This window comes from Lolium rigidum, chromosome 5, assembly GCF_022539505.1.
Source record: "Lolium rigidum isolate FL_2022 chromosome 5, APGP_CSIRO_Lrig_0.1, whole genome shotgun sequence".
NCBI lineage: Eukaryota > Viridiplantae > Streptophyta > Magnoliopsida > Poales > Poaceae > Lolium > Lolium rigidum.
This window is the reverse complement of record NC_061512.1, coordinates 101,146,016-101,199,260: the sequence shown is the minus strand read 5'-3', so window position 1 is coordinate 101,199,260 and position 53,245 is coordinate 101,146,016. Positions and strand designations below refer to the sequence as shown.

Here is a 53,245-nt window from a genome sequence, read left to right as displayed (position 1 = left end):
GAGAGAATCTTTGACCAGATCCCCGCCGACCTGCTCGTCCTTCCGGAGGTCCGGTATCTTCTTACCTGGTTCCGGTATACCCCTCTTGGGGATACCGGCTTAGCTCCACTTAGCTAAACTCTTATCCTTAGGTTTCGGTATGAACATTAAACCGGTATCTTGATGGCTCAAACCATCCGGTTTGGCATGCCTTTGGCATACCGGGGGTCATCCCCCCAACAGGGGTGGATGGGGTTGCCTTGCTCAGGATCATGAAAAGAAATTTGTTTTCACCGGCGCAGGAGCTATCGCAAATGCAGGTAAGGCCATTGCCACAGAATCTGAAGCTCTCCTCCAGTCCATGCTGATTGCAGAACTTTTCACCCAAGTCTTGCAAAATGCAATCATATCAACAGATTATAATGCAGCGCCACTGGGAGCCCTTTTCAAAGAACTTCAAGTTCGTATGCGCATGAACTTTATTGAGGCTCGGATTGTTTATGAAAAGCGTGATCATAATAGGCCAGCTCATCTGCTGGCGGCAATGGGTGCACCTGAACCAATAGGTTTACACCGTGTGTGCTTAGATGCTTTACCTATGGATGTAACTAGGGCCATGTACAGCAATTCGGCCGACCAAGGTTAATGGAATGTCAGTGTTCCATCTCAAAAAAAAGAGTAAACACAATTGTTCCAACTCAACTCACTACTACATCAGATGAAACCATCACTCAAGCTGGGGGTTCAGTGGCAAGTATTCCGTAGAGTAAATGGCACGGGTGGTCACGCAACTTGCACCTATGCTCCAGTTGAGAATCTTTTTGTCCATATCTGTTAACAAAAGTGGGTAAGTAATGTCAGAATACATCTGGATCATTATACCTTCATCCTATATTTGCAAGTGTTGCAACAGAGAGACAAGCAGAGACCAACGACAAAGGCATAAATTGCATGTGCAACAATTTCAAGAATACTTAAATTTAGAGTCTTAAGAAGTTTGATTACTAGAACCGTTAGTGCTTATTAAGAACATTAAAAAAAATACTGGTTGTGCATCACTACTATGCAGGGTGTACCATCCTCACTTACTCAATCCTAATGCCATATTCTCGGCACTTCACTGCTTCTCGGTCCAGCTGCCATTGCGCTCATATTTTGCTGATCTGGACAGTCATTGACATCTAACCTCACTGAGACGTCACCTATCAAGCACTTGCACATCTGCCATATGTGTCATTGTGCCTCTAATAAGCATCAGCAATGGTCAACGTAATATAAGATGTCCAGTTGTCCACCATAAGCATCAGGATAGGCCCAAACCCAGCTAGAGAGCCACGCAACCTACGCTGCAGACGAGTCAATACCTAATCCAATCTGGGTGATGCCTGATTAAATGGAGTGTATTATGAGTTACATTAGGAAAAGTATTGATCAGATTCAATTTAGATTCTGTAGAGCAAATATCATTTGCAAGGAGGCAGCCTTTCATGCTTTGACCAAGCAACCGATCAAATTCTAGTTCCCTGTAGTTACTAAGTTGAGCGCAGGTCAAATACCACGCCAGTTCTTTGTTCTTCGAGGGACTGAGCTGTTAGACTACCCTATAAATAAATACTGAGTTGAGGTAAATAAAAAACTGACTTTCTTAAATTATGATCAAAAGGAGTTGCCCATGAAACTTTAAGAGGTACACGCAAAATGAAAATTTGTATGTATCGAGGTACGCAACAAAACAAAATTGCTGTAAAGGCCGATGATGTCATGGGATACTAAAATACCATTTGTTGCTAACTGCTAAATTGTATTACAAACTTTATCTACATCTGGTAACTAGTAGAAATATTCATATGCAGCATTTATGAACAATTAGGAAATTAGTACCGAGGTAGCATATCTGCAGTAAGTACCTAACCTTTTTCAATGGTTGTTGAATGATGTCATAGTACTGGTGCTCATAGTATCTTGTGTCCATCCAAAACTGATCAATTATATAAGAGATCAATTACGCTTGTACATGAGCAGCAATGCAGCAATTAAATTGTGAAAGAAAAGGCACAGTTCAGTACCATAGGAATGTTTTGTATCCACCTACGATATGGTGCGCCAACAACCTGATACAGACCATAAGCGAAATAAAATGGAAGATCATTAAAAGAGCCAATCTAAAAGAAACAATAATAACCACGAGATTAATGTCCTACCTTTTCAAAAACATGGTCCCATGAACATGAGGCATCCTTCATAGCTGACATTGCCCGATAATCCTGACATTTATCGAATATTTAGTTAAGTTTCACAAATCATTTGCAGCACAAAACGTGTTGGCGAAAAAGATCAGACCATAATTCCACGAATAACATCATAATCTGGAAGATGGAGCCTAGCAAAAACTTGCATGTTGAATTTGTCCACAAGTTCTGAAAAACATTTCTTATCCTACAAAAATAAGCATGCAACAATCGAAACATTACAACATTAGGTCAAGAATCTGTTGATTGTACGTAAAATACCGAGCAATATAAAGCGCTTATGATGAGTAAAGTACCCAATCGATAGAATCATCAGTGATGTTGAAAAAGTCTTTGGCCTCCAACTCACTCATCAAACTTTGAAGTCCAATATTCAGCTAAAAGATAAAGAATTTTCAATCAAATGGTTAACAAAAAGCACGTAAATGCATACTTGCAGCTTCACAGACCAATATAGGTCGGATTGAACAAGTTTTTCAAATGTCAAATATTAGAGGACAAATAGATAACTTTTGGGGCTGCTTACAAACAAGTAGAAAAAATTTAATAAATTTCCCTCTAGGTCCTTGCACTGCACTTAGTCTAATCTAATCAAGAATTCAGCAAACATATTATCAAATTTACAAATTTTTTTGAAGTCCATTAGATTGAATTGTGAACTACTTTAACATCGAGCCACATCTTACAAGAAAATGCTTTAAGACAACATTTACTAGTTTGTATTAACAATAAAACAAAGTACTATATTGATTTCATGCTACGAAAAAACCTCTCCATCCGTGCACACAGTAACGGGATACATGCCAGCCCCCTCTGAACCGTTATCCAAACTAAGCAATCTAGATCAGAGTTCAAAATCACTACAGAAGTAAACCAAAAGGTAAGCAATCAAGAGAGAAGTGAAAAAGAAACTCATGCCAGAGTCGCTGCACGCTGCTTCAGTGACCATGGGGGCACTAACTAAAACAAGATATCATTTGCCAATGACACTATTTTTCCAAGTTGGCATGTATTACCTCCGTTCCGAAATGTAAGCCTTCTTAGAAAGCTAATAACTTTCTAAAAAGGCTTACATTTCAGAACAGAGGTAGTACATTTCATCTTGGCGAAAGACAGAGCCGTAGTAAAATTTGCAATGTACCACTTTTCACTCTAGGATATTTCCAAAGAAAAGTTTCATGTCAAGTCCTACAAGATATTAAGAATTTCATATACAGCTTAAATGTCAGTAACCTGGGTTTATAGAATTTGCACAGGTCGTAAGACCAATGCAGATATTACCAACTCTTGCATAGCTGGTAAATAGCATATATTCTTCCAGAAGAATGATTAGATAATCAGAAGTACAAGATCAGGAAGCCCTTATGATGAGGTTCGGAGAAATTGGGTTGCGAAGGAGAATGTGTTGTATACGCAGCGGCCTACTAGATGATTTGGCTCATTAGAAGTAAAAAATGTCAAGTGCGTTAAATGCAACAATATCTTCTGAGGAAAATCAAGCTCAGGTCTAAAGTAATGATTCTTTTGAACATAGATCCATTCACTTTTGGGTCACATAACCAACAGTTAACTGATCTAACTGTTTGTCAAACTTGGAATCTTAGAATGTGTGGACACTTGCATTTCAAAACAGAGGGACTAAATCAATTTTGTGCCTCCTAGGAGAAATGGATAGATATAGTGAAACACATGCAGTACTGGAGTATGTCCAGAGTAATATAGCATACTATTTTTGTTCAACTGGCGTATCAAATGTCATTTGCCATATCGTCCCCAAATATGGATGAACAAATATACATGGTGCACTACATTAGTTGGATAGTAGAAAGAGAGAGAGAAATATTGCCGACTTGTCATGCTAATTGAATAAATTGCTATGTTTTGAAAGCCAATTGTTGGAGCATACGCATGTCTTGAACTAGGAACTGCATATATAAATAAATTACTCCAATCCATATAGTGATATAGCAATACATAAGAGTTTCCTATGGTTATGTAACTTTTTACTTCATGAACTACCAAAATCAAGGACAAGCAGAAGAAATAGAACGCACACCTGATCACTGCCAACAACATGTCTCAAATGTTTGGAATATGAACATAATTGTTCCTTCCTACCCAGAAGTTTGGCTCTTCGCTATAGAAAGGTAGAAAATTGTAATGGGTACATTTCCATGAAAATATAATTCATAAATAAAGGAAATATATTAGTAAAATTAGCACCTTAATAGACAACTTAATGAGATCATGATCCAGAACTGAGAACTGACTGTGTACACGATCATCATTAAGAACAGCCTCTAGTGCATCATCCTGCTAACCTCAAATGACAAGTTAATGAGGCAGAGGCAGTATATTTGCAGAAACACATAAACATATGGCATTGTTCCTACCATTGAAGAACTAACCTTGCAGATGTAATGATCTAATGCAGATGAAGCCACAAGTTCATCGAACTTTTCATGCAATCTTGCTTGTTCTTTTGCCATATGATACTGGAAAGATGATCAATTTCATGGCGTAAAGAGATGTATCCGAAGTGAAACATCAAGGAAAATCATATATTAGTACTTTCTTTCAGAAAAATTATGCATTTAGGAAAATCTTCCACTACTTCATGTCTTTTTAGGCAAAATGTCGTGCACTAATAGGTTAATTTCAGCAGGCTCTACCTTAACCATCTCAAGCAAAGCTGTTCACGAAGTCACTCCATACACAGAAAATTTGCATATTAGATACTACACTAAATGCAGGATGATTTTGCTCGTGTAATTATCAAGAAAGGTGCAAAATAATTCACTTAGCATATAAAATAGACCGATAATAATCATGTTTTAACAGTAATTCTCTTTAGGTATTAGAATCATAACTGATTGTGCATACCTTTTTATTTTCATCTTCAATATAATTCATTGCGTAAGGTCGCAGATGCACCGGAAAATCACTTAAATCTGGTTGCAATGGCTGAAAATAGGAACAACATACGTTATTGTTAAATATTTCGCGTGTGAAGACAAGAAGAGAAACATACCTGCAGAAAAGTTAATGTTTCTACACGAGTCAAGTGAAGAAATATTTCTCTGAGCACTTCCCTGTGACCCTACATAATGATTTACAATTTCATTTGAGAAACTGTGGAAAGCATAGATAAGTTCACACCAAAAGTTTCTGCATGTTACCCACCTCACGTATCATAGGATGGAACTGGGGCTCCCACAAAGATAATATTGCACAGAATTTCTGAGAAAGGTGAGTGATTAGAGTAATCCTCAATAATATGCGTGTTAGTATGAAATTACTCACCTCAAGTGCAGATACCCTAAGAAATTCAACAAGACCAGGACACACCTCCAAATTTTTCACAAGTTTCAGCACACTCTTATCATAACTAGAATGCTGCTGCAAGTTCTCCACATATTGTGAGTATTGAGACATTTTTAATCCACTCTAAACACAAGAGATAGAATAAATACCTGAATATAAGGTTTCAAACTAATGAGTTCACAAAAGAACTTGTACATTTGATCATTCTGACTCTGCCAATGCTTTACAGAAATTTTGCGCTTCAGAACCAACAAAATAAATACCAATTAGACAATATATTGATTGATATATGCGAAAAACTGTATTTACTTCTGAGGGTAGATTTCCGCATGCCCCATACACCACACTAAAATGATACAATATATGTTTTACTTGTTTATCTTTTTAAGTATATTTGAACTGTAGGTTTAATGTATTTTAATACAAACTGCATACCAAAATCAATTAGATCTCTTAGTTTTTGTTGTACAATACTTCTCAAAACTATAATCCAAAAATGCACCAATTGAAATCATGGTGCCCACACAGCATTGTGGCCCATCTCATTGTCCTATAATGCTGACAGTGTAAAAAGTGGTGTTGTTAGGTACATGCTAAAAGTAACATAGGTAGCATACCAATACACTTACCGAGAATATTACTGACATGGTCGAGTCATAATCATGAAATTCGCTATCAATATCATATCTCGATGCAAAGTCGGGCTTTAATTTCTTAAAGAAAGCCCTCGGAGAACAATAACCCCACTGTAAATAAACAGTCAATCATTTAAACACTTTTTGTGTGAATCAAATAGCATAAAGTAAGGAATAATAAACAGCTTCAAACATAATCAATTAACCTGAAAGTTTCCTACTCAAGAGATGATCTCAGTTTTACTAAAAGACAATAACCTCTCATTTTCTGATCCTAAGGAAGGCAAAATATTCTCTTAGCTTGCTTTTGCAGTATGTAGGTACTGAATATGACGAACCAGATGCTCCTAACTAAATCAAAAACTTCTCTAACTAAAACATTAAACACATGCAAGTCTCATTGATACAAGGTAAGATTTGTAGTTCTTCTATACAAGCTTGCTTCTGCTCAAAATAATTTAAAGAACTCTGCTAAAAAATATGACGAACCAGATGCTCCTAACTAAATTAAAAACTTCTCTAACCAAAACATAAGACACATTCAAGTCTTATTGATACAAGGTAAGACTTGTAGTACCAAGCCTGAAACATGTGCATCTGGAAAAATCGCAACCATGCCATCTTTGACAGAGATGGCAAGATATCAGTAGGCTGATTAAGATGATCAAAAAAGAAGCTCCGCAGGGCTGACCCTGCTGCTGCCACAGGAAAATCTATCAATAAACCAAGATGCAAGCTTTTGTGTTTTCTTGAAGAAGAAACATTGACAAGCAACAACCACAATTTCTCCACCCCAATCCCACAAGTACAACCATCCTATGACCAAAACTCGTTTGAGCAGTTGTTCATTGAAAGAATTGAAACTTAAGGGTGAATTACTGATTCAATAAATAATTTACCTTCAAGCAGTCATCCATTTCATCCACTTGATGCAACATGTCGATATAAGCTGGAATATAAGCCCTAAATTCGTCTTCATCCTGATGCAAGAACAAATAAGGCATGCTGTTAGAAAACATTTCATACCACGTAAAGTACATAGCAAATTAATATAAAGTGAGTGGCAAGGGTAAATTAGCAATATCAAAAGAGGGGATAGAAAATATACCCCCCATGTTGGCACAAATTCATCCTGATCACCAAATGGTGTGTTTCTACAACGGACATCAAATATTTGCCTGGACAACCAACTTTGAAAGATTTCTTCAGCGGTTTCTTCAGTGCTTTCTTCACTGCTTCCATTGTATTTTCCTCCGCACACTAAATCCTGAAATTTAGAAGATCTTTTCAGTGTTCTACTGTATTTTCCTTTCCCAATAAATCCTAAAGTTTCAATACTTTTTTAATGTTCTACTCCCTCCATTCCAAATTAGTTGACACGGCTTTGGTCAGATTTGGTCTAGATACGCATGTAACAAGACATGTTTCAGTGTGTAGGTTTGCTTATTTTGGAAAAAAAAATGCGTAAATTAATTTGGAATGGAGGGAAATACTATAGTTCCCATCCATCGACAAATCCAGAAATAGTGTTATCCTAACAGAAGGAAGATTACATTATTGAATCAGAAAAGAAGGTATCTAAAACGTAAATAAAAACTTAAGTTGTTCTGATGAATTACCTGATTTTGAACACACTTATATGCGTCTCGACAAAGATCAGTAAGTATAGTACTGTTCAAACTTGACTCAAGAGTTAAACCCCGAATGACATGAGAAATCATATCATCTTTAACGAAAGATATTAGTTCCTCACGACGTGTAGCTTTAGCAATTTGTACAATTCGACAACAAAATGGCACTGATGTAATTATTGCTTTGTCATCCTTCCATGCTCCAAATATGTAATAGATTAAACTTAAGACCAGAAGTCTAAGGCCATCATGATGTAGGACATACCTACAGGTGAAATGACATATTTAACTTAACCCAATGCACAAAAAGTTAACATTAATAGAAAAAAGTTAAGTTGAATAGTATTACCCAACCAGGGAGCTTGAACAAATATAATCCAACTGTGTACATGTAGTAAGGCCTAGCCCACCATTTAATTCTGGGGATGCTATTACAGCAAGCAAATCCGACGCTGCATGGGTCAACTGGACAAGAACATCCTTCTCTATATTTTTTTTTGACTGGGAACAGTGGGGGAGGCCCCCAACCGTTTTGCCATCGGCCTTGTCTTCCGATGCAGAAACATAAACAATGGTATCAGGGACTTGCACTAAACCCTCATGCAAAAAATCACACCATGACTCATAAAGTGTGTTATGGAAATAGTCAAACACCGGATACAGAAGCTCAACAACCCATTCTTCCCAACATTCTTTAGGACAATTTTTCACCAGTGGAATAATGGTAGACTGGATGAGTAAAGTCAGATGATGAAATCCCATCGAACTTATATCTTTCATCAGGCTGCCACATACAGCTGAACTATCTAAAAATAGATCAAACACTCCCTCAAGTTGTGCACACATGCCAATCACATTGTACCTACAGCATGTGATTTGTCAAAATATTTATACATACATACAATAATATAAAATGAAAGTGATCAGACATAACATAGAAACGAAAATGCCTCATTAGTGTGTGAACTCTGTAGAAAGCCCCCCACCCCCCCAACCCCTAAAAACTTGGAACCAAACTTAAAAAAAAAAATCTATGGCTGTAAACCAGCAACCGCTTAACGACCAATTCCCATTACATTTCAAAACAAGTGTTGCAACTTGCATGCTTCACTTTTAATGATATTGATAAATGAATGACATGTATAAACAGTAGAACTGCTAGCAAACTTACTCTACGTTGTGTAGTTATATTATAGTTTTAACATTGAGGTGATTTCACTAACGCACTCCCAGAATAATAACACTGATGATATTGTTTTTGGAGCCAATTAGCTGATTAAAGAAGCTACATCTTGAGTGAAAACATGAAAACCCAAACGGAAACTACTGTTTTTAAAATGGGAGAGGGGATGCAGTGGGATTATCCACTTCTGCATATCAAGTGGAAACTACATCTTGAGTGAGAACATGAAACCCCAAATGGAAACTACTGTGTGCAAAATGGAGAGAGGGAATGCAGCAAAATTACCCACTTTTGATGGTAATTCTGGTAAATTTTGTGAAATGTAAGAGTATCTATGCAGCATCTTTGAGTGGGGTGGGAGAGAAGTATGACCTCTAGACCAACCACTTTGCATCTAATGGTCCACATTGAAGGTTTCGAATTTCCATGCAAAACGTGATTTCCAATAGATATGCTCTAAATAAAGAATAAATATGTAATGTAGCAAACAGAATACGAATAAAATCGTATGAGTATTCTAGAATATTGGTTGATTGATGAAGTTTCATTGTTGCATTATTCACATACGATATCCAGTAATCCAAAGAAAAATGGCAGGGTCACAAACATACCCAATTTGGCGAGTTGTTTCTAACCAATTTCTTATTGCATTCTGTTCCTGTTCTTCCTTGTCTATGTTTTGCACTTTTAGAGTCTCCCCTGGCCCTTCGGAGAACACCATACTTTTAGCACCTTCGAGTACATCCGGTATATTAGAAGCGACTGCTTTTGTCCAGAGAGCTTGCATATACTGAAGCAGCTGAAACATAAAACTAGAATTAACACAGCCGAACTGTAATTCGCCCTCCTTGGAGGTGTGACTCTGTAACAACTTCTTTGCAATGAAAAGAAACGCAATGTCATTGTGTTTTCTCAAAAAAGAATTAACACAACCACAGCTGACCAAAAGTGATACGTGTAGATAGTCTCTTACCGTTAAGAGAGTGGGCAGTATCAACCGCAACAAGTTAGTCAAAGTTGCATAACTTATACTGCTTTCTTGGTCTATTTCACTAGAGTTTCCCTTTAGACACAATTCAAGCTCTTTCTCAAAGAATACAAAGACATTAAGGACAGATGTTCTGAACCGACAATCGCAGAACGCATTGATCAAGTTGGCCTTCCATTCTGATTGAGTCCATATGTTCGACAAACAATCAAGTATATAGCAAAGAACTTCTGGATATTTCTGCATCCTGTGAGAGAACATAAAAGTAAGCAAACTTGAAACAAAGCAGTCAATCAAATGATATCATTGTTGACTACCTTGGAACAGACACTGCAGATGTGAAAAGTCGAGAGAGAATAATATGGTATTCAAGGAGGGGAGGGCCATTTGCTCCAGTACTATCCTGCACAACAAAGGCAACATTTTCAAGATGGAATACAGATATGGATATGGATGTATGACAAAGAAAACAAAGATCCTGATCTGAGCATGGTCAGGAGAAAATTGCACTGTAGGCTCACAATTATGCTCCCTTTGTAAGTCTCGATATTTAGATCCCTAAATCACGTGTACATGCAGTTAAATGTGGCAAGTATAAATGAATAAAATTTCCAAGATACTGAAGTATACTGCTTTAAATTTGCATTGTGACACAGTTAGGTCAAGTGAGCACTAAATGTTGTCAGCGAAGGTTATAAGCATGTACCATACACTACCAGAAAAAGGTAACGCCTAATGAATGGAATAACATATTAACATAACCATCATTCAACTCGGATAAACTAGATGGGAAATTCTTAGTACACACTGGGTGCGCGAGCAAATGGAGCCTCTTGGCCTCTTGATTAATTGTTTTCTCCAGATCATTACCAAAGAAGAATCACATTGCTAAATAGCACTAATGTTTATACAGGGAGGCAATTTGGTCAAGTGAACACTGACCATCATTCAACTCAGATGGGGCATTCTTAGTATAAACTGCTGCCCAAGCAAATTGAGCCTCTTGCTCTCTTGGTTTTTTTTCTCCAGATCATTACCAAAAAGGATCACATTGCTGAATAGCATTAACGTTTCGGTTAAGTGAGCGCTAACTGTCGTCAGAAAAGGTCATACGAATATACCATACACTACCAGAAAAGGGTACCACATAATGAATGGCATAACATATTAACATAACGATCATTGAACTAAGATAAACTAGACTGGAGTTTGTAGTATAAATGGGTGTGTGAGCCTCTTGCCATCTTGATTGATATTTGTTGTGTACCTGGGTACACGACAGGGGTAAAACACCACCAGGAGGATGGCCGGGTGGAGTCGGCTGGTTGGGGAAGGGATTAGATAATAGAATAGAAGACTAGAATTTCCATTGCTTACCCTCTATTGATCTATTGCCAAACCTTTACTAGCAGGCATACAGCTTGGAAGTTGGAGAACCAACCAATGTTCCTAAAAAATCAAATATTACTTGCCTAACAGGCCTTATCCTGATTGTAGGTGGTATATTGGTATCAAAAAAGGCAACAAGGATAGCTCCTAATGTCTGCCAGGTGACAATATTTTTTCCATATCATTACCAAAGAACACATTACTGAATATCATTAACGTTACGGCAGGGAAACCAATTATGGACCATCAGATTTTCTAACATTTTTTACTTTGGCCAAGTAAGAATATATACCAATGTGTCCACAATGGATGTGCGGCCATACAAGAAGGGACCGGATTAGGAACGAGGTAATTCACGATAGGCTAGGGGTGGCACCGATTGACGAGAAGCTACTCCAACACCGACTATGGTGGTTTGGGCATATCCAGCGGAGGCCTCCAGAAGCTCCAACTAACAGTGCAATTCTAAGGAGTATGGAGGAGACTAGAAGGGGTAGGGGACAACCAAAGTTGACTTGGGTGGAAGCGGTAAAAAGAGACTTGAGAGATTGGGATGTACCTAAAGTCTTGGCTCTTGATAGGACTGCATGGAGATCAGCGATTTTCCTTCACGTTCTTGTTTTTGCTTCATTTCATTTCTGTTGGGTTTCATATCTAGCCTACCCCAACTTGCTTGGGAAAAAAGCTTTGATGTTGTTGTTGTTGTTGTTGTTGTTGTTGTTGTTGTGTCCACGAAATTATTATAAGAAATTTGAGTTATACTACATGCAGAAGGCAACTGCCACTCATGAACTAACATAAAACTGTTACATGTTTGGCACAAAATAATTAAAAGAGCATACACATCCCAAATCCTATTCAAATGGTAAATAAGAAAGCAAACATGCTGCTGAACCTCAGGGTGGGAGTCGACTTGCTGCTGAACCTCAGGGTGGGAGTCGACTTTCAAGAGGTTGAGAGATTTCACCAAGGCCTCAGCATACCATCCATAGACTATCTGCAGAGATTCCAAAACATTTCATACAAATCATACACCAAGTTACACAATCTTATCAGCGCGCATGTGGTAAGACATCACCGCGCACAACTTAGCACTGAAAATGAACAATGAGTATCCACTGGCACTTATCCAAATATGCCGACAAGGGGCCATGGTTGTTGCATTAAGTAATGAGGTGTAATCTAGGAAACTGTGCCTTAAAATGATGATGCTATCTTCAAGCATAGTATGCAGTGTGAGAAACACAGGATTGAAGTGGGACTGCAGTCGCTAGGACTGCGAGATGATTAAAAACAAGGCGTACCCAGTGCTGAAAGCTCCCACACATTGTGGGGTCTGGGGAAGGGTATTTCTAGGCAGCCTTTCCCTTGCATTTTATTATGCAAGGAGGCCGATTCGAACCCAGGACCATCAGGACGCAAATGGAGATACTCTACCACTGCGGCCATGCCCACCCTTCAACTGGTGTGCAAACTTTTCACCAGAAATACCACCATTAATTAATCAATTAAAGCTTCCAAGTTCATATAAAATCAACTTCCAACTTGACAAGCTACAACTTAGATTTCACAGAAAAGGGAAAACTTCTATTAATGCAATACCAACTTTCAATCATCCAACACCAATTTTCTCTATCGCCAAATCAAGGGTTTCAAATTAGATGAATTCCTACTGTCAGATAATCAACCACAGATTTCCTTCTTATGAGAGTATCCTACCGCTGAGATAAACAAAATACTACAATGAATCGGAGGGTTTCATCCCTAATACATCAACTTTCAATCCAACAAACACTCCTCAGGTGAAACCCTAGATCCCGCCACATACCTCCTTGTCCAGGTGCGGCAAGTCATAGAGGTACTTCGAGCGAGGTGTGGCACCGCATTTCATCAGCAAAATGGGAGGACGAGGGAAGGCGGCATGTGAAGCGCCGACGCCAGCAATTGCACCGCAGGACTGGGAGATGATCAAAAGAAAAAGAAAAATTACCGGTCTGCAACCTTTTCACCAGAAATAAAACCATTTAATTAATCAATTAAAGCTTCCAAGTTCAAATAAAATCAACTTCCAACTTGACAAGCTACAACTTAGATTTCACAGAAAAGGGGAAATCTTCTACTATTAAGATATGCCAACTTTCAAATCATTCAACACCAATTTTCTGAATCGCGAAGTCCTGGTTTCCAATTAGATGCATTCCAACTGTCACTGTCAGGTAAATAGGTAATGAACCACAGATTTCCTTCTTTTAACGGAAAAATATTAGTACAAGAGTATCCTAGTACTAGTATCCTACTGATGAGATAAACAAAATACTACAATGAATCGAAGGATTTCATCCCTAATACACCAACTTTCAATCCAACAAACACTCCCCGGGTGAAACCCTAGAGCCCGCCACATACCTCCTTTTCCAGGTGCGGCGAGTCATGGAGTTGGTTCCGGTGAGGCGTGGCATCGCCGTTCACCAACGAAGTCGGAAGGGGAGGGGAAGCGGCGCTTGAAGCACCGGCACCGGCGCCGGCGATTGCGCCGCAGTTGGAGGCCGCGTAGATACCGCGGCGCTGGGACATCGGCCGCCACAGCCTACAACACTTCGCCGTCTCCTCCTTCCCACTTGTTGTCACCACCGGGCCGCCGTCAGAGACGCCGACCCGCGTCACCCGTTGCCCCCTCTGAACTCGCCGCCCCCCCGCGGCTCCATGATCCCAACGCCGGTTCGGGCTTGATTAACGCCCCTTCTTCCCCACGTCTCTGCACGGCGGCATCATCTCTTCCTAATTGAGGTGCTACTAGTAGAATATCCTTGTCGTTATTTCAGTTTATTCCGGTGCTACCGATTGTCGCACCTCATCTGTTTTTATCTGAAATTATTTGTTCACATTCGTTTAGAGGTCTAATGATCATATTGGAAAAAAAACATCAGCGGGAAACTCCTTTTCTTCTTATTATGCATTAATTAACATGCTATATATACTTACTGAAACTGTTGTTTATCTTCTGTTCCAAGAACTTGTACCTCAGAGATCTGCTGTATTTCTATATCATTTATGTTTGGTTTTCCTTCTTATTCATTAGATTTAATGCAGTTCACTCTCGGTACTGCTGCCATGTTGGCAAACTTTGGTTAGGCCATGTACAATGGGAGGTGCTTAGGAAAATAAACCAAGCTTTTTGTTAAGCAGTGGTGCTTATTTCTACATGAGAGGTGCTTAGTTAGGCATCTGTCTAGTACAAATAAGCACCGGTTCTTAGACAAAAACGGTTTATTTTTCTAAGCACTCCTTCAACTCGAAGCACCTCCCATTTTACATGCCCTATTGCAGAGGAGCTCCTGGGAGCTCTCCTCACCGACGTTTGCACCACACATTGGTGTAGGGACCATTGCAGGGATATGTATAATTGGTTTTATTCATTTTTGGTCCACCGGTGTATTCTTCATTTCTTTTTATACTAGGGCCCATCTCATTTATAGATTTTGTACCGTGTGCATGCATTTCTTTAGGAGCTGGACGCTCCACTAAGAAATGCATGTTGGCATGAGGAAGCAAGCACACCTATTATGAGCTCATTTTCTGACATAAACTTTTTGAACATTTTGGAATAGTAGATATGATTTTCTAGAATCATTACTTCTAATCTTCATCGCCCGAGGTAATCTAGTAATAGCAGTTCTACACAGTGGCGGACCCACCGGGGGGGCGAGCAGGGGCGGCCGCCCCAGGTCACCTGGCGATGAGCAGGGCACCCAAGCGGTCAGCAGCTCCAAGTCTTTTTTTTTTACGTGAGCAGCTCCAAGTGGATGGCCGCCATTGACGAACAAGAGCTCTGTGAGCTTTTCCGATCAAACCGGTATGTGCAAAGGACGGCAAAGAAAACTGGGCTAGGTGGGCTCTTAGAATATTGGGCTGATAGGCCCGTTTGTTAGGCTCCATCGTTCCGTGTTGGAAAATCCCCCACATCGCTCGCCCTCAAATCCCTAGAGGCTAGCACGTTCAATGAATACTTGACGGAAGACGAACGGTCTGCGCCGCTGCACACAACGCCGACGACTGTGAGGCCTTCAGCAGCTGAGCCTCTGATCTGGCCACCTCCGCTGATGGTCCCGGACGAAGAGACCGGTTTGGATTGCAATTGCACAGGTATTTTAGGTCCTTGAAGAGATAAAGTTACTATTATGGTTGCCAATGGGCTCACGCGGCAAGATTCTATGTTAGTAGGTTTTAAATGTTTTTTTCTACATTTTCATGTTTCTCGTAGGTGAATTTTATTGATATTGGCGGCTGAATTTTTTGTGTACCACTTACCCTATCGTAAATTTTCATGTTTTGTTTGTGTGTTAAATTTTTTCCCTAAAAATTGTTCACCCCGGAAAACCAAAATTTCTGGGTCCGCCACTGGTTCTACACATATGCCAGAAGTAAATCTGTTGTTCATTATGCAAGAGCAGACTCAACTGACTTATCGACAGGTGACGTTGTGTCACTAACATTGGGGTCCACCATGCCAATGATCCAATATCACTGATGTTGCGTTAGCAACTCTCCAGCGATGTTCATAATCAAGTATTGTGTGTTCCTAATTAATGATACATATATGTAAAACACAAGTTTTGTTACCACAAAAGAATGATTAGATGTCACTATGTGTTTCCCAAATGACATTACCTGCTGCTTCAAACATATTTTTCCTATAATCTTTACCAAATTCTTCCTACTAATTAGTCCGAAGTCTGACAACACGTAGCAGAGCACTTTAATGTGGTGAACGCGGAGAGGACCCACATCTTCACAACTCGTCCATGCCATTGAAGTTTCCATGATATTATTAATTAGCTGGGTCCTCATAGTGCTTGCACACTGCCATGTACCAACACGTATTTAACTAGTATTTCAAAGAAAAAACAATTTTCTAATTTTTTTTGGTCACACCGTTAATCAATAACATGTGGTGCAGAGATAGGGGAGCGTGGCTCCCGTGAGCCAAAAGTTCGCGTTACGAAAATTTATGCCTTTTGAATCATCATTTTTTTTCTCTATATTTCGTGTTTGGCTATTTTGGTGATGACACTAGCTACGTGTTGGTCATCAACCTTACTTCAGCGCTTGGTTAAATGCTAGATATGATAATGTGTTGGTAACTAATAATAGTAACACCAAACCATGTCTCTTCAATTCTTTTAGTAAATTGATTACAAGTTTAATAGTTGTGTGGGTATACTTTGATGATCACGGCTTTGCTCTTCTACTAAGCATATGCAGTCTATGACAGTAAGGCTTTGATCTTTATCTTAATTTTGCATGAACGATGCAGGTACAGGAGAGCAGTTTGTAATGGCTTTGCCTCCGGATGACAATGTTCTGCTCAATCTGTGCGTTCTCTAACCTTAAAGGTTGTCAATTGGATGGATGGCATGGACTTTTTTGTTTATATGTCTTTTTGTTTGCAGGATGCCTATTAAAATTGATTTTCGTGCATCTATGCTTGGGATTGAAAAGCAAAAGACCAGTCTCAAAGTATATGCCAAAACTGTTGAAGGTTCAAAAGCATTTTGTGCTGAATTGTGTCATGTGGATATGCATACTGAAAGTTGTATTGCAGTCTGTAGAAAACGAGCACATGCCTCTGAGATATTTAAGACTCTCAGTTCATGCTCTCACCCTAACATTGCTGAACCCATAGGACTTTGGGAGGATCGAAAAACCCGCATGGCCTATATTATATTTCAGAAATTTGATGGAGTTCTCAGCACAGTTTCAAAGGAAGTCATTTTTGAAGCGGAGAGCTTACCAGGACAGACACCAGCTGTATATGGATTTACAGAGGCAGGCTTCAACATTATGTCGTGAGTATCATGTTACTTCTTCTGTTTATTATGAATTTCCTTTTGAATATCTGAAGCAACATAAAGTTGTAGACGGAAATTTAATTTACTGTCATGAATGGTCATTACAAAGGTTCAAGGAATCTCTAATCACAAATAGGGTAGCGAGTGCATGAGTAATGAGTCCACCGTACTGTAGGCCTTTTGAAGCCTTCACAACTCAACCACTAGTAACACCTGTACATGACAAACATACTTTGAAGGTAATCTAGAAATAAGAAGGCAGTTGTTGATTAATTGGGAATCCCTTTTATTTCCTTTTTTTCGGAGATATAGCATCACCTTACAACCAACTTGGAATTATTTCAGGCTCTTGCAGTCAGCCAACTGCTTATATATTTTTATTTTGTGCATCAAAATACTTTAGAGCTCTTCAATATCTCTGCATAGATACATGCAATTTTTTGTTCATTTTGAGTTTTGCTAGCTTCAGTCCACCACAAGCCTTGCAACTTTAGTGTAGACAATAGATATTGGATCCTTCATCTAAAACTTTGCTTTGAGTTGTGTAGGATAATTTAACAAGAGATGAGGAAAAATTTGCATTTCCACAAAGGGAGCAAACTAAATTACCCAAGGCCTTCTTTACCACTCCTAAAAAATCCTTGTTTACTGCTGCTTCAGTTTGTGGATGTGTCGTACTAGAAACTTCACCCTTCCACGAGGTGAGCTAACATTCAATAACATACAATTGTGTATAATATTACGTTTGTTTACAGGGACACTGTGGCTGCTGTTAAATACATCAATGACCATTATCAACAAGAAACAACGCAGGGGGGTAATTGTATTCCTTTGAGATCCCTGAGAATTGAAAAGGATACAGTATTCTACCAACAAAAGGCTGAAGGGGAATATCAGGTGTTGTTAACTGATTTTGATGTTGACATTGTACGAGACAGTAAACAATCCATGGTCAGCAGTGGGAGTGGGCATGAAAAGTCTGGGAGCTCAGGTTTGTCAATGACATTAGTTATATTCATTTGCATTATACATTTAGCTACCCTATCTGTGGATGAAGCTGAAACTGTTTATTAGGACAAGAAGATATACACAGGATAAGGAGCAGGAATTGGAACAACCTTGGAAAGTTCATTGGACGGCTCTATGAAGGATGGAGTGCTAAATCTGAAGTTACTCACCTTGTTGATCTACTCCAACAGAAAACAGTGGAGTAAGTTGTAGTTCACTTTCCATTTACTGTTATAATCTGAGAAATAAAAAACGGTAATAATTGAAAAACCTTGGTAATATCTTTGTAATGCTGGGGCAGAATACATGGAACTTGTTAGGAGTAGCAACATGTGTATTCTCATGGTGCTCTAGGCAGATATATAGTACATCTATGTTTTGTCAGCTGGGATACCTATAATATAAAATACAGTATATAAAACAGCTCTAATGCATATTGAACATGGAGATGTTTGCCCAAATGCTTGAAAGGAGCTGTAGATGGTGTAGCAAGCCGATCGGATGAAGGTGTTTGGTCCTGTTACAGGAGTTCACAAAGTCCTGGACCATGTCATGGTCTTGGATGATGTGGCAGTCACAGGGTAGCCGGTGAAGCATACCAAACCACTGGATGGTTAAGTCCCAAAGGATGGAGTCCAATGTACTAAACCACTGGTTGTCCATGGCAACATTGAAATTGTCATCAGTGATGGTATAGAAGGTGACAGTGAAGGATCTCTTGTGAATGACGATCTCCTTCTTGCGTCAGATACTGTTGGTCACCAGCATGTCGCCATTGGCAATGGCGGTAGACATGCGTGCCAGCACACTCCATGACCTGAATCTCCTGAAGTTGAGGGTGGACCCAGGATCCAGGTTGTGATGACATCATGGTGGGTGGACTCGAGTCTGCTATAACCTGTATCATAAGCAATTTCTTACTTTAGCAGTCCTTAACTTTTAGTAGCAACATGTGTATTCTCATGGGTCTCTAGGCAGATATATAGTACATCTATGTTTTGTTTACTGGGATACCTGTAGTATAAAATAAGGTATATAAAACAGCTCTAATGCATATTTAATATGGAGATGTTTGCCCAAATGCTCAAAGGAGGGTGTAGTAAGCCGATTGGATGAAGGTGTTTTGGTTACAGGAGTTCACGAAGTCCTGGACTATGTCATGGTCTTGGATGATGTGGCAGTCACGTGGTAGGCAATGAAGCATATTAAACCACTGGATGTTTAAGTTGATTAAGCCCCAAAGGATGGAGTCCAATGTACTAATCCTCTGGTCGTCCATGACAACGTTGAAACTGTCATTATGGATGGTGTAGAAGACAACAGTGAAGGATATCTTGTGAATGGATGATCTCCTTGTTCCGTCAGATACTGTTCGTCACCAACATGTTTCCATTGGCAATGGCGGTAGACATGCGTGTCAGTGCATTCCATGACCTGAGTCTCCTGAAGTTGCTGGTGGAGCTGGGGTCAACGGTGTGATGACATCATGGCGGGTGGAGCCGAGTCTGCTATAACCTGTATCATTAGCAATTTGTTACTTTAGCAGTCCTTAATGTCCGCAATATCCCTCGTTTCCCAGAGACAGACTAGAAAAACTTGGCATCATGCCTCAAAGATGCTGAGTGACGTTCAACCATGTAGAGCAGAAGAAGGCTAAATATTAAACAATGAGGCGGGTTAGTATAGGAAAGAATAGGAGTACGGGTTGTCTTAAGAAGATGACGATCTTATGCTCAGCCACTACTGTGCTCAGCAACAAGCTGATAACCCTGACAAGAGAGTGGCAGTAACAGCGGAAGGTACACTCCTAACAACACAGTGAGTCACGACGTCGCAGACCAGTCCCTACCAATAGAGCCAATTGAGCCATCTAACGCTCCTTTACACAGCAAGAGTCGAAATTAAGCATGACAGGACAGCAATAAACGGTGAGCTTGGCGGCGGACATAAGCTGCACAACCAAAAAAAATTGAACATAAAGGTTTTCCATTAAGCTCAACGTTTACATAGGCAAGCGTGCACAAAGCATCTCTGAAATCTGAGATTACATCCCTGAAAGTGCAGGCTGCATTTTCCTGTGTGCTAGAAATGCATCTGAAAGAGAAAGGCTTGTCCTGAATCCTAGTAACAAGTTTTGCTTGGAAGTGAGCCTTGAAGTTCATACACATGGGGATGTGAAAGATTTTCTGTCTATGGAAGGAAGGCTTGCTGAAGAGAGTAGCAAGTTGTGGCCTAATCTGTCAATGACCTGGGTCTTGAATTATGTTACAACTAGCTGCTGCCTTTGCCAGGATCGCAGTCTGTAAAGAAGGTGAACTTTTGGAGCTGTAGGTGGTGCACCAGATTGGCTGAAGCAGACCAAACGTCTGAAGTGGCTGGGGAGAAACAGCTGAAATGAGGAGTCTTATTTCCCCTTCCTGCGTATGGGTAGTGAGGTATCCATGATTTAGGACCCTACATACAAGTTTGAATAAAGTGCTCTCTTCTGGACGATTAATGGGTCAGGGCATTGGCGGCAGGGCACCTATGTTGAAGCAAAACCAGGTACTTGCCTCCACCTGGTACTTGCCCCCTCCACGGCAAAGAGTCGCCAGAGTCAGGCTACTCCGCCCCGGCCGCCAACGTTGCGCCAAGTACTGTGCCCCGTCCGTGGCCTGGAAGGCAGCCAATTAAGCCTCCGCCGGAGTGCTGCTCCGCCCCATCCACGACCGCCAAGGCCGCCGCCGGAGTCTGCCTGCTTCGTCCCATCCGCGGCCTGGAAGGCGGCCAATTAAGCCTCCGATTGTGAACCTCCACTGTGCCCCAGAGGGTAACTGGATTGATGCGCTATATCTGCCATGTCCTTTGTGATAGTACAGCTCTACATGGCCATCCTTGTCGAAGTATGTGCAAAAGGAGCAGTGGTGGCTTACAGAGAAGAAGCAAGTGCTAGCAGAGACGAGCATTGGCGTGTGATGGAGATCAGTGAGTTGCTTGCACGCAGTGATGAGATCAGTCGAGAAGGAGTTGAATCGATCAAGACAAGATTGATCCAAAACCCAAAAATCAGCTTTTGATACCATGTTAGGAATTGCAACTTGCATATACCAATAAGGACTCCTTTGATTCATAGGATTTTTAAAGAAATTGTGTAGGATTTGGATCCTATAGGAAATTTTCCTATACAAGTTGTTTGATTCATAGGAACATATCCTATAGAAACTAATCCTATAGGAATCTTGTAGTGCAAATCCTATAGGAAAAAAGCATTAGTTCATACCTCATGGAAAAATTCCTTTGCTACAATCAAACACATTTCATCTTCCCATAAGATTCAAATGGGCATGACGTCCCAACCCTATGTTTTTATATTCCTATGTTTTTTCTATCCTATAAATCAAAGGATCCCTAAGGTTCTTTGCAAATACAGAATGCATGTGTGTATCAATATGCTTACGGTAAGGTAATATTGAAAGCTATAATGCATACGGATATCTAACCAGAGTATGACACATAGCCAAGAAAGAGGAGCTAGGGATTCTTTGTTTGTTTGTGGCTTTTGCTTGTAAAATGGTGTAGGCTCTGGTTACACAACATCAAGATGGAAGGTATTTGTGTAAAGAAAAATGAGAAACTCAGATATGTATATTGCCATATAGGTATTAGATCCATTTTATTTCTTGTGTTCATACATTCATATTATACATTTCATGTCACAACAGGTATGAGAACTTAATATGGGAAGCAGGGCTCTGGGACCTAAGTACCAAAATGCATTTTATTCGGGAAATATTTTGGTCCTATGACAAAAATAAAGCTCGAGTCAAGGATCTTAAGCATAGACAAGCCCTTGGACTTCAAAAGTGCATTGACATGCTGGAGGTGAACAAACATAGATCTCCAAACCAGAAAATTGTTGATACAAATTTATTCACATCAATATTTTTTTGAGGGTATTCATTCTTGCCCATCAGGATGAAACTTGGGAAGGATACAGTGGTCCTAAGGTAGGTTAGCTAGCTTCTCTGGAAGTTCTTATTAACTATGTGCACTGAATTGCTCCGAGTATGTAATGTTTCTCTTTTTTATGTATTGTGATCAGGTTGATGTTATGGATAAGAAAGCTGTTGAAAGGTTTGTGCTCAGGCAAAAAGATGATTACATGGTGAGGCTTATCATGCAAATACGAAAATTAGGGTGGATTTCGACATCACCTTACCTGCGATGTAAGAAACCAAAGTATGGTGTCTGCACAGTTTTTTTTTCCACCCTTGTGAATTCTCATTATCTTTGTGCATGCAGGTAAAAGCGACTACATGCGTGCGCATTACCAGAAAGAAAAGTAGACGAGTACCTATCAAATGACAAGCCATAGCTCACCTTCCAAAGTCTCATTCTATGGTCATGGATACTGGTTTGTGAAACTAGATAAGGGAAACATGACACCTGCTCAGCAAAAATTCCCTTGCAAACCTTTGCTATTCTTTTCTTTTTCCAGTTTAACAAGTTTTAACCTGTGGTCCTCCTGCCGTGTCATGAAAAAGGGACACGTTCGCGGAACTAAAATGACCAGCTATGCCTCCCAGTGGAATTCGAAATGCAAGTATATAACAAGTTAACCATCAGGCAGAACTAGTGATAGAAGCACCCGGTTGTAATGAGCATAAGATTATTTGTTTGATAGAGCACGTATGTTATGATTCTCGACATCATGTGTGGTGTTTTGTATCACTTCATGACAGATTATTCTAAATTTAGCCACTTTGGTATGTTTGGTCCCCTGATGGTGAATGTGAATCGTTGCTTGTCTTGTTTCATGCCTATCTTGAGTGTTTACTGGGCCTTGATAGTTAGTTGAATGATGGTTTCCTTGTATCTTGAACCAGCTACACAGAATGCATACTATAACATGCAGGCGGATAAGGTGGTGCATCGGTTTAGTGACATTTAGACATCTGATGATTACAGCTGGCTTGGGTGCTCAAAGATGGTGGTATAAAAAGAGAGCGGTTTGTAGAAGGTAGGATGATTCCTGTCGTGGCAAGCCATTTGATGCCAGCGGCACGCTCCTTTAGTGCATTCCTGGAAGGGCCATAGACTGAAGTGAGTATATCACGGCTGAGGAAGGGAGAGTGAATAGATTGAACCTGGAGGCATTTGCTCCCGAAAATTACCTGGTAATTTTACCTATGCAAGTATAATTCTTGCACCTTGTTCACTTTCCAGTATCTATGAATAAATCTGGCGAAAAGAAAAGCATATAATGATTAATGTTTTCAAAAAAAAAAACAAATTATACAGCCGTGAGTACAAATAATATTCAGGTTTTACAAACTCCGAATAGATTGTGCAGTGGTTATCTTATAAGATGGGGCATTATTAGTGAAAGACAGAGAGAGTATTTCCATACTAAGAAATAACTCTACAGCAACTGACATGTTGGTATGTTGACAAAACACATGGTTTATTCATCCATAATCATTCCATATTATCCCAGTGGATTGTAAATATCAGTAATCTCTGATTTTATATCCAAATAAATTGTATTTGCACTATTACACCTCAGTAGTATCATTTTAGTAACTACAAAAAAAACGAAAATGGTAAATAGTTTGTTTCCAGATTAAGCTCTTTCCTGAAGCATAAATAGCTACTGAAACAAAGGTCCAAATGGTTATATAGATTGTGTTCCGCAGTGGAATTGCAGAGACTGTGGGTGCCAATTCGACAGCTTGAGCATTTCAATTTCAGAAAAAATTGTTACCGGAAACAATCTCTGTGATGTCATGTGATGTGCACCACTTTACACAAAAAATGATTACATAACTAAATATAGCTGGAACAAAAGAAACAATAGTATGTGGGTTAAGAGTAAAGATATTTTTCATCGAACACATGACATATGCACATGTACAGATGGGATAATGGTGTACTGGTTGTTGGAGAGCCGAGAAGTATAGCCCCTGAAAAATATGATCAGACCAAGGGTGGAGATAGTACCATGTAAAGCTAGATTTCACCCGATCCAGATGGCGATTTCAAAATTTGTAAGGAAAAAAACTGTATTCAAATATCCAATTATATTTACAACCTACTTAGAATATTCCCCTTTCTGATCTGTTGATCTTGTACGTTCTCCCATATCCAAAACTGTAGCCCAAGCTTAGTTCAAGAAGCAATGCTAGATCAATTGATTATCTAGGAAATATAAAAGGATTAGTCTGATTATACTTTTCTCAGTATTAGGGGATCACTGAGAGCCTGCAATGGTTCGTGAAAACTCTTACATGTATCGCAGCATCAATGAAGCCTTGAAGCTAAAAAAGTGTATCCGCAGAAAAGAACGTAACTCAATCGGGTTATTCTACATAATTAAATCTAAGGAAGTTTCTGCATAGAAGAAAAAAATCGAACAGTTTAATCATGACATATGTGCAGTACAGTGCTGAGATGGTAAAGCAATTCTCAAATATGAATGTGAAGGAAAAAAGCTAATAACACTTAAATATTAAGATCTTCAATACATTTATAACTTATCTGAAATATTCTCCTCACATATCTTTTGATCTTGAATGTTCTCCCATATTTAATAGTGAGGTCCAAGCTTAGTTTCAAGAAATGATGCTAACTAAAAATGATTATCTACGAAATATGAGTATACTTCTCTCTGTATTAGGAACATAAACATATGTAGTTGTCAACATTCAAGGCAACGCAGTAGTTGAATCTGTTAGAGTTGTATAGTCCCTTTTCCGTTATTCCCCAGTGTATGAGGGGCTTACCTGCACATTATCACACATGTACATGTAGTGGCCTATGGCCCTCTGTGAATACTAGTTGCTCATTCACAACATGGTATCAGAGCCCAGGGTCTCGAGTTCGAGTCCTGGTTCTCGCAATATTTACCCACCCCTGTGTCCGCCGCGTATACGATCATTCATACGCGTGCCATTCTGCTTTCCACGTGTTGACCTCCTCTTCTCGTCTTCCGGTCACACGTGAGGAGGGGTGTTGAGATATACATTGTTGAGATATATAAGTGGATTGCCTAGCCCTTTCCATCAGTTCGGACTTTTGGTTCCGTTGGCTAGCGCATGAAGCTTAACATGGTATCAGAGCCCCAGGTCTCAAGTTCAAATCCTGGCTTTCACATGGTTTTCGCAATTAAGCCTAAAAATTGATGTTGCCCCCCTCTTTAACCACCGATGTTTCGGTGTGCTCTTCTTCTTTCACGTGTTGACTTCCTCTTCTCCCGTCACACGCGAGTGGGGGTGTTGTGAAGTGTACAAGTAGATTGCCTAGCCCTTTCCATCAGTTCGGACTTTTGGTTCAAGTGGCTAGTGCATGAAGCTTAACAGAATCCTTGAAGCTCAGTTATGGCTCAGCTAGCGTGCTGAACCTACTTCTGCATGCCTGATTCAGCCTACCAGCACGGCCATCTCCACTATATTTAGGGATGCGCAGACTACACGGTTTCTTTGCCAAACTCAAGATCAATGTGTAGCACACACATGTGCGTTCTGAGAGAAACGCTAGAGTTTTCATTCAATGTACCAGGAATCTAGGAATGCCTGATAGAATTCTAAGATCTTCATTAACCTTTGAGATTAAAATAGAAGGTATGCATGTGTGACCTATATCTGCAGTTTACACACCCAATATATTAGTCAGATACATCTATACTCATTAGTTTTGGTTAGTGGTTACAACCAAAGAGATAGGGTGGTCTCCTTTATGTGTTAGCACAAATTTTGAATCCTTACTTGAGTATGTCAGCAAATAAAACTTGGAGTATCTGGAAATTCAAGTGTGTAATATAGTGGTACAGTAGACTAATAACAAAAACCATTTAAGGCAGCTGCATCAAATAGAATTTGAATCCATTATTCAATGATATAAAATTTATATGAAAGATAATCTTTATTCACATATATTAGTTCAGAGAAGCTAAGTATTCTGTATTTTTCATACAGAAGGTACTTGAAATGCTGATACTCATTCGTACTGCTTTTTCAAAAATAAAATAAAAAGATTAACATGACGCTGCGCTAATAATGACTTTAGCTAAAGCATCCATGGGGTAAAACATATAGCCAAAATCCTTGAACATGTAGATATGGCTAACCTCAATTGTTTCTCATTTAGAAGATTGCCTTCTGTTTTTAAAGCTGAAAGTTAGTTTCTCTAAAGAACGTGTGATTTAGGAGCAAGGGCATAGCTCTCCTTGTATGCAGGTAGAAGCGGCACACCTGAAAATCACTTGCAAATCTTGAGAATTTGCAAAACTAATAATGAAGAACATCACTACAATCAACGAAGAATACTCATGACAACCTGAATGGAGTCTGATTCAACAGTTTGTGTCTATTTTCCAAACCTAAAAGAGCCGCCATTGATTGAATGCCACTTATCAACAGTAACTTATAATAATCAGCCTACCATGATTTTCTCCTAGTTGATTGAACAATAAACATGATAATTCCAAGGAAACCCTCTCCATTACAATTGACATTTCATCAGGCTAACAATTTGTCAAAACAAATACAGTACTACAGTGGGTCGTCTCAGTACAGTACATAAGGAGCAGTGTAATTGCATAGTAGTGATTAAAACAGGGAACAAATAAGGTGCACAATGGCTGCAGGAATACCACATGTATTGCATTATGGGTCAATCTTGTACTGGACACACGGATTCTTTTTCTGACGGATCGCATTTGATGCATCTCACTTCATTCTTTATATTCTTGCATTGGGGCTTGTTTTGCTTATGCCAAGGGAGGACACAATAGTCAATGGTGGGAAATGGTTTGATAGGAGAGAGGGGTAGGGACCTTGAAAGACAATGAAACGACAGGGGCAACTCGATCTACATCAATATAGCGCCCCCCATCTTCAAACTGCTGCCACCGATCAACACACCACGGATCTTGCAACCACCACTGCGGGGCAACCTGGTGGCTTGAACGCTGAGATGAAAGCGGTGCGCAACCTGATGCACAGGCTTGGCCTTCTCAAGGGTGATGAGGCGCCATCGGAGGCTACACTGGAAGCCTATCATAAGATGTACGAGCTGCCCCTGACGGATGACATGATTGAGGCGATCGCGGAGTTCTATGGGTGGTCGCTCTCGACGATCCGAGGTTGCTCCCCACCGCCGCTGGGGATGACGGGTGGTCGCCTCATCGAGGCCTGACCCCTGACGGTGGTCCACGGGTGTACTAAGCTGTTCCGATGATATACGAACCTAAGGTGCTGGTGGCCAATGTGCGAGGCCTCAATGATCGCGCAAGGCGTACGGGTGTTAGGAGTGTTGTAAACACTACGGGTGCGTCCATTGTATGTCTCCACGAGACGAAGCTATCTGTTGTAACCCATGCGATTGTTATTGAGGCGCTAGGCGCAGACTTTGACGCTTACTTCTGCTTACCTGCGACTGGTACTAGGGGGGGATCATTGTGGCTTGGACTAGCCGGGTGGTGCAGCTCGATAGCGCCCATTACGGGGCTAACAGTGTCACGGCGAGGGTCTCCCCGGTGGGTGGTGGCTCTGGTTGGTGGCTGACGTGTGTCTATGGTCCACAGGCTGAGGCTGACAAGGTCGCCTTCCTCGAGGAACTCCGCGATGTCCGTAGGGGTCACCCTGGACCTTGGGATCTCTGCGGGGATTTTAACCTGATCTACCGCGATGAGGACAAAAACAACGGTAACCTAAACCGTAGGATGATGGGCAGATTTCGACGCTTCTTGAATGACTGCGAGCTGAAGGAGATCTACCTCCACGGTCGCCGCTACACGTGGTCTAACGAGCGGGAAACGCCCACTCTTGTCCGGCTGGATCGGGTGTTTGTCACGGCTGCTTGGGAAGAGTTGCATAGCAGCTGCATGCTACGCTGCTTGTCAACGGTGGTGGCTGACCACTGCCCACTCCTCCTGGACTGCACCACCAAGTTCGAACGGTTCTGTCTACGCTTAGAGGGTTTCGAGGAGGCTGTGCGGAGCGCCTGGGATGTTGTGGAGGGGGACCCAGACCCCTTCCGGCGGCTCACTGCCAAACTAAAACGCATGGCACGTAGCCTAATGAGCTGGAGCGACAAGAAGGTCGGTTGTGTCAAACTGCAGCTGCAGCTGATGATAGCGCGGGAGGTTGTCTTCAGGTTGGATGTGGCCATGGAGATGAGACGGCTGTCACCAGACGAACGCCGACTCAGGGCGCACCTCAAACATGCTTACCTGGGCTTGGCCTCTCTGGAGCGCACCATGGCTAGGCAGCGGGCCAAGATCGCGTGGCTCAAGGAAGGGGACGCTAACACGGCCTTCTTCCACCAGCACGCAGCTTACCGCCGCCAGAAGAACGTGATCCATAGCATGCAGGTGGAAGGCGCGGTTATCTCTAACCATGCGACTATGGCTGAAGCGGCTTTCGCACACTTCGAAGGTCTGCTTGGTACCTCAGAGGAGAGACAGCACTCGCTAGACTTGGACTTCCTGGACATCCACTCTGAGGATCTCTCGGAGTTGGAGGTTGTGTTCACGGAAGACGAGATCTGGGAGGTGATTCGGCGACTGCCTACGGGCAAGGCGCCTGGGCCCGACGGGTTCACGGCTGAGTTCCTCCAAAAGTGTTGGGGCGTGGTGAAAGACGACTTCATGGCTGCCTTCGATAAGCTGTTCACGCTGTGTGGGCGCGGGTTCCAAGGCCTTAACCAGGCCCTGCTAATCCTGCTGCCTAAGCGTCCGGATGCGGCTGCGTTAGGCAACTACCGGCCGATCAGCCTGATCCACATTTTCGCCAAACTGGTTGCTAAAGCGCTAGCTACGCGCCTTGCCCCTCGGATAAAGTCGTTGGTGGATCGCAACCAATGCGTGTTCACTCGCAAACGATGCATCCATGACAACTTTATGTTGGTCCAGCAGACAGCTAGATTCCTACACCGGGAGAAGCTGCCGCGGGTGATGCTTAAGCTGGACATCGCTCGCGCCTTCGATTCCGTCTCGTGGGGTTTCCTCTTGGAGATCCTCCGCAAGTTAGGCTTTGGACCGAGGTTCCGCGAACTGGTGTCCATTCTCCTGTCCACTACGAGTACTAGGGTGATGCTCAACGGCGAGCCAGGCCCCCCGATTTGGCATCGGCGGGGCCTGAGACAGGGAGACCCCCTGTCGCCAGCGTTGTTTGTTCTGATGATGAACTCGCTCAACAGGATGTTAGCTAAGGCGATGGAGTTGGGGATTCTGAGACGTCTAGCGCGACGGGATTTAGTGACGTGGGTATCGCTTTATGCAGACGATGTGGTGATCTTCTGCCATCCGGATGAGACGGAACTCCGCGCGGTACGCGGTATCCTGGAGCTCTTTGGACATGCATCGGGGTTGCGTACCAACTTCGCTAAATGCTCTGTCTCTCCGATCGCCTGTTCGGACGAGGAGGTTGCGGGCGCAGCTGAACTCATGGAGTGTCAGCTTGCGCCTTTCCCGGTGAGATACCTTGGCATCCCACTGTCTATCAGGAGGCTAACGACCGTTGCATTTCAGCCCCTGGTAGTCCGCCTGGCTGACAAACTACCCACCTGGAGGGCATCGATGATGCCTAGGGAAGGACGTTTGGCGCTGATCCGTTCGGTCCTAGCAGCGATCCCTCTACATCAGCTGATGGTCCTGGGTCTCCACAAGAAAGCTCTAAAGCAGGTGTATAAGATCTTGAGAGGATTCCTATGGACGGGTAGGGCGGATGCCAACGGTGGGCACTGCCACGTCAACTGGGCGCGGGTGTGTAGGCCGCTGCGGCTGGGGGGCTTGGGAATCCCAGACCTCGAGCGCACTGCCATCAGCCTTAGGGTGAGATGGGTCTGGTGGATGCGCACTGATCCCCTGCGACCTTGGCGCGGGCTGGATATGCACTTCTCAAAGACGGAGCTGGATGTCTTCGCGGCCTCCACCTACATGGTGATCGGCGACGGGGAATCCGCCCTCTTCTGGGAAGACAAGTGGCTGGACGGCGGGTCCATCAAGGAGATGGCGCCGGAGGTGTACGTCTTAGTCCCGAGGCGTCGGCGGAAGGCTCGCACGGTCCGAGAGGCATTGGTTGAACGCACCTGGATCCCCGACATAGTTGGTGCACCGAGCGCCCTGGCGTTGTGGCAGTACGTACAGCTATGGGGCAGGCTCAGGGACACCCAACTTTCGGCGGGCCCGGACAGGCTGGTTTGGCGTTGGACGACGGATGACCAGTACTCGGCCAGCTCCTGCTATGACACCCTCTTCCAGGGGGCGGTCATCTCAGGCTCCTGGAAGCTTAACTGGAAATCCTGGACGCCGCCTAGGGTGAAGTTCTTCATTTGGCTGGCCTGCCTCGACAGATGCTGGACGGGGGAAAGACTGGCACGGCGCGGCCTCCCGCACGCGCCCATGTGCCCGCTCTGTGACCAATATGTCGAGACAATGAGCCATCTGCTCACAGGATGCTCCTTTTCCAGGACGGTTTGGTTTGAGGTTCTGTCGTGGATCCGATCCACCTCAGGCCCTCCCACGGTTGAGGGTGACTTCGTGGAGTGGTGGTCGCAGGCGGTGCGGACCGCCCCTCGCCAGCTGCGCAAGGGCACTTCGTCGGTTATCATGCTTACGGCATGGTGGATCTGGAAACATCGGAATGCGGTAGTCTTTGACAACGTGCGACCTTCGGTGACATCCTTGTTCAACGACTTAGCGGCCGAGGCGCGGCAATGGGCGGACGCGGGAGCCCGGTGTGTGCGCCAGCTACTCCCCTAGATTAGTTTTTTTTCCTTTTCCTTGGGTCGAGTTGTACGGCGTGTTGCGTCCGTGCTCGGACTTGTACATAAACTGTTCTTTATCTATCAATGCATCGAAACGCAAGGCTTTTGCGTTTTCGCGAAAAAAAAATTTGTTGAATAGTTCATCTACATGAAAAATACAAGATCGCTTGTAACATGGTCAGAAATCAAAACTTGGGAGTGGGCAAGCTGGCAAGCTGCAGAGCCTGAAACTGGGTTGGAGGTTAACATGTGAAGGATATTAAAGAGACCCAGAGAAAATAGATTGGATCTTACCTTTTTATACATCAATTCCATGGTGGATGGAACACTGAAGCCAAGAGCGGATCTAGGGATCGCTCGACGATGCGGTGGTAAGCCCCAACAGGCATGACCTCAACAAAGCCGAACACCGAGTGTTGCCACCATCAACGGAACCCAGAGCCTCCTCCAGACTAACCTAGAACAATCCCTACTCGGTCGAGGAGATTAGCGGTGCATACCATGAGATCGTACAGTAGTTGTTTTCCTTTTTGCAAATTGTGAGACGGTATCTTTGCCGACGAACAGCCTAACAGAAATCCACAAGACGTGTAGACTAAAACGCAACAAAACGCTGACAGGTAGGACCAGAATGAATGAGAGGCGCACGCAAGCCTGGGAGTTTAGGGCATTTCCAACGAGGAGACCCAAATGCAAACAAAAACGTCCGTTTGGGTCTTCCCGGACAAAACCTGCTCCCAACGGGGCAACCCAACTCAAAAACGGACAGGTGCAGCGTCCGGCGTGACCCAAAGCTAGCTCAAAAAGCTCTTCTAAGATACTCTTCGAACAAATAGCATCACCGAGCCCTAACATGTCGCTTGGAAAGCTAGAACATCGATCCTAATATGTGAGAGTGTTGACGATGTTGAAGGCCGATTACATGGGCGTTTACACGACACATGTTGGTAAGGGCAAAATGAACGGAACTTTAGACCAAGTTGGACACCAAGGAAGTGCAAAAGTGTTACAGACCCAACAAAAAATAATGCAGGGCCAGTCCCGTATAAGTGCAGACACGGCCCCGAATTTAAGAGCCCAAAATTTTCGATAGACCTGCTTCCTTCTTTCTTCTGTTTATTTATCTAATTCATTGTTTTCGCATTTCTCTCTTGTTTTCCTTCTTATTTTAATTTTTAATTTTTTCTTACTTTAGTTTTCGTACGATTATCTTTTAAGGCAGATTTTGATTTTTTTTATTTCATGGGTTTAATATTGTGTTTCATTTAGTTAAAGGTTCACTACTTTGTAGTCGCTATTTGATACATGGATTTAAAGTAGATCCTAAATGTTATACACTTAAAGTTGGGATGTGTTCCAAATTTGTTTCATTTAATTTGTTCTCTTGAGAGAAGGGGTCCTAGTTTAGAGTTTCGCATAGGGTCTTGAATTGTGCCGGCTCGGCCCTCGGTGGTTGGTCCTAGTCCTGATGCCCTGCCCTCGTTCTTGCTATGTATGCTTTTTCTTACCTTTTTCCTTGCGCCTTCATGGGCATCAGTTCCTCCTCTGCCTCATCTTCATCGCCCTCTCCTAGAGTATGATGAAGGAGGGCATCGTCTAGTCAATCCTAGCTTCATTTCCCTATGTTTTGTATGTTTGTTATATTTGTTACGTTGTAAGATAGTACTTGATCAGAAACCTTATATCTTTTGGCTGTTCGGGGCTTTATTAGTTTAAGACCGGGCGTAATGCTTTGTGTCCAAAAAAGTTGCAACTAATTATAATTATCGAGACCCAAAACATCGTAAGGTGCATTAGCATAGTCTTGTTAAACAAGTTGACTGCTTTTCTCCGCCTCTTCTCCTCGAAACATGGCCTGTCTCTGACCGAAAATCAAAGGCAATCTGGACTTTCACCTTTACTCACACCCCTTTTGGTGTTATTTATTGTGCCGATTAGTCCAAGTATAGTACTCCCTCCGTACCGGTTTAACAAGCGCGTACGTACTTCAAGGCCAAATTTGACCACTAATTTGGTCAACAAAATACAAATTATATGTCTATAAAATCTAGTTAGATTCGTATTCAAACAAGGTTTATATTTTATGTTTTATTGATCAAAACAATGATCAAAGCAAATTCTTGAACTACGTGCACACCTGTTAAATAGAGGGAGCACAATCATCTGCTTTGATTTTGATGCATTATCCTGTCCATTGAACGGATCAAATTCACTTCCCATGTAGTCATGAAAAAAAAATCATGAATACTATCAAGAACAATTTTAATTGTATGAACAGATGAGTTATTTTTTATGAAACACCGTGTTTGATTGTGAGGCCATGCAGTGATTAACCAGATATTTTGTGATACAGCAAATAAAACAATAAGCACGTAGGACTTGACCAGGTCCATATATAAGACCAGACGGCAGCATCGGAGAATTTGCTTGCTGAAGAGTAGTGTTGGAGGAAGAACTGAAGTGAGTCACAATGGAGAGGTCTATTCAAAGTCTCCTCGTCAAGTATGGTGTGGCCTTGGCCTTGAGGGTAGGCCAGATGCAAATGAGATGCCAGGAGCAGGCGAGCAGCGTATGTAGGGGGGCAGATGCAAACCATGCAATCACATCCTAGTCTTCTCTGTAATTTTGTTTTGCAGCTTTACTTTAAAATTCCTCGCACTCACAAGCAGCTTTTACTTTTGCATGCTTTTCTACGGGTGTCTTGGGAGTAGGAACGGTGGAAAGAAATATACAAACATGATGGAAATTTCCAGCCAGTGAATCCCCTGTAAATGTGTTTAATCATTTTCTGAAGTTTGATAAACAAGAGCTCCTTCACATTGTTTGTTGAAATGTTATTTTTTTCAAACTGGTCCTCCTAACCCTGATCATTTCCCGGTTTCCTGCAGCGAACTGTGTCCAGGACTTCCAGGTCAAGCCAAACCAAAACTTCTTTGCTTGGTCAAGATAGTCTCCAATTTCCAAGTTCCAAGAGCATCTCCAGTGGCATTCCCCAAACCGTCACTCAAACCGCGCCGGATCGAGCGTTTGGGGACGTGTTTTGTCCGTGCCGCGTTTAGGGGACATCGCTCCCTAGTCGCGTCACCCAAACGCCGCCCCCAACATTAAAAATAATTTAAATAGATAGAAGAAAACTCTTTACTAATATTCAAATCGGCTCAACATAAACAAATTACATATAAAACTTCGAAAAAACATAATTAAATTACATATAAATTATTTTAAACTACTTCTTCTTCTTCGATGATGGCCCCGCCTCGTCGTCGTCATCACGGTGACGTTTCCTGCTCGTCACCTCTTCCGAAGAGGCGGTGTTGGCCGACGCGTCGGAGGAACTAGTGTCCTCCTCGTCATCGCCGGTGCTCGCCGGCTGCGTCTTGGCCTTGGCCTTCGCTTTCGCGTCCGCCTCCGCCTTCGCACGGGTCGCCGCCGCCGTCTCCTCTGACCCTTCCTCCTCCGCGTCCTCCTCCACGCCCAGCCATTCCTCCGCGACGTCAGGCGGCGGCGGGGAATCGTCGCCGCTGCTGAGCGTCCGGGTACTGTCCCACCAATGGCACCATCCAACAGGCTTGCCCTCGCTGGAGGTGTCGGATGGAATCTCTGAGATGTAGCTCATCGTCGCTGGAGGTGTCGTATGGAAGCTTGGATGAATGGCGGCCGGTTGAAGATCCAAAAGCACCGACGTACGGGTCTTATTTAGCGCGGATGAACGGTGACGCAGAAGTCGAAGAGAGCGGCGGTTGCTCTTCCGAGGAGTCCGCGCTCCATTCCAGCGGTTGGCGCGTCGGTCGACACAGTTGCTAATACGACGGTTCCGCTTCCCGGCAACTGCACCGTCGCTACGTAGGCGGCGATTGAGCATCCGAGCCACTGACGCGTCGTGCCGCGCCTCCTAGCCCTTATTTCGTTGTGTCCGGTGTGCTCGGACCGTCCCCTGTGTAGCGGGAACGGGCTCGGAATGCCGGACACCGTATTGAACCGCGCCGGATTTTTTTCGAAATGGGGGGAATATCGCCCCAGCTTCTGCATCCAAAGGATGCACACGGCTTTTTTTATTAGATTATTCACGAAACTTTACAAGAAAAAATACAAAAGATCAAATTCGAAACAACCTTGCTATACCTACGGTGGGATGAAGAGGGTGACAATACACCAACTCAAATCATCCAAAACTAAGAGCATCTCCAACAGACGCGCTAAAAGCCCCGCGCGGCAAAAAAACGCCGGTTTGTCGCGCGCGGGTGCTGCCGTGTAATATCCCAGGTAATGGGGTTACAAAAATAGAGGAAACAGATGTGTGCATTGCATTCATGCATAGAAAATCTGGGGAATTTTCGCGCTTTAAAGTAAAACAGTCACAGTTACTGAAGTTTCACTTGACCTTGGTGGAATTGAAGTAGCTCATCAAGTCAAGTGCTATAAACCTCAATGTGACCTTTGATAAAACCTTGTTTTGGGTAGAGATGATTTGATCTAAGGGGTTAGATCAAATGGAATCAAATCTAACACAACAACACTTTAATCAATGATTAATTACTTGGTCTTGTTAAGGATCACAACATGATAATCCTTGTCATAACATATGAACACCAATTCAATTGCAAATCAAGTAACAATAAAATGGAGAAATCATTCTTGACTTATCTTCTCCATGACTTAAAACTAATCCATGATCCTACCATAAAATATCTTGGTATTCATTCTATATCAACCTTTGAAATTATAACAAGAAGATTCACTCCAGAAATAGATATTATTCTCCATTCCAAGTTATTACACCTCAAACCTAGAGAAGTGAGAGTTCTATAGTATTTATTAGTGAAGCAATTGAAAACCTTAAGCTAAAATCTTGGATATACATCCAAGTATTCAAATCATCATCTCTAAGAGAAAACCTAGGATATTATCCAAGACAATTCCTAGTGAGATAAACCATTTATATTTAACATAGACATTGATGATCACATCAATCTCTATAGAGCCTAACCTTAAGTTAGTATTAAAGTCCTTTCCAAAATGAGATAGAGACCAATCATACAAAATATAGCTTTATCTATTTAAGAATAAAGGACAACAATTGAACTAAAGTATTAGGTTGTAAACCATTTCCCTTGGAGTGGTGAGATAACCTAATATTACATGAAATAATACCATATCCATGAATTGATAAAGTAAGGAAGAGAACTATCCATATAACCAGATGATCATATCATCATTGATTAAGAAGAACTCTAAGTGTATATCTCAGACAATTCTTCTGGGGTACAAATTATTGAGACAACCATAATATGCCTGTCCTAGAAAGTCAAATAGAAGTGCTCTACCTTGATTGATCTAGACAATGCTTGATCATGGAAGTGAGAACCCATTTAATGAGAGATCCCTAGAAATCCAAACCTTGATCATTATAAATTTAGTGATGATCACAAAACCTAAGAACTTGAGGTAAGGATAGTAAGAAAAAGTGGATCATGCCTAATCCATGACCATGCTTTGGAGAAATAGGAGAATAATCCAAATGCTAACACTTATATGATTAGTACATATTAATTCATCACATGAAATCATAGGGAGATCACTAGTAAGCAAACCTAGGCTTATATCCCAACCTTAATTTATGAACCACTTGGTGATCATCAGTAGAATCCTACCATATCAATATTTCATAAATTAAAGAACCTAAGAAAACCTTAGAGTAAAACCCCATACTGAATATGGTGAGAAACCATCCATCCATATGACCAAAGTTAACTATAAAAAGAACTATAACAACTTTAGTTACTTTAATGATAAATTGAGGATATCAATAGAAGTTAATTGGGAGAAGACAAAACTAATTCTCTAGTCCTTAATAATTAAAGGAGCACATGAACAATCAAGCAAGTAATAATATTACCTTGGTTAGGGGAGATTAAACCCTAGCAAATGCAATATGATAGCATTCCAAATCTACAAACTAGGGTATATCTCAACCATAGTCTATGTATCACTATGATGATCATAACATGAACCTAGGCATAATTGAGATGCAAACCAATGGCCATTATGTGAATATGATGAGAACCCTAGAATTGCTCACTAGTTAAAGTTTATGCTTAAATATGGAAATTAAGAATAACCTAGTGCTAAACCATTTGATTAAAACCCAACAGTGGTGATCAACCACTTATCCTTATAACTAGACCAAACAATGATGAGAGTAGTATCTTTATTTTATAGTGCTATTAAAATATGATAATAGTGCTAACCTTGAAATAGGATAAACCTTACAATATCCTAGAAATAATTCTTCACACAAAATCATGATCAAATACCTCCTCATTACCATTCATTTTAAAAAACCTAGCCTTAATCCAAATATATGTGAAACATTAATATTGCTAATACTAGCAAACCTTAATAATGTGTTCACTAAGCACATGTTCTAAAATTCAAACCATTTAAACAGATTTGATTCCTAAATTAAAGGGCAATTGAGGTGTACCCTAAATTCATGACTATTTTGAATTTTGAAGTGTGCCTCATAAGAACACAAAGGTAACCAATTATAAAAGATTGTTTAGTAACAAAACAATACAGTGAGCAAGATTATCAAATTGTTTCGATATTCAAATAGATTAGAACCTGCAAAATAAGATAGAATTCAAATTTAAAATCAAATAGCAAATTCAAATCAGTAAATAGAACAAGAATTTGAAAACAGAAAAAAAAGAGGGAAAAGGACTTACCCTGCCAGGCCACAGCAGCCCAGCACCAGGCCACCCGAGCAGCCCAGCAGTGGCCCACGAGGCAACCCAGTATCACGGCCCAGCCCAGCCCGTGTAACGTTTCGCTCGGATAAGAGCGAAGACGACGTCTTCGTCTTCGTCTCTGCCTGCTCGACGCACAGGCGAGTGCCACGACGCCGGCGAGCCACGTCCCGGCCGCCAGCGAGGACTTCCGCGCGACCATCAACGAACCGCCGCGACTCTATAAATACTCGGCCAAGCCCCCCTCGCTCCTGTTCTTCGATTTCCCCTAATTCTCAAACCCTAGCTCGCCGGCCGATTTCTCTCGCCGCCGTTAGGGGCCACCCCAAGCACCGCCGTGAAGCCCAAGAGCTTCGCCGCGTCTTCAGCTTCCTCCTCGCCAACGTACGCTTGCCGGGAAGCTCTGTGGCCGGCGAATCGAGACCTCCTTTCACCGCCAGTCACAAGCAAGCGTCGATGTTCGCCGTCAATGTGGGACCCCGCAGGCCTCGCCGACACGCTCGCTGTACTCGCGGTGAGCTTCTCCATCGAATGGCATGCTCGCCTTGTTTCCTAGACCGCCGTAGCATCACCGCGCCGAGAACCCGTGACCGCCGCCGCTGTTTGTGCTCGCCGGAGTTACACCGGTGACCAATAGGGGGCGGCGCCGCTAGCACTAGATTTGTCTCGTCGTCCCGGTTCCAACGAGCACACGCACATCACCGCGGGTAGCCTCAATCGCCGGCGGCTATCACCGGTAACCCGCCGGCAGTGAACCCCCTGGCCACGTTCCCCAATTTTGACCATTCAACGCCACCGTGGTCGCCGACGTGTCTCCGGCCCACGGGTCGGTGACCGGTGGGTAGCCTAACCCGGTACATATAGTAATTTTAGTTTAAATCAAATCCATCAATTACTGCAACTTCAAATAATTCTAGAAAAATCATATTAACTCAGAAAAATAAAAATAAGACATCAACATTCTTATAAAAGTAAATACTATTTAATAAAAATATAATATGAAATCTTTATTTTTAAGAAAAAATTAATTGTTTAATACTTGTTGTTTAAAGCCTTTAATTTTAATTCTAAATACAATTAAAATTCAGAAATTAAGAAAACATGTATAAAATAAATAAAACAAGTAAGTAAATAAAGAAAACATGAAAACTAATTTTCTTTATTTATTATTTTGTTAAATCCTTATTAGAAGGATTTAAACCCTAATTAATTATTATCTTAATTATTAATTATTTAAAAATATTAAAATGCCAAATTCAATATTATTCTTATTTCAAAATTATTAATAACTTCAACCAAGAACTAATTGACAATTAGGAAACCCTAAGTTTCATATTGAATAAGAACACAAACCCATAATTTTATGTGGGATACTAAAATCCTAATTCATTAGGAACCCTAGCTCCACTAATCCATTTGAACCCTAATTTGCCACTAACCTAAACCCTAGGTTATAGTATGTGATCATAACACTTTCTTTTCATTCATAGGTTTATAATGAGCAACTCAATGGTTGTTCATATCCACATAAAATGTAGAAGACCCATCACTAATAAATTGGTATCCCATGTGTTCATCTTCATCAGACCTAAATAATCAAGTAGGGCCAACCAAGTGTAAACCATAGATTCTATAACCAAAGCCAGCATCCTTATTCATCCCTACTTAGCATCACACCATTGTGATGAACCTCGAGAGCAACTATGCCAAATCTCGAGCATTACCTAACCATATTCCACTAAACCCTACTAGTGTTGGATACTTATCAACCAACCTATTTAGAAGCCAAATATTCCTTACTTAATAGAACCAACAGTAAAACTTAGACAACCACAACCCTAATTATCATACTTGTTCTTTACTTAAGAACATGTTCTTCAAAAGTTATTCTTTTTGAAGTATATGATAATTAATCATTAACCATGCCATATAGTACTAAAACTGACCACCGTTACGTACTTGTTAACATTATGCCAATTATCATTCTTTGTGTGCTCAATTGATTATTATGCTCTATTATCTACCTGTTTATAATACCAAGTAAACCACACTTGAATAAGAACTTTGTATGTGAATCACTCTAAAAGTGCAACACACCCTAAACCAATCATTACAACTCACTGATCCTAAATCCTCGGGGTTAGGTCACGCTTAGAGCGATTGCATCTCATTCTTATGCATTATTGCATCTTTGCCAATCTTTTAAACATCGTCCTTACCGGACGATGATGCTATTTCAGAATTTGGAGTTATTACGCATCGAAGACCTTGTCTGCATAATCTTGCAGCCAAGAAAGGCAAGTTCATCACTTGCTCATGTCATTTGAGTATTTCTATCAAATTACATGCAAATTATTATGGTTATCACTATTGCATAAAAAACCAAAACCACTACTTTCATAACTATGAATATGACTATGTGGTGGGCAATGGAACCATGGATTGTGTTGATATGGTGGAGGTTCCATTGCAAGGGTTAATATCCATCTAGGATTAAACAACAAATGTCGCCAGTGATTCTTGTGCCGTAATACCCGTGTTAACCATAAGATCCGGAGTGGGACGGAGTAGTCAAAAGTGTTTCCACCTCTCGTACATCAACGGATGCGCTTACCAGTAGACACTTGACCCAGGTTGGGCAAGCGGTGGGGTGGGGATCCCATTCTAATTCCCCACGGTAAGTGGTCTATGATGGGTTGCGGCTACCGGCGAAGGAGTTTGGTTAACGAGTCCCAAACCGTTGTCGTGGTCGGGGTCCATCCTTAATTGGTGTAAGAGGACCGACGAGGACCCGGGGTCGGGGTATGCAACAAAGGGTGGGTGTGCGAGGTAGCGGAGGAACATGATTGGCTAGACCTTATACCGGGCCTCACACCATAGGAAGTGTGGACGAGGAATGTACACCTGGTTGGCACCAAGGTTAAGATCTCTTATGGGTAAAGCAACACACCTCTGCAGAGTGTAAAGAACCGTGACCTGCCACTCCCCGTTCCGGGATATGGAAGCTGCGAACGCGGCCGGAAAGGAGCTCCATGAAGTTCTAGTAAACCGGTGAAGGCTGACGGACATAGCTCTTCCGAATAAAAGCAACCTCTTGAAGAAATGATTATGAAAACCTGCATTGGTATTAGACTTTCCGGTCTAATGCCGTAGCTAGTGCATTAAACACCTCTTTCCTATAATGAACTTGTTGAGTACGCTCGTACTCATCCCACTCTTAAATCCCCGCTTAGATATGGAGGCATCGAAGGAGGATCTACAGTGCAACTCGAAGACCGAGGAGTCAACAACTACTTCACGAGATAGGACCATGTCAGAGGAGTCAGATACCACATCCAACAAGAAGAAAACCTAGTTTAGCCATAGAAGGGAACTAGCTTCCTAAACCTAGCTCCTATTTAGCTAGAGTCTATTCTTAGCCTCTCGTAGTTAGTGAAATACTCTACAAATAGAGTTCGTGATAAGACTAGACTACGAGTCGTTCTTCCGGAGTTTATTTGCGGTTTCACCTCATTGTAAAGTAGGAGGTCTGTGATGATCTTATGTAACGAGTCGATGTTGTAATTATATAGACATACCTTGGACCCGCATATGTTTCGTTGTACCACTCTGAGCGATATAATACTAGTGGAACGGTGTTTCATTGGTGTTATATCAGACTTGCATACTACACCATGCAGTGGTATGCCGGGTCACCACAGTTGGTATCAGAGCAAATGCTTTGACCCTAGGATTAAAACCTTTAAAGGAGACCTATAGGATTGGTAGTGTCTATAGGAAGTTGTCCTAGGTAAACCAAATACTTCTTATGACTTAAGATGGGTATTCACTTGAGAATAATCCTGACACACTTGAGTCAACATTTCTTACCTATATTTCCTAAGTAATGTTAGTTAACTAATCCTAAACATATAGTACACCATGAAGTCCTCAAACAATAGATGAGTAGACCCCAGTTGGTATACAATACATGGTAGTCCAAAGAGAGGATACAACCATAAGGAAGATATCCTATTGGAAGATGTGTACCAACACATGTTATGGTTAAGTAAGAATTATCCAGACTTGTAATAGAAGTAAGATCAAGTGATGAAGATAATTAAGCTATCCTAATAGAAAATGTAGACCCAGATAAGTAATGAGTAAGTAAAATTTTCTAGACGTGTGAAACAATTGATAGTAAGTGATAACTATGAGTCATATGAGGTAATATAGACCATGATGAGTCAATCATGGGAGATAAGGAAGAGAGATATGAATAAAATATGATTACTTACATGGTAGAGTTGTTAATCATATATGATTCACCCGAGAATCATTATGTGATGGAATAGAACATTATAAGTATTTTGGAGGAGTACAATAAGAAGCCAAGTGCTAAACAATAGTGCAAGAATTATGTCCCAAAACCATGGTAACTGTGTCAAGAACATTAGGTCCATAGCCTCACGATACTATAACTTGGAGGTATAAGAGCTATATTCCAATAGTGATGTGTCTAGAATAGTGATGTTAGAACCAGACATATCATTGAAGTAGTCCTCAACAAAATGGAAGCTAAGTTAGTATTTCCAAAGAAAATTAGGTTAACCACAACTATCCTAGACCACTTTGTTTCAACTTTATCTCATTGCAAATGTGCAACTAAGGTAAAGGTTGAGACAAATAGTAGAATGCCAACTATATGTGCTAAGTATCACGATATAAACCTGTCTTATGTGGTGTTATATACTACACATCAGAGCCTGATGTTTAGAGATGTCTTACTCAACTATTATATTCAGGCTTATGATGGTGTGTATTATATGCACAAAGCTGAATTTTCTTGGATTTTATTGGATTTTCATTGTTTGACTAGATCCATACATGAAGTTTGACTTTGGTATGCAAATGCATGTTGCTATATCAAGTTCTTACTTAATGCTATAGATCTAGAGGGTAATGGTATTCGTGTGAGGAAGTGACGAATTATGAAGATTCTGAAGACAAGATGAAGGTTCATCAGAAAAAAGGAAGTAAAGTTGTGGGATGTAACCACAATACTCTGAATGAAGTACAATCGGAAACTCATGCTTACCTCAACAAAGGAGTACCTTTGTACGAAAGAAGCATGAAGGTGAGAAATATAATGATCATGGTGAAGCTGAAGCAGATGCATAGTCAACATAGAAGAGGGAATGCAAGGGAAATCACTTAGGATACTATATTCATAGTGTCAGCTAGTGGTTTTCTTGCAAAATAAACCCTGAATGAAGGAAGGCGATATATGAAATCATAGCAGACATAAGAAGACCATAGTCGATATCAGAAGATCACAATTGGTATAATATCAATATTACGAGATAAAGTAGAAGATGTCTCGTCCAGTTGATCAGAACCTATAATAGAATCCATTTTTTAGATATCAAATAGCCACAGTTGGTATAATAACCACAGCTGGTATCAGTTGGTATTACAAATAGTCCACGATTTAAGTATTTGTAACAAAAGTTTGTGAACAAATAAAAATCTTGTCGACCAAATAGCTAGATCTATAATCATTTAGTCGAAGGATTCACAATGGATGTCCACAATTGAGTGGATACACCATAAACATTCTTCGCGAGACCTTAGAAGAAGTAAAACCCATAAATTAGAACTGGACCAATATTCCAACCATAAGTCCAATAGTTGGAAGAAAAGGAGTTGAAGACCATAAGAAAACTCTAAGGGGTAGAGTAAAGATTGAGTTGGATGTACAATAACTCAATACTTTGAGCATAATAGAAGAAGAAGGTCTGAACTGAGAGGAAGTTCGATCTTATTTTCATAAGATTGTTGAACATTACTTTCAGAAGGATGTCAGACCAGAAGCCGAGGTTCATACCTCGAGGAAGTAAGATGTGGACTATAACTTGAGAAAGTGAGTAGTATTTACTAATTAAAGCTCAAGTAAGTCAAGCATAAAGAAGTTGGACGAAGGAAATACAATAGGCTCAATAAAGCTCAAGAAGGCCAGATACCGAAGGAGATTGATTATACAAAAACTAAAGTCTATTTGAATGATTCCTTTCATGGAACCTAAATAACCCAAAATAGTTATAGGTATCAACTATAAACCATGATTGGATGGACTAAATTAGTCTAATCCATTCTTAGGAATAAACCATCACGACCATTTCCATAGTAAGCACCTTACTAAGTACCCATATTGAAGTTTTGGTAGTAAGGGAAAAACAAAGACCTATTTTATCAAATAGGAGAATGTTATCCAATTAGTCCTCAATAAAGACTGTCAGGACAAGAAGAAGTCCCAATCATTGAATATTCAATGAGAAAGGAAACAAGCTTATAATATTGGAAGAAATCATGGAAGTAAAGGAAGTAATAGTTGTTTGATGTCAGACACTAATGGATTCCAGGAAGAATCTGGACAAGGGATATATTCAATTATATCCAGTAAGATCAATACGGAGTTCGAGAAAAGTCGTAGTCTGGACAGGTCAGATCCACGCTCCGAAACGTGAGAGAGATCAAACTTCGAGGACGAAGTTTAGTTTAAGGGGTAGAGACTGTAATATCCCAGGTAATGGGGTTACAAAAATAGAGGAAACAGATGTGTGCATTGCATTCATGCATAGAAAATCTGTGGAATTTTCGCGCTTTAAAGTAAACAGTCACAGTAATTGAAGTTTCACTTGACCTTGGTGGAATTGAAGTAGCTCATCAAGTCAAGTGCTATAAACCTCAATGTGACCTTTGATAAAACCTTGTTTTGGGTAGAGATGATTTGATCTAAGGGGTTAGATCAAATGGAATCAAATCTAACACAACAACACTTTAATCAATGATTAATTACTTGGTCTTGTTAAGGATCACAACATGATAATCCTTGTCATAACATATGAACACCAATTCAATTGCAAATCAAGTAACAATAAAATGGAGAAATCATTCTTGACTTATCTTCTCCATGACTTAAAACTAATCCATGATCCTACCATAAAATATCATGGTATTCATTCTATATCAACCTTTGAAATTATAACAAGAAGATTCACTCCAGAAATAGATATTATTCTCCATTCCAAGTTATTACACCTCAAACCTAGAGAAGTGAGAGTTCTATAGTATTTATTAGTGAAGCAATTGAAAACCTTAAGCTAAAATCTTGGATATACATCCAAGTATTCAAATCATCATCTCTAAGAGAAAACCTAGGATATTATCCAAGACAATTCCTAGTGAGATAAACCATTTATATTTAACATAGACATTGATGATCACATCAATCTCTATAGAGCCTAACCTTAAGTTAGTATTAAAGTCCTTTCCAAAATGAGATAGAGACCAATCATACAAAATATAGCTTTATCTATTTAAGAATAAAGGACAACAATTGAACTAAAGTATTAGGTTGTAAACCATTTCCCTTGGAGTGGTGAGATAACCTAATATTACATGAAATAATACCATATCCATGAATTGATAAAGTAAGGAAGAGAACTATCCATATAACCAGATGATCATATCATCATTGATTAAGAAGAACTCTAAGTGTATATCTCAGACAATTCTTCTGGGGTACAAATTATTGAGACAACCATAATATGCCTGTCCTAGAAAGTCAAATAGAAGTGCTCTACCTTGATTGATCTAGACAATGCTTGATCATGGAAGTGAGAACCCATTTAATGAGAGATCCCTAGAAATCCAAACCTTGATCATTATAAATTTAGTGATGATCACAAAACCTAAGAACTTGAGGTAAGGATAGTAAGAAAAAGTGGATCATGCCTAATCCATGACCATGCTTTGGAGAAATAGGAGAATAATCCAAATGCTAACACTTATATGATTAGTACATATTAATTCATCACATGAAATCATAGGGAGATCACTAGTAAGCAAACCTAGGCTTATATCCCAACCTTAATTTATGAACCACTTGGTGATCATCAGTAGAATCCTACCATATCAATATTTCATAAATTAAAGAACCTAAGAAAACCTTAGAGTAAAACCCCATACTGAATATGGTGAGAAACCATCCATCCATATGACCAAAGTTAACTATAAAAAGAACTATAACAACTTTAGTTACTTTAATGATAAATTGAGGATATCAATAGAAGTTAATTGGGAGAAGACAAAACTAATTCTCTAGTCCTTAATAATTAAAGGAGCACATGAACAATCAAGCAAGTAATAACATTACCTTGGTTAGGGGAGATTAAACCCTAGCAAATGCAATATGATAGCATTCCAAATCTACAAACTAGGGTATATCTCAACCATAGTCTATGTATCACTATGATGATCATAACATGAACCTAGGCATAATTGAGATGCAAACCAATGGCCATTATGTGAATATGATGAGAACCCTAGAATTGCTCACTAGTTAAAGTTTATGCTTAAATATGGAAATTAAGAATAACCTAGTGCTAAACCATTTGATTAAAACCCAACAGTGGTGATCAACCACTTATCCTTATAACTAGACCAAACAATGATGAGAGTAGTATCTTTATTTTATAGTGCTATTAAAATATGATAATAGTGCTAACCTTGAAATAGGATAAACCTTACAATATCCTAGAAATAATTCTTCACATAAAATCATGATCCAATACCTCCTCATTACCATTCATTTTAAAAAAACCTAGCCTTAATCCAAATATATGTGAAACATTAATATTGCTAATACTAGCAAACCTTAATAATGTGTTCACTAAGCACATGTTCTAAAATTCAAACCATTTAAACAGATTTGATTCCTAAATTAAAGGGCAATTGAGGTGTACCCTAAATTCATGACTATTTTGAATTTTGAAGTGTGCCTCATAAGAACACAAAGGTAACCAATTATAAAAGATTGTTTAGTAACAAAACAATACAGTGAGCAAGATTATCAAATTGTTTCGATATTCAAATAGATTAGAACCTCCAAAATAAGATAGAATTCAAATTTAAAATCAAATAGCAAATTCAAATAAGTAAATAGAACAAGAATTTGAAAACAGAAAAAAAAAGAGGGAAAAGGACTTACCCTGCCAGGCCACAGCAGCCCAGCACCAGGCCACCCGAGCAGCCCAGCAGTGGCCCACGAGGCAACCCAGTATCACGGCCCAGCCCAGCCCGTGTAACGTTTCGCTCGGATAAGAGCGAAGACGACGTCTTCGTCTTCGTCTCTGCCTGCTCGACGCACAGGTGAGCGCCACGACGCCGGCGAGCCACGTCCCGGCCGCCAGCGAGGACTTCCGCGCGACCATCAACGAACCGCCGCGACTCTATAAATACTCGGCCAAGCCCCCCCTCGCTCCTGTTCTTCGATTTCCCCTAATTCTCAAACCCTAGCTCGCCGGCCGATTTCTCTCGCCGCCGTTAGGGGCCACCCCAAGCACCGCCGTGAAGCCCAAGAGCTTCGCCGCGTCTTCAGCTTCCTCCTCGCCAACGTACGCTTGCCGGGAAGCTCTGTGGCCGGCGAATCGAGACCTCCTTTCACCGCCAGTCACCAGCAAGCGTCGACGTTCGCCGTCGATGTGGGACCCCGCAGGCCTCGCCGACACGCTCGCTGTACTCGCGGTGAGCTTCTCCATCGAATGGCATGCTCGCCTTGTTTCCTAGACCGCCGTAGCATCACCGCGCCGAGAACCCGTGACCGCCGCCGCTGTTTGTGCTCGCCGGAGTTACACCGGTGACCAATAGGGGGCGGCGCCGCTAGCACTAGATTCGTCTCGTCGTCCCGGTTCCAACGAGCACACGCACATCACCGCGGGTAGCCTCAATCGCCGGCGGCTATCACCGGTAACCCGCCGGCAGTGAACCCCCTGGCCACGTTCCCCAATTTTGACCATTCAACGCCACCGTGGTCGCTGACGTGTCTCTGGCCCACAGGTCAGTGACCAGGTGGGTAGCCTAACCCGGTACATATAGTAATTTTAGTTTAAATCAAATCCATCAATTACTGCAACTTCAAATAATTCTAGAAAAATCATATTAACTCAGAAAAATAAAAATAAGACATCAACATTCTTATAAAAGTAAATACTATTTAATAAAAATATAATATGAAATCTTTATTTTTAATAAAAATTTAATTGTTTAATACTTGTTGTTTAAAGCCTTTAATTTTAATTCTAAATACAATTAAAATTCAGAAATTAAGAAAACATGTATAAAATAAATAAAACCAGTAAGTAAATAAAGAAAACATGAAAACTAATTTTCTTTATTTATTATTTTGTTAAATCCTTATTAGAAGGATTTAAACCCTAATTAATTATTATCTTAATTATTAATTATTTAAAAATATTAAAATGCCAAATTCAATATTATTCTTATTTCAAAATTATTAATAACTTCAACCAAGAACTAATTGACAATTAGGAAACCCTAAGTTTCATATTGAATAAGAACACAAACCCATAATTTTATGTGGGATACTAAAATCCTAATTCATTAGGAACCCTAGCTCCACTAATCCATTTGAACCCTAATTTGCCACTAACCTAAACCCTAGGTTATAGTATGTGATCATAACACTTTCTTTTCATTCATAGGTTTATAATGAGCAACTCAATGGTTGTTCATATCCACATAAAATGTAGAAGACCCATCACTAATAAATTGGTATCCCATGTGTTCATCTTCATCAGACCTAAATAATCAAGTAGGGCCAACCAAGTGTAAACCATAGATTCTATAACCAAAGCCAGCATCCTTATTCATCCCTACTTAGCGTCACACCAATGTGATGAACCTCAGGAGCAACTATGCCAAATCCTGAGCATTACCTAACCATATTCCACTAAACCCTACTAGTGTTGGATACTTATCAACCAACCTATTTAGAAGCCAAATATTCCTTACTTAATAGAACCAACAGTAAAACTTAGACAACCACAACCCTAATTATCATACTTGTTCTTTACTTAAGAACATGTTCTTCAAAAGTTATTCTTTTTGAAGTATATGATAATTAATCATTAACCATGCCATATAGTACTAAAACTGACCACTGTTCTGTACTTGTTACCATTATGCCAATTATCATTCTTTGTGTGCTCAATTGATTATTATGCTCTATTATCTACGTGTTTATAATACCAAGTAAACCACACTTGAATAAGAACTTTGTATGTGAATCACTCTAAAAGTGCAACACACCCTAAACCAATCATTACAACTCACTGATCCTAAATCCTCGGGGTTAGGTCACGCTTAGAGCGATTGCATCTCATTCTTATGCATTATTGCATCTTTGCCAATCTTTTAAACATCGTCCTTACCGGACGATGATGCTATTTCAGAATTTGGAGTTATTACGCATCGAAGACCTTGTCTCGCATAATCTTGCAGTCAAGAAAGGCAAGTTCATCACTTGCTCATGTCATTTGAGTATTTCTATCAAATTACTTGCAAATTATTATGGTTATCACTATTGCATAAAAACCAAAACCACTACTTTCATAACTATGAATATGACTATGTGGTGGGCAATGGAACCATGGATTGTGTTGATATGGTGGAGGTTCCATTGCAAGGGTTAATATCCATCTAGGATTAAACAACAAATGTCGCCAGGGGATTCTTGTGCCGTAATACCCGTGTTAACCATAAGATCCGGAGTGGGACGGAGTAGTCAAAAGTGTTTCCACCTCTCGTACATCAACGGATGCGCTTACCGTAGACACTTGACCCAGGTTGGGCAAGCGGTGGGGTGGGGATCCCATTCTAATTCCCCACGGTAAGTGGTCTATGATGGGTTGCAGCTACCGGCGAAGGAGTTTGGTTAACGAGTCCCAAACTGTTGTCGTGGTCGGGGTCCATCCTTAATTGGTGTAAGAGGACCGACGAGGACCCAGGGTCGGGGTATGCAACAAAGGGTGGGTGTGCGAGGTAGCGAAGGAACATGATTGGCTAGACCTTATACCGGGCCTCACACCATAGTAAGTGTGGACAGGAATGTACACCTGGTTGGCACCAAGGTTAAGATCTCTTATGGGTAAAGCAACACACCTCTGCAGAGTGTAAAGAACCGTGACCTGTCACTCCCTGTTCCGGGATATGGAACTGCGAACGCGGCCGGAAAGGAGCTCCATGAAGTTCTAGTAAACCGGTGAAGGCCGACGGACATAGCTCTTCCGAATAAAAGCAACCTCTTGAAGAAATGATTATGAAAACCTGCATTGGTATTAGACTTTCCGGTCTAATGCCGTAGCTAGTGCATTAAACACCTCTTTCCTATAATGAACTTGTTGAGTACGCTCGTACTCATCCCACTCTTAAATCCCCGCTTAGATATGGAGGCATCGAAGGAGGATCTACAGTGCAACTCGAAGACCGAGGAGTCAACAACTACTTCACGAGACAGGACCATGTCAGAGGAGTCAGATACCACATCCAACAAGAAGAAAACCTAGTTTAGCCATAGAAGGGAACTAGCTTCCTAAACCTAGCTCCTATTTAGCTAGAGTCTATTCTTAGCCTCTGTAGTTAGTGAAATACTCTACAAATAGAGTTCGTGATAAGACTAGACTACGAGTCGTTCTTCTGGAGTTTATTTGCAGTTTCACCTCATTGTAAAGTAGGAGGCTATGATGATCTTATGTAAAAGAGTCGATGTTGTAATTATATAGACATACCTTGGACCCGCATATGTTTCTGTTGTACCACTCTGAGCGATATAATACTAGTGGAACGGTGTTTCATTGGTCTTATATCAGACTTGCATACTACACCATGCAGTGGTATGCCGGGTCACCACATGCCGCGCTACTCCAACAGACGCGGGAAAAAGGCGCGCGCGCCAAATATTTTGCCGCCCGCGCGCTTTCGCGCTATCCCGCGCGGGAAACTTGCCGCGCGCGCTATATCACGCCACGCGCGAACGCGGCCAACTGCCACTTCCTCCACGCGTCGTTCTCTCTCCTCGCCTCCCTCCCTCCCGCGCCGCTTCACCTCCGGCCGCTCCGCCTCCGACCGCGCCGCCTCCGCGAGATGCCTCCGCGCCGCCGCCCCTCCTCCGGCTACCACGGTGTCCGGGCGCGGCCGAGCGGCCGGTTCGACGCGGAAATCCGCTCCGGCGAGGAGAGGATCCGCCTCGGCACGTTCGACACCGCGCACGAGGCGGCGCGGGCGACGACGCCGTCGCCTGGCGGCTCGGCCGCTCTCGGCGGACGATGAACTTCCACGAGTTCTTGACGCGGGGGCAAGCGGAGATGCTGGCGCCGCCGATGATCACGCGCGAACAGGAGCGCCGACAGCGGGAGCTGGAGCAGCGCCTCATCATCACCGAGCGCGACGAGGCGCTGCGCCTCGAATGGGCGCGCCGCTTCCCCGAGGACGTCGCCGCCACGGAGGCCTTCTACGGAATCCACGCGCAGAAGGAGGAGGAGAAGGCGGCGATGAAAGCGAAGAAAAAGGCGAGCCGCGAGAAGCGCCGCGCCGAATCCGCGGCGAGGAAGAAGGCGAGGGCCGAGGCGGCAGCGAGGAGGAAGGAGGAAAAGAAGAACGGCGCAGGGCCGTCGACCATCGTCCTCTCCTCCTCCTCCTCCGACTTCCAGTGGACGATGACGTCGACGCCGGTGTCGGACACGACACTGAGCAGCTCCGACTTTGACTGGGAGTCCGACGATCAGTCGGAGGAGTAGATTATTAGTATTTTCGTTTAAATGCCGCATTGTATCGCGCACTTTTAAAATATATTCGTATTTTCGATCATATTTGCATAGTTTGTTTGATGAATTTTCAAAAAAAACGGTCGGATTAGCGAGTTGATGACGCGCGCGCTGCAAAATAGAGCCTCTGCCGGAGGTGCGTTTTTCGCACACCAACGCGCGCTGCAAAATACAGCCTCTGCCGAAGGAAAATTCGCTATGCCGCGCGCCAGCGGTATACAGCGCGCCCAATCGCCGGTATAGCGCGCCGCGATATAGCGCGTCTGTTGGAGATGCTCTAAATGCCTTCCCAGACCGCCCAATAGCAGGTGAGAAACACATCCAGTCAAGTAGACTCTCAGCGCACGCCAACGCACATACCACAGGAGTTGCTCCCGCCGTCTTCCTCGACTCCATCTTCAAGAGAGATCAACGCATTAACCTTGCAAGACGTGCTGTCGATGCCACCATGACGCCGCATGCCTCCACCCTCCTGCACGTATACATCATCCCGCATCTGTCGTCGATACCCTGCAGCACCATGCCACTGAGACTTAGCCCCAACAATGTGGTAGATGAACACCACTCCACCTAAGTCCGCCAACATCCAGCAGCTGCTCCAAAAACGATGCCCCAAGAGGTAGAACGACGCAGGATGCGCCGCCATCGTCCGATCCGGGAGACCCGGACCTATGGTTTCCCCCGGAGCAGCACGAGTGAGAAACCGTAGACTGCGACGACGATGCCTTCAAGAAGGTTGCGGCGCGACACGTCACCATCGTCCGCCAACTGAAGTCGGAACACGGTTTTTACCGGCAGCCGCGCATCCCCAACTCGCCGAGTGTAGTGCCAAGACGGGCAAAGATGACGCCTTCGACAAGGTAACGACATCGACCGACGCCGCCATCATCCGCCAAGACCGAGGTCGAGGCTCAGTTTTCACCGGCTGCCATGACACCCCGGACTAGATCACCATCGCCGGAAACCTGTGTGAGATCCCATGATCCCCCACACAGGACTACCAGCCTGGCCGACCACCTCCGACGAAGAAGAAGGCCGCCTCCTCCATCGAACCCGAGGTTGCTGCCCCATGCGTCCTCGAACCGCGAGAGAAACCCAAGGTCACCACCCCGCACCGGCGAGAAGCGGAGGGGATGGCACAAGCCATCCCACCACCAGCCACCACCGGTGTGCCGCCGACGGGAGGCAGGGGAGGCCGCAGCACTCTGGCCACCGCCGCCCCTTCTTCCTCCGACCGCCGCCGTCCCGCCATCACACGGGATGGAGGAGGTCTACCGCCGCCGCCGTCGAGGGAATGACCCAGCCGCCGCCCCATCCGCGTCAAGAGGGAAAGCCCCCGCCGCCGCCACGCCCCGAGGTCTTTGCCCCGGCGGCGCTGCCGGCGGCGGCGGCGGGAGGAGAAGGGTTGGGGTTGGGGGCGGCTAGGGTTGGGGTTGGGGGCGGCTAGCTTGAATCGCGCCGGATAAAAAAAGCCTTTGAGGCGCGCGGCTGTAGACGTTTTTTTGTCTAGCATGCTTCAAATCCCTTTGGGGGACGGTTTAGGGACGTGACTGGAGATGCTCCAACGGGTTGTCATCTTCGCATGGTCCATAGTTCGTAGTGTTGTTTAAGACTGTCATCTTACGGTATGTTTCTTCTCTGCTCCGCCGGTCTCGTTTACATTTGAGGACCCGTTAAGAGGGAAGCAAGCCAACAATACTGTGGTGACCCAGCGTACCACTGCATGGTGTAGTACACAAGTCGTTGACATAACACAAGTGAAACACCGTTCCACCCATATTACATCTCTCAGAGTGGTACAACAGAAACATATGCGAGTCCAAGGTATGTCTATAGAAGTACACACGAAC

The 53,245-nt window shown here is 42.1% G+C and overlaps 1 protein-coding gene and 1 pseudogene across 1 annotated transcript; one reads left to right on the top strand and one right to left on the bottom strand.

Moving 5' to 3' along the window:
- Positions 1-508: 508 nt before the first annotated feature.
- LOC124656217 lies at positions 509-13,952 on the bottom strand. The gene is made up of 24 exons (XM_047194999.1): positions 13,785-13,952; positions 12,274-12,375; positions 10,307-10,392; positions 9,975-10,236; positions 9,613-9,800; positions 8,168-8,680; positions 7,807-8,083; positions 7,296-7,454; positions 7,087-7,167; positions 6,182-6,298; positions 5,702-5,791; positions 5,532-5,627; positions 5,412-5,468; positions 5,260-5,328; positions 5,112-5,192; positions 4,637-4,723; positions 4,452-4,541; positions 4,285-4,365; positions 2,525-2,605; positions 2,320-2,415; positions 2,181-2,243; positions 2,046-2,090; positions 1,892-1,957; positions 509-810 (listed from the first exon to the last, which is right to left on the bottom strand). Exons 1-24 carry the CDS (start codon positions 13,950-13,952, stop codon positions 778-780), a joined length of 2,988 nt encoding a protein of 995 aa, XP_047050955.1. The 3' UTR covers positions 509-777.
- An 89-nt stretch (positions 13,953-14,041) lies between these two features.
- LOC124655233 lies at positions 14,042-22,993 on the top strand (annotated as a pseudogene).
- The last annotated feature ends 30,252 nt before the right edge of the window (positions 22,994-53,245 follow it).

What these genes read in the sequence shown, in the direction of transcription:
- LOC124656217 (XM_047194999.1), bottom strand. Translation starts at nt 13,952, where the DNA reads ATGTCCCAGCGCCGCGGTATCTACGCGGCCTCCAACTGCGGCGCAATC. An exon ending in AAACATTAACTTTTCTGCAG is followed by an intron (nt 5,193 to 5,259) that starts GTATGTTTCTCT and finishes TCCTATTTTCAG; the next exon opens with CCATTGCAACCAGATTTAAG. An exon ending in TTCAACAACCATTGAAAAAG is followed by an intron (nt 811 to 1,891) that starts GTTAGGTACTTA and finishes TTTTGTTAACAG; the next exon opens with ATATGGACAAAAAGATTCTC.